Source organism: Paramormyrops kingsleyae, chromosome 17 (assembly GCF_048594095.1).
Source record: "Paramormyrops kingsleyae isolate MSU_618 chromosome 17, PKINGS_0.4, whole genome shotgun sequence".
In the NCBI taxonomy this organism is placed as follows: domain Eukaryota; kingdom Metazoa; phylum Chordata; class Actinopteri; order Osteoglossiformes; family Mormyridae; genus Paramormyrops; species Paramormyrops kingsleyae.
The window spans coordinates 23,129,324-23,201,412 of NC_132813.1; the positions used below are offsets into that span (position 1 = coordinate 23,129,324).

Here is a 72,089-nt window from a genome sequence, read left to right on the forward strand (position 1 = left end):
CCGGCTCGCCTGCGGTTCCCCTGGCTGCGGCTCGGCGGTCGCCTGCAGTCCCCCTGGCTTCGGCTCGGTGGTTGCCTCCGGTCCCGCCTCCGACGCCTCGTCGGCCGGCTGCGGTCCCGCCTCCGACGCCTCGTCGGTCGACTGCGGGTCCCCTGCCTCCGACTCGCCGGTCGCCTACGCCTTGGCCTGCCGCGGCTGCTGCTCCCTCCTTCCCTCCGCCTGTGTCCCCTTCATCTTCCTCCTTGACTCCTCCGTTGCTCCCTTCGCCTTCCTCCTCCTCACCTTCGGCCTTCCCTCCTGCTCCCTCCTTGCGGTCGCCTGTGGCCCCTGCGGCTTCCGCCCCTCGCCTGCTGGGGTTCCCTCCGGCTCCCTGTTTCCCCCCGCCCTTTGCCTTTGTGCCCCCTGTGTCTGCTCCTCGTCTTCCTGTTTCTCCTTCGTTCGCTCCTGGCCCCTTCGTTCCTCCCATTGGTGTTTCCCCTGGGTCTCCGTTGTTGCCCCTGTGTCTGTTTGCTTTTCCCGTGGTTTGTCGGTGGTTGTCTGAGTTGCTGTCCCTGTATCTGTTCTGCGTGTCTGTCCTGTTTCCTGTGCTTCGTTGATGTGTTTTGCTCTTGTTTTTGTCTCTCCAGGTCCCGTGTCCCCCGTCTCGTCGCGTCTGTCGCCTCCCCTGGGGCGCGCCCGATGTGTGCGCCTTTGGGGGGGGGTTCTGTCATGCCCCGATCATCCGCTCCTCTCATGTGCCACGCCCCCTCGTTAACCTCATGTGGAATCCCAGTGTTTTACAGCTGTTTCTGATTGTTGTCATTAGTTCATTGTATTTAGTCCGCGTTTCCGTTTGTTTCCCCAGTCCGGTCATTGATGTTGTAACGTTGCATGCTGCCATTAAACGCCTTGTTCCTGATCCCTGGATTCCTGCCTTGTTTGTCTACGCTCCGGGCGCGTACGTTCCATAACAACACCGGGATTCCACACGAGGTAAAAGAGGGGGCATGGCACACGGGAGGATTGGACGAGCAGGGCATGACAACTGGGAGCTTTCAGCACTCAAGGTGGGAACAATGGAGATACCCAAAGACGATGTCACGAAGAAGAATGGCCTCCCGGAGTGATGAATTGTTATATGGACTTCTCTGCAAGTCACGGACTGTACATAACAAACACCATGTTCGAACACAAGAATGACCGTAGGTGTATATGACACCACAGCCCCTTAGGTCCAAATGCAATGATTGCCTTTGATGCTATGTCGGAGGTCAAAGCTTGTAGATGGATGAAGTTTGGAGAGGCTATGGAGAGATACTGCTGGCTGGCAAACAGTTTGACTCAGGAACAAGGCAGGATCTCGATTAGCCAGGTGAAGAAGTGCCCTCTCACCAGGAGGCATTGTTAGACTTTTGGTGAATCAGAATCTATGCAGATGCTATGGTGATCAGAGGTCTCTTTGGTGGAAAAGTTGAAAGGGTGGATGAAATTCATTCAGAGATACGTTGTTGTTGTTAAAAAAAAAAAGCAGCAGGATGTTGTTGGGGGTGATGCAGCTGATGTGTCTTTCCAATATTACATGAATGGACTTGCAAAGGGGGTAATGGTCCCCATTTTTAAAAATGAGCAACAGAGTTTGTTCCAGCTATAGGGAATCACAATTCTGAGCTTGATGTGGCAAAGCCTATGCTAATAAATTGTAGAGGTGATTTCTGCTGATGGTTGAACCTAGGGGGAAATGCTGATTCCAGCCTCTCCATGGAACAGTGGACCAACTTTTATCTCTCACACAAGATTGGCACAAAGTCATTTAGAGTGGTTGATGGCCTCTGGCGAGGGTGAATCGTGATTTCACTCCTGTTTGTGATTTTGATGGAAGATGATTCCTATATACAGAACAGTTTGCAGATGTTCTGCCTCTGATCTCATGCAACCAGGACCAGCACCCCATTCCATGGCAGTGTGAAGTTGCAGGGATCGCCAAATCAAAGGCTATGAAAAAGGGTTTGCTCCAATCAGGTCAAAGGGGAGAGTCTGCCCTTAGTGGAGGATCATTTTCACAAGTAGCATGGGATTGACCAGTGGATTGTTCAGTGGCTGCATCAAAAGTGTAAAGTTGTTTGTGGACTTCCGGTCAATCTATCTTCACCTATGGTAATGAGCTATGGGTAATTACCTAGACAACAAGGTTGTACCTTCAAGCAGCCAAAATAAGGTTCCTCTGCAGGGTTGCCAGCCTCACTGGGTGAGAACTTTGGAGATCAGCAGGCAGCTGAAGTGGTTCAGGCATTGTATATAGATGCCACTTGGTTGGCTCTTGATGGAGCTGTTCTGAGCCTATCCCACAGGGTGAGCCCACTCAGGATCTGGAGGAATTATATCTCTGGGCTGGCTTATGAATGTGTGGGGTTCCCCAGATCAGGCTGGAGTTTCTGTAAGGGAGGACTGGTACGACAGCATGCTGGCACCACAACCCTCACCAGGCCAAGCTGTGTTAAGGTACCTTCTATTTAGCAAAGTAGCTCCAGTGGGGTACAGTGTTGGGGCCATTGAATTGATCAATTCCAATTCAAATCAGCAAATGAAATTGGATTTGTAATTTGGAAAAAATACCTGCAGGAAGCAGAACTGGAGGTGAACTGGAACTTCAGGAAGTTGAAATGAATTCAATGCAGTTACATTTACTATTCTCACAAGGTGCAGAACCGAGACACCTGTACAAATCTATGCATAATGTAGATTTAACATACTATTATTATCAGTTAAGGATGACTTTAGATATGTGTTGTTCTGTTATTCTCAGTTTCTTGCCATGTGTTCCAAAGTGCACCAATTTATCTAGTATAGATGGAGAAGTTCACGGAGTTTGATACATCCTGGTTGGCAACAAATGTAATACCAATGAAAGCAGTTTATGGCCACTTTTCTCCTTCAGCAGAGGAACAGTGTACAATCGATCATGTGGTTGTGATTTATGGGTGTATTTCCAATCACCTTGTGTGTTGAGGAGCAGTTTTCTATCAGGAAAAAGGAGATTAAGTTGAGCAAGAGGCTGGCCTTGATGAATGATGTGCCCACCTAAGTATTCATTTGACAATTTGTCCCAACGAGTTTTCTTCACTGAATGAAGTGGATCAGAGACTGGAGAGGGATCATGGAAAGTGAGACTGGCTGCATAAACGCATAACTATCCATTCCAATGTCATTTTCTCTATGGCGTTGTAAAGTGCTTTCATTGTCCAGCTGTTAAAAATAAATAGACAGCAACACACAGTGAAATAATGTTTGCTAATGACAGATGTGTGTTTACAGCTAATTGGACATCTTCTCTTGTCTAGCAGACAAAATATGAGCCTGTCTAATATTCCTTTAGAGCAACTCTAGACCTTTAGATGGTTTGTCAACTTCATTCAACCTCATTTCCTACTGCCTTCCTTTTATTTATAAAGATGTTCATAAAAATGCATTCACCATAACCGACAGGGGTCCATGCCTTGAAGACGAGGAACAGGCACCGCCGAGTTACAGTCTAGTACTGAACGATGCCTAGTGGACTGTAATAGGTGGCATTTTGTCACTATATGGTGTCCCAATTACCAGCCTGATTGCATATAATATTAGTCAGGGGTGATTCTAAGATTTGACCCTTAGAGGGGCTCAGCCCCCATGATTAAATTTGCCAGGAGGAGGAAGATCACCACGATAAAGGTTGCCAAGTCGGGGGGTACGAAACATGTACGAAAATCAGGGACAAATAGCTAAATGGTTTTAGAAAAAATAGGGCAAAGACGAAAAATGGGGTCTAGAACTGCTGATGCAAGTAGTTATGACACTCGATTATTTGCATGCAAGGAACTAGTTTTATTCAAGCGTCATTCTGGTTTTAGGTTGGTACTGTAGATCTCACTGTAATGTACAGCCATGGCTTCCTAGCTGTAATGGCCCAGTAGCTGACATTTAGCTATGGAGCAGTAGACCTTGTGATTCTAAGTAATGTAAATAGGCGGCAATAGGGTGATATTCACTACAGCACGAATACTGTGAATCAACTATTTTAACATTGTAAATTATACTGTAAATTATTGCATATCTGTTTAGTTCTTTCAGTCCTTTCAATGAGGATATATTATCAGTTTACGTGACAAAATTACGTAAATTCTCATTATAAATTACTCAGCACATAATGTAATCAGTATGGGAATTGTACGGTGGCCCCTAGAGACAAAACACAAACAAAAGAAAAAGCAGAAACAAAATGAAAATGCGCTGCAAATTAAAAAACACAAAAGAAAAAGCAGAAACAAAATGAAAATGCACTGCAATTCAAAAAAGACAAACAAAAGAAAATGAATGATGAACGAATCAAACTTACGGTTTTCGGACACTTAGTCAGTGAGTCAAAGGAAAGGTTTGCGAATCGATCCCAAAAGCCCTAGCGGCGTTTACTGTGGAAATGCAGTTACGCTGTTGAAAGGAATAAAATAAATGCAGCTGTTCATCATTTATCACAACAGTAAATTATTGCATTTCTGCATAATAAAACTATATGTCTTTCGTCAAAAAACAAAGATATTTATTAACTTTGACGTTTACACAACAACGTATGCAAGTTTACTCATGCTCATTGTATGTTTATGTGTGATTGTATTGGTAATATTGCAGTTCTTGTTACAGTAACTGTGATGTAGTCCTTGATACTCAAGCACATGAATTTGGCTAAAGTAAGGAAAATAAGAACTACATATACACGCGTGTTTATTCAGCATCGACACCCTTTCTGCTTTTTATATATTGTTTTTTTTTTTATTGTGAATAGCCAAGCTGAACATTTTTGTTGAACACCAGCCCCATCTTTCAGTCAAATAACGTAACCTTGAGACACTGTTTGATTTATTATCCGATCCCATGATTCGTTGAGTCATACGGTCAGGCGCAAAAAAAGATGAGAAAAAAAAATTAGTGAATCATAGAATCGATTTTAGAATCAATTCATTACAACGGACAGCTTGAAAGAATCAAATCAGTTAATTCAGTCGAACTTCCCATCACTACTGTGTAGCGACTGGGCCACATGAGCTCACCGCGCCCCCTAGCGTCGTGGAGCACTTCCGGTTTGGGATCGTCTACTTGCTGTGCATTTTCATTTTGTTTCTGCTTTTTCTTTTGTTTGTCTTTTTTGAATTGCAGTACATTTTCATTTTGTTTCTGCTTTTTCTTTTGTTTGTGTTTTGTCTCTAGGGGCCACCGTAGAATTGGCATGACTACCATACACACAGGGATTTCTACTCTTCTGTGTATGAAACTTTTATTGTTGATATCCAGGACAAATCAAGAGAAGATTTACATGTCAACGATTTTCAGACACAGCAAACAGGAACATATTTTAAGGATTTATCTATGACTACTTAGAAGTACTTACACTTGCACATAAGCCACGTGTCATTTTCTGTCCGGTTTCTGACACAGTCACACGTGTCAACTGCAGACGTCAACACAATTGGTATAATGAAAGAATGGGGGAACGCTGTCTTATGTGCCCTCGGAAGTCAACACTTCACTTTGTCCCCCCATTTAACAACATTCCCAGGACAGTAGTCAGATATGGGCTATTTGAGATAATGGAAAACTAGATTAAAGTCTGTAAATACAATGGAAGATGTGTCCCACGACTACTATTACTAATTAACAATCACTAGGAGGACTAGTAGTTAAACCAGGGTATGTTTAGCCATGCTGTTATTTTAAGGAATGAGCTGCCATTAACCCTGTGACTTTGCTGAAAAAATTCAATAACTGCATAGAAAATTTCATAAAAGGAGTCATAAAAGGAATAAATCGATCTGAGCTTCCTACTTTTTTTCTAAAAATTGTCCAGTGACATTATTATTAATAATAATAATAATAATAATAATAAAAATAATTATTATTATTATTTCAGTCACTTAGGATCCTGGGAAAAAAAACCCAATGAGGGGACCTCAGAAATGTACATCTGAATGCATGATGACTGAAAACAGAGGACAGGTGTTATATAAAAAAGATGAAGACACGCGGGGCCACTTTCACACTTTGCACGGCCTTTGGTTGACCGAAGGCATTGCTTAAACATTCCTCAATAATCGTTTGCCTGGCTCTAAGGCAAAAATTGCCATGATTCAAATTTAGCTGGGAAAAGCACCGACAATGATGAAGAGGTAGCAGTCTGATCAAAGAATGTCTTTGCCGGAGTGTAAGACTGCATATAAAGTGATGTTCATAGTCATTTGAAGTGTTGACATTATCCTTCATACTGACGTGTCATTCGTGTTATTGTTGCCAGTACACGGTTCCTGTCATAACAGCTCACCCCAGACTGCGCACACCTGTGTAGCGACGTTTCCGGCCTGTCAGGCTTACTTCTTACCTGGCTCGCGTCCAAGCGCACGGCGCTGGTAGTACTCAGGCTGCGGACTGGGGACAGGTAGTTGAGGTGCCGGGAAGCATTCAAGCGTGCCGCTTCAATTGCTAATCACAGAACTGAGGAACCGATCAAGAAAGGAAGGTTAGCAACCCAGAAGCAAGTAAGAGAACCAAGCTAGAGAAATGACCAAAGTCAGCCCGATAAAGCAGAACAGCAAGACTGAGTAAGGGACAGACAAAGCAATGGGCCGGAAAGCAGAAAGAGCTTAAATACTGTGCATGAGCATGTGGGGCAGTATCCACTGAAATCAGCTGGAGGTGGACATGGTCGAGAGAATCAGCCACACCTGGATTCAGGACCACATGTTTCCTGTCACGGTCAGCGCACATCTGACCCTGCCCCTTTGTGTTCCTTCCCTGTTCCGACTAGCAGGTGGCTGGTCATTCTGTTCTCTCTCACGTCATGTACTGTAGTCCCTTAGCCCTAGTGTGTTCTCCCTGCCCCCTGCGTAGCTCACTGGGTTGATTGTGTGGCTCACTTGACTTGTGAAATCTCACATTGTGGGTGTGAGACGGGCCAGGAGGAGCCTCACCTGTTGTTTATTGGTTCTCAGATTCCCATAGTGTTTGTTATTGGTTCTTTGCTTCCCTGTTTTGCTTGACCCTTCTTGTGTCTGTTTGATTTTGTTTTATTTTTCCCACTTAGTGTTTCCTAGTATAGGCAGCTCTGTTACAGTACATTCCCTAGTCTCTAGTGCTTCCCTGACTTGGTGATTATTAGTTCTTGTGTCCTTGTGCTCATTTAGCGTTTCCACTTCCACAGAATCGTTCCTGTTCCTCTCTTGATCAGTTAATTGATTATTAGTTGCACCTGTTCCTTGTTTGCCCCAGTGTTCCTGTATATTAAAGTGCTTGCCTTTGTTTCACTCCTTAGTGAGTCACTGTGTTACTCTGCCCGGTTACCTTTTAGGTTTATTCAGAGTTCTGTTTGTAGCGTTTTCCCCTCTTTGGTTCTGACCCCTCAAGATCCTTTTATTTTGTAGTTTATCCCAGTGTGTTTCATTTCTTTGATAAACGGAGCCACAAAAGTGTATCATCACTCTCATCCCCGCCCGCACCATAACAGTTTCCCTCAGTCCTCACAAAGAGGGCCATATTCTTTAAGGCCTTCTCTTAAATATTAACCATTGATTTTTATTAAGCAGTCTTTAAATGCATTAAATATTTATACATATATATAGACATCAACAGGAATGAACCTAAATCCAATTACTATTAGTCAATACCCATTTATTATGTAAATTGGTATTCAGTCATTTAATTAGAGCTTATTTATCAAGAGGAGTTCTAATAGTCATTATATTAATCTTCATTTATTTATAACAAACTAGAAAACAAATTATCATTGCAAAACAACAATTGATTAGTGCAGCCACTATCCTATTCTCCTAGGTCTCCAGTTTTTACAAAGTTGAGGATCTGTTTTCTGAGGTCAGGTGACACTAAAATCAGCCAGTCTGAGTGCCAATGTTGTGTGCAGTTATTCTCATTTCTAAGGACTTTCTTTTGAATTGATATTAATGCTTATTCGCTATAAGTTTTCTTGGACACTACATGAACAAACTTAAAAAGGACAAACTGTGAGAAAATTGCAGTGACTTTCATACAATAAGGCCTGAACATTTGTGCCAGTAATAATGAATAGGTGTTCATTTACACATTTAGGGTGGTTGACAGCGTTTGAGTCAGGTGGGGTTTAAGGTTAGTTCACAAATAGGGAAAAACAGGATGTTGACAATGCCTGGATGAATGCCCCAGGCCGCGCAGTCTGAGCTTTGTGGGAAGGTGGCATCCACACTCCCTGTTTGAAACCCACACCTCTCTCCTTTATCTAACAGCATCCTGATCTCCTCTCCTGCTCTGTCCTCCATACTCCCTCCTTGCTTTCCTATCCCACCGAGCTCGCTGATGCGTGTATAAGTGCCGGGCTCTCGCACAGCGTCCCCGCTGAGTTTTACAAAACTTTCCTGACGAGGATATTGATTTTCGGTAATCTATAGTCACGACGGCTGAGGAGTCACAAAGAAATCACTACGGAAATGATTAAAAAAGAAAAACATACGTATTCTTTTTATTCATGGAAAAAATGTGCTGCTTGCACAGAACTACTAACACATGAAAGGCCACAGCTTTGTTTATTGATTCCTGTGGAAAAATAGCCCTTTAGAAACTGTGTAAGCTGAGCATGTATGTTCTCTTTATACAGCTTCTCTGTTCATTTATGCGTTTTTTGTGAGGCCTTTCAACAACACGGCATTCTTTTCAGCATTTCAGGAGTAATACATTACAAGGCATCACTCTGGCCATAAAGACATTATTGTTATCTCTTGGGCATCCACTGGACCTGTGGATCATCAAACTGCATTAGGGATTTCCTCCTGCCACTTCTCCAGGTATAGCGGCAGTGTTTACAACCACTCAAACCACACAATTGTGTGGGGGCCCCCTGTTGGCCATAAACAGTCACTGCATCGTGGGTGGGGAGTGGGACAATATACCCACCCTCAGAGTTTATGTTTGAGACTTGGAGAATCACTGTTACTATGTGCAAAACATAACACAGAGCTATTGAGTGAGATAGTCATAACACATGCTTATATACCCCAGCCTAACAGGCTAACAACCTTAACACACAGAGCTAGTGCCAGCATCAAATTATGCTAATTACAGTATACAGTGAGCGTTACAGGCACAGTAGGTAACTGGAATACAGAACCAGTGATAAAAACAGGGCACCAGCACAAGCTGGACCTTGCTGTGGGAAGCCAATGAACTATTTATGAAATGGGGTATTCAAGCACAAGATATAAAATTTAAAAATAAAATGTGACATTCTTGTTTTGCTGAGTTCTTCATAATGCAGGCATTGTGTGTGATTAGCCTGCTGGATTGAATGCCTTTTGTACAAGACACATATATGTGTGGTGGAGTTGGCAGGTGAGCCTGTCCAGTTTAAGGACCAACTTTTTTTTTAGGATTTGGTGATCAGTGGTCATTGGTGACACACCACAGTACACAACAACAAAATGTGTCCTCTGCATTTAACTCACATGTGACATCTTGACATAGCAGGGGGCAGCTAATTTAGCACCCAGGACGCAGTACCTTGCTTAGGGTACCTCAGTGGTGCCTTGCTGGTCAGGGATTCGAACCAGCAATCTTGAAATTACAAGTGCGCTACCCTTACCATTAAGACACCACTGCCCACAACCAAGGACCTTTCACATGTGAGGCGAATGTGATAACCACTACACTATGGAAACAACCTGACTTCAGAACCTGAGAGCCATCTCTCCGCTCGGATTACAACTGCCTGAGGTCACCTGCTCCACAGCACCTCATAAGAGGATTACACTTCACCCGAGACATAGCAAACGCAAACATTTTTGCAACTATTCTGTTTGTAATTGCAGAACACACTAAAGATGTGCATGTTGGCTGGGAAAGTGGACTGAATAACAGGGCACAGGCAGAGAGATGAGAAGAGATGCACCGTGGTTTGATTTACCCTCACGGTTACGTTTTTCAGTCAAATCGAGCAAGAAGCCACTCTTATAAACGCTTATGAAAGTAATCTCAGCTACAGAGCATTTTCTCAAAGAGTTTATCAAAGAAACAGGGAGTGATCTTGGCCTCAGGGGTAATTATCTTCAGAGAGTTATGTGATGAAAGGTTTGAAAGTCCTCCCTACCTAAGAAGCTGACTTTACTTTTATCTCCTGCTAAGGCATGGGAGGCACAGACCGGGGCCAGACTGCCCCACGAGCATCATCAGAATAGCCGGTGTCAGTCCTCCTCCATTTCACAGCACTGCGCAGCTACACGTGGCTTTATCTGCTGATACCCAGCACTGCCATTGTAGCATCTGAGGATGTGGAGCACAATGAGGTCAATGTTTCCCTTAGCAGACTCTCCCACTGCTCCTCCTAATGCTGTATGAAGGTACTTAACCACAGAGCTCATGCCTTTGTAGTCATCCATGTTCATGACACAGTCCATCTCCACTAAATCATCTCTGCTCATCCATGTTATACCCCATAGTTCCCCAGTTCCGGTCTTGGAGGGCCAGTCTGCACCACAGTGTGCAGATTTCCCTGCTCGAAATTTATTCCGCTCACCAGCTAATTGCCGGGTTTAATAGGTGTGTTTGAGCAGGGAAATATGGTGCAGACTACCACCCAGGACTGGAACTGGGGAATTCTGCTATATTTGTTTTCTCATAGTATTTGTCCATAAATCCAAATGTGCCCTGTGGAGTAATGCTTCTACAGAAAAACATTGATTTGATAGGTTGATGCAACAAGTTGTCATAGGTGCCTCAGTAATTATTACTGGTCACCTCCGTGTCTCAGCCCGCCCTCCTAACTGCGCCAGCAGCAGCTTCAGAGCCAGCTGGCCTGCCTCCGCTGTCATGTAAATGTGCCCTGCAGCAGCGCAGCTGAGCCTGACCAAAGGACAGCGTCATGTGACCACGCTGGCCCTCAGCCTCACGCCCCCAGTCCCTGATTTTGGCTTGCCCCTCTTCTACATCCCACTGCCACCCGTGAGGGCATTGTGCTATCAGTCTCCTTTGTCCGTGCTGGATCCGCTGATGGAAGGTTTTACAAAGAAGACAGACAATAGTCCCTGCTGTTTCCCTTCATGCTTGTAAACACGCTAATGCACTTATGAGATTAATGAGGGTGATGCTTTTGTCATGGCACAACTGCATATCATTCATGACACCTATTGTCTTTTGTAACGGGGACTATGCTAGATCCATATGCCAGCTAAATGAATGGTATAAAAATATAAATATTTTAATACTGGTCTTTAAAGAAAAAAGCCTGACTGACCCACCAGCACTGTAGCAATGTTGGCTGCTTTTAACAATTGGGCAAATCCTTTCCTCAGGAATACCCACAAAACCTTCACAAAGACAAGCTGTAAATCAGCAAATTAAGGTCCATGGAACACGTACACACACCTTTTATAAAGGAAGATAACTACACAGTAACTGACAAATTGAATTTGATGAATGAATAGTATACTTCATTATATCCCTAGTTGAAATGCATGATAATTCTCAGTTGCTGCTGGCAACAAACTTGGGCATCAAACTTTAACAAAGATGTCCTTTTCAATGAGTTCTCCCTTTCCCACAATGCACCATCATTTTTCAGCCCCAGTGCCTCATCACAGAAATTGCCCCCGGAGAAGTTACGCAGAACTTGGACAGCGGCTCAGTTTTGAGAATTTCTTTTTTCGGTAATAAGGTCCTCTAAATAATCACAGCATGGTACCTCCTCTCTGGCGGCACACCTACCTCGGAGATAATATGATGAGCTACTTCTTAGTCAGAGCACAGACGCACTGAAAGAAAATGAAAGTGCCTTTGATTTGCCATATCATTAGCAGCAGCAGACAGTAATATATGCCCATAGGGGTCTGAGAATTCACACTGAATACCTCTCAGGCCACCAGACTACCTTGAAAGAGCAGGTATTTGCCTGAGCTACGTGTGCCGTGATCCAAGGGTCCATCCGTTTTGCATGAGGAGAGCACTGCCAGCGATCTGCCGCCGGCCACCTCCCCAGCTAACAGCGCCTCCTTTTGGAAGTTAAATCAGCGGTGGAATTAAATTATAAACCATGTCCAAACAAATTAACATCAACCTGCAAGCAGGTGCCTGTGTGACAGGCGGCGGACATTGGTAATCTAGAGCCACCCCCGCCCCCCCGCCCATTACTGCTGAGACTTTGTTCTGGGAGGTAATGCACAGTCTCTGGCCCCATGGCCCCCACGCTGCACAGCTCATCGGGGCAGGGAGGGAGAGGGAGGGGCCGGCCTTGGCAGGCTGCATTAACCAGCTGTTTGTACTCAGATATATGTGAACAGAAGGGCCTCTGTTTTGTTCCAGTAGGACGACAATCAGCGTCCCTTCCTGGTTACTGTGTAACCTACTAACCCACCCGGGAGGGGACACCGCTTCCACAGGACCCTCCCCTCTGCTTTCTCACCAATATTGCGCCTCTAAAATGGTTTTCTCTCCCTCTATTGCAAGTTGCCTGGAGGAGTGCGGATGAAGAGCAGATTTGCAGATTCCCTGGTGTGAATTATTTATTTAAACATAAAGATATGTTGAGAGCAACCTCCCCCCCCCTCACCCTGCCCACTCACACACCCATATGTATGTACATGCGTAGTGCTGAGAGATGTGGCCCCACAGAGTCGCTTTGTGAGCAGGCTGCAGTCCGAGGGCACATCCACTGCTCATCCCCTTGAGAGGGATCGCATCTGTCAAAAATTCCCCACAGGGTCATACGCTCAGCCCCCCAGGCTCCCAGGGCTCAGCTATCGATCTACCAGTGTGCCGAATACTACAACCATTTAAATTCAGCTAAATGGGACAACTTAGTGCCCCTGCCATCGGCTCTAGGAAGTGATGTCTTGATCATGAGACCTCAGACAAAGGATTCCAGCCCCCCTGTGTCCGAGCCTTGGCTGGGGCCCTCCATTAGCTGGGGCCCTCCATTGGCTGGGGCCCTCCACAGGCTGGGGTCCTCCATTGGCTGGGGCCCTCCATTAGCTGGGGCCCTCCACTGGCTGGGGCCCTCCACTGGCTGGGGCCCTCCACTGGCTGGGGCCCTCCATTGGCTGGGCTCTACATCTTGTTATTAGCAATTTCTTGTTCATCACTATATGTTGTTAAAGTCTGCAGGGAGGTACACAAACAAGTATTCTAATGTACCTGTGTTAATGACAACATAGCTTTGGAATTCTTTTGAATATTGCATGTCTTTTCAATGATTCTTTGCACTTACCATGCCATGTCTATAAGAAACTATGAATACATTCATAACACAATATAATGCACTCCTAAAGCATTATAAACGTGGCTATCCATATTTATGAAAAGGCATAGCACAATATAGCCACGTTTATTATACAATACGAATGCTTTATGAAGCTCTCATCTATAATGCACTGAAGATACCTTCATAATGCAATACAAAGCATCCTTAATTTTTATTCCGACCATTATAATGCATTATGAAGGTATCTATAATGCATTATAGATAAGAGCTTCATAGGAGCTCATGAATTATTACAATTAACAGTATAATGCCTTCTGACTGTCAATAGAAGATACTGTAATGCTTTATTCATTCTTTTACCGACCATTATAAAGGATTATGAAGGTACCTAGAGATGAAGGCTTCAAATGAAGTGAAGAGTAAAAGACAAAAGACAGCTTGGGGGCAAAATATTTGGTTTAAGTGCAGCTTAATGGGAGAATGCCTGTAAAGCAAGAGGACATGACTGATGATCACATGACAGCCGCCAACAGGTACGTCAGGATGATTCCAGATAAAGTGCGGGTCTGAACACTGTACAGCAACAGTACCCAGGGAGTAGGAGGCCTTAAAAAGCTATTTAATTACTCCCACTGAAAATGTACAGCTTGTTAGGAGAGCTGAGTCTAATGAACATGACTACAGGAGCATTTGACATCCACTTCTGCGACTCAGAGGAACCAGTCTCTGATTCGCTTTCACTCACTCCCTCTCTCTCTCATGCTCTTTCTTTTTAAGTGTTTAAACAGCCTAATGAGCTACTTTTGTCACACTGCATAACTAGAATGCATGAGCAGTTTCAAGACTGGCTGGCTGGAGACTGAAAGCGTTGTCTCTGTTTCCATCTTTCAAAAAGTTTTAACAAAGGAGGGTTTTCATTTTAAGCTGTTTTTCCGTTGTTCGAATTAGAGCTTCATTTTCCACCAGATTCATTTATCCTTTGGGGAAGGACAGAGAGGGTTCTGACAATCAGGGAGGTGTTATGGCAACAGAAGAGGACCTTGGAGCGATATGCCATTTGTTTTTTTAAACTCTCAGTCCCAGAACAACCATGGAGGCAAACAGGAGGACAGAGGAGAGAGAAAAGGTGATGGAAAAGCAGCTTCTGCCCTGCTGATAAAAAGCAGATGACAGGCAAAGATAAGGAATGCTTATTGATTGATGGTCCCTTTATCTGACGACCCTCAGCTACTGTCGAGCCAGAGCGACCTGAGGGGGGCGCTGCCTTCTCACGGTGCCTTTAATACCATTTGTCTTCATCATCATAAAGCTACACACAAACTGGAGTGGGGACTGTCACACTCTTTATGGCCTGTTAACCCAGTTTTTGGTGACACCCAGACAATCCATTTTTGCTTCTTCCTCCCAGACAGTCCAAATTATTGCTTCCTCCCAACTTCCTGCGAGACAGTCCAAATTATTTCTTCCTCCCAACTTCCTGCGAGACAGTCCACATTTTTGCTCCCTTGTAGCTTCCTGCAGGACAGTCCACATTTTTGCTCCCTTGTAGCTCCCTGCACAGTCCACATTTTTGCTCCCTTGTAGCTCCCTGCACAGTCCACATTTTTGCTCCCTTGTAGCTTCCTGCAGGACAGTCCACATTTTTGCTCCCTTGTAGCTCCCTGCAGGACAGTCCACATTTTTGCTCCCTTGTAGCTCCCTGCAGGACAGTCCACATTTTTGTACCCTCCTACAGGGAGCTGGGAGGGAGCAAAAATGTGGACTATCTGGGGGTCCCCAAGGACCAAGTTAGGAAACACTGAGTTAAACCAACAGCCTTTCAGAAATCTGTATGGCTCATCTGCAGTGCAGAGGATCAGGCAGCAGGAACGTGACCTCAGTATAATCACGTGAAAAGGATTTGCTGTTTTGTATGGATTCCCAGCTGAATTTAGTTTTAAATCTCTTGGGTATTTGTCCTGTGTCCTGAGAGAGACAACTGTTCTCTCTTCCTTACCTTTTGCTGGAGACCGCTTGGTTTTATCCTCACTTATGACTTTTCTTTTAAATGAGTGAAACAAAATTAATAGTGATCACATTTCAAGTAAAAGAGAAGTAAATGAAACACAAATATGATGTCAGTAAGCATTCTACATTTTTATGTCGTTGCAGCTTTTATTTAGACTTATATCCCTTTTGTATCCCTCAGGCGAATGCCACCCCCCCAACCCCCCCGAAACACACACTTTTCAATGCCCTCCCCCAGCGGACAATGAGCACATATTTACACATAGTTGCATCATCACTTGTCGATCTGTAGGAACCGCAGCAGCCCCTAATGAGGGCTGGAGCCTCGTGAGAGTCCAGAGGAGACAAACAGAGGGCAATGCAACAGGGGGGCAGGAAGACGAGAACATAGACACACACACACACAGGGCACACAGACACACACACACACACGCGTACAGGACACACAGACTCACACAAATACACAGGGCACACAGACACACACACGCACAGGACACACACACAGTGCACACACACACACAGGCACACACACAAACACACAGGGCACACAGACTCACACACACACAGGGCACAAGACACACACACAGGGCACACAGAGACACACACAGACACACACACAGGGCACACACACACACATACAGACACACACAACTCTAATCTTAACATGATGACCTTAACCCCTACCCAGCCCTAAACTTAACCATATGTAACCAAAATACAAGACACGGAAGACGTAAACCTGAAAAAAATGGTCCCCACAATGTAATAAAAACCTAATCCCCCCCCCCCCCCCCCACACACAAACACACACACATTTTCCCATACTGATAAGGGTAGATTAGAATTACAGTGGGCCAATTTGCTTTTTACTTCAGCACCCTGCCAGCAAACATCACACGGGAATCCTGATGGAACACACTGATCCCAGGTGGCATTGGGAGGATATCAATTTAGGTGATGTATGGGCCCGACACCTTCTAATTGGGACATGGCTGGCTATTTAATAACACACATTAAAGTCCTAATTACAAGTAAATTGAGCTGCGTTCCATTGTCTGCTAATCGACTTGCCTGGACTGTGAGGGTAAAAGCTGTTGCATCAGAAGGGGGGGGGGGCAGAGATATTGACATACTGCATTTGTTATTGTTTTTAGAAAAAACTTACATCATTGTCTGACCCAGGAAACCGGAGAATATTGTGCCAGCAGACCACTCTTAGGATGATGCCGTATGCAAACTCAGATCAAACACGCTTGCACATTGATCAGCCGTTAATTTATTTTAATAATTCATGTCGATGCTTTTTTTTTTTCTAGTCTGTTTTACATGACAACAAGCAATAACTAGATACTGCCATGCACTGGATATGATGAGCAGAGAGGAGGAAATATTCAACACCTGAGCCTGAATACCGAGCAGCATTAAAGAACAAAGGAGGCATATTTGTGCCCAATTTGATTCAATTTAGATTTCACTAAATACATTAATATTCAATGGAAATAAACATTTGTCCTGAGGATTATGTGGCCTCAGTCTCCATGGTCCCAATGAAGGGTGACTTTTTCAATGACATTACGTCACAAACTTCAGAATACTGTCAGAAATGTATTATGCCGCTATTTAATTATCAACTGTTACACCACCAGCTTGGGCAACCTTTTTTTTAAAATCATCTTGTTATTTCACAACAGAAACAGCGAAAGCCATTCCGGGTGACAGAGGATTCTTTCCATCAAGGGTAATTGGAGACATTAGGAGTGGAGAACTGGCAGAGTCACTATTTACCCACTGAGGTGTCAGATACAGAACTTCAACGTCGCTGACAGCAGAGCAGTAACAGAATTAACATGGGAATGAAATGACAAAGAAATGACACAGAAATGACTTTAAGCATTAGAAAAACATCTTAAACTGAGAATGTGTAAAAAATACATCCCCCAATAGTATTTTTCAAAGATATTTTAACCACAAGCTCACACATACAAAATGCATCATATAAATGCAGAATCTAAGCTATATACTTATTGTACATACAAATGCCTACACATCTCTAATTGGCCTGAGGTCCTTAGAATCGGGACAAAAACTGTCAGTCCAAACACAAAGAGAGGAATTATATTTATATTGTATCATTAATTAAAAATGAAGAAACCACTATGGTTTTTGGGTGATTCTCATGAAACCATTATCATAATTTCTGAAACCTCTGTATCATTACTGCAAAGGTGTCCATTTAATGTCAATTTAATAAATCGAAAAATAGTAGTTTGCTTTTAATTGCATGTGTATAATCTATATGTTGTCTTCCTTGTGTTTGGCAAATTGTTTAAAAAATATATCAAGTTTCAGGGAAATACGAAAAATATTAGGTTGTAGATTCTAGAAGACGTTGCGGTAATAGAAATCAGTCAAATCAAATAAAAATGTTAATTTAAAATTATACATTATTTCAGAGTTTCAAGTAAGTGAGCATGACTGTTAATGAGCATGACTGTTAATTAGCAATTTTTTTAAATGTGAAAATGCATTGGCTTTCTTAATGGTCTTCAGATGTTTCCAGACTGTTGCGGTAATGAGATTTTTAAGGACTTGTTTTGGGAAATGTTAAATTTTCTGTAAATGATTTTAAATTTACCCTTATTACCCTTAACACTTCAGACCTGGTTATTAATGGATAAAAAATAAATTTGTTGATCCAAGTCTTTAAATATTTCATGTTTGAAATCTTTGAAACCAAGATTTTGTGAAAATCACACTTTTAAACAAAACTGCATTTTTAAATCCTGGTTTAATTGTGGTTCTGCAGGCAGAAGGCCACAATGAGCAGCAAGATGCTTTCAGGTTCAACATTTCTAAGACAGCAGTACAGAAGAACAAGGTGAAGCAGGAGACACTGGGAATGACCAGAAATGAGCCAGGTAGAGGGTGGAAGACATTCTTATGCAAGAGATGACCGGTAACTTAACTGACAGTTTCTCATGAATCATAGGATGACATCAAGTGACCTTCCAAAGGAATGGGAAACATTAAGTGCTGGTGTGAAGTGTCAGTTCCTATCAGGCTCCTAGATACAGGACTGAAGTCTCATAAAGCAAAAAGAAGCTCTTCATTAATGAGAAACAGAGAAGAACAGGCTGCAGTTTACAAAAAAAATGAAAAAATATTATTGAGAAATTGAGAAATGAGTGAAACAAAAAATTGTGCTGTGGTCACTTCATTTTTTTCCTTGGCTGTACATTACATTTGAATTACTGAGAGATTAAGTGTAATTTCTCCTGGGAAGCTCAAGCTGAATATGTTGTGAGGGCAGAGCGTGGCTCTGTAGGTTATGATGCTGTGTCTGTGATGGGAGAGTTGCTGGTTCAGATTTCACCGTTGGGTCCCTGACCCAAGCATTTAACTCCCAGTTTCTCCAGGGACTGCCTGAACCTGCTTTCCCAAATTGTACATCACTTTGGATAAAGGACTCAGTTAGTAAAAATTAAAATGTTAAGTGGTAAAGTGTTTAATTTTTGTGACATACAGGGATGATTTTTGTGTCTACAGGGAGAGCTGGGTATGGCATTGCTGGGTGGCAACCCCAAGGGCCAATGGCTGGGTGTGGCATTGCTGGGTGGCAACCTCAAGGGCCAATGGCTGGGTGTGGCATTGCTGAGTGGCAACCCCAAGGGCCAATGGCTGGGTGTGGCATTGCTGGGTGGCAACCTCAAGGGCCAATGGCTGGGTGTGGCATTGCTGGGTGGCAACCTCAAGGGCCAATGGCTGGGTGTGGCATTGCTGGGTGGCAACCCCAAGGGCCAATGGCTGGGTGTGGCATTGCTGGGTGGCAACCCCAAGGGCCAATGGCTGGGTGTGGCATTGCTGGGTGGCAACCTCAAGGGCCAATGGCTGGGTGTGGCATTGCTGGGTGGCAACCCCAAGGGCCAATGGCTGGGTGTGGCATTGCTGGGTGGCAACCCCAAGGGCCAATGGCTGGGTGTGGCATTGCTGGGTGGCAACCCCAAGGGCCAATGGCTGGGTGTGGCATTGCTGGGTGGCAACCCCAAGGGCCAATGGCTGGGTGTGGCATTGCTGGGTGGCAACCCCAAGGGTCAATGGCTGGGTGTGGCATTGCTGGGTGGCAACCCCAAGGGCCAATAGCAGGTTGTGGCTTTGTTGGGTGGCAATTCCAAGAGCCAATAGCTGGGTGTGGCTTTACTGTAAAAAATGAGTTTTCTCTGTGAAATAGTTGAGTCTATGCATGTCCAAGTAATCCTTGTCCACTAAGTTCCATATGCAGAAGGATGGGTTTGTCCCAGTGTCACATGAATGTGCCAGATTGTGTCATTTTGTAAGAAAGAACGTGCCTATAGACCATAAGGCTAAGTCCTATTTTTTCTCTACAGATATTTCTTTAAGAGTTGGGTCTTGATCAAAAGCAGATTTTAAAATGGCCAGTTTCTCTAGTAACACCAATAAAAATTGTAAGAAAATAAACAGCATAAATATACAGTTAGGTCCATATATATTTGGTTTTTCTATTTTACCTGTTTACTGAAATATATTCCAATTGAAGTTATACAATGGGCATGGACATAAAGTGCAGACTCAGATTTCATTTTAGGGTATCCACATTCAAATCGGACAAAGCGTTTAGGAGTTTCAGCTGGGCAACATGTGCCACCCTCTTTTTATCAATATTCAAGTCTACCATAAAGAGAAGACAGCATGAAAGCAAATACAGAGGGATCACTGCAAGAAGCAAGCCACTCATAAGCCTTAAGAATAGAAAGGCTAGATTGGACTTTGCAAAAAAGCCAGCACAGTTCTGGAACAGTATTCTTTGGAAGGATAAAACCAAGATTAACCTGTATCAGAATAATGGAAAGAAAAAAGTATGGAGAAGGGCTGGAACAGATTATGATTCAAAGAACACGCATCATGTGTAAAACATGGTGGAAGCAGTGTGATGGCTTGGGCGTGCATGACTGCCAGTGGCGATGATGTGACACAGGATGGAAGCAGCCGAATGAATGCTGAGGTGTTCAGAGACATCATGTCTGCTCAAATCCAACCAAATGCAGCCAAATTGATTGGGCAACTGAAAGCTGCTGCAGTAAAGGCCTGGCAGAGCATTAAAAATGAGGAAACCCAGCGTCTGGTCATGTCCATGAGTTCAAGACTTCAGGCAGTCATTGTCTGCAAAGGGTTTTCGGCTAAGTATTAGAATTTACCATTTTATTTGCAGTTATATTAATTTGTCCAATTACTTATGAGTCCCTGAAAGGAGGGTATTGTGTAGAAAATTTACTTTGGTTCCCCACATTTTTATGCAATGTTTTTGTTCTACCCACTGAATTAAAGCTGAAAGTCTGCACTTCAACTGCATCTGACTTGTTTCTTTAAAAAATTATGGTGGTAATGTACAGAACTTAAAACTGAAAAACTTTGTCTCTGTCCACATACAGTATTTATGGTCCTAACTGTATCTGTGATGTTTGTATTGTTGTGATTCCAAGGAATGCCATGTGACGTTCAACTCTCGTCCTGCCATGGGTCAGCCCCACATCCTGGGCTGGTCCCTGCCTTGCATCTGTAGCATCCTGGATGATAAAGTCAATAGTGGGAAGGTTGTACGTTAATCATGGAAATCTACATTTGAATATTAGATTTATCTGATAAAATGTGAAGACCATTGACTGCTGTCAGTGAAACACGAGAAGTATAATCACTTTACTTATCAGAAATGTAAAGTATTTTAATTTCTGATATACAGCTGTGGAAAAAAAACAAGATACCACTCTATATTTTTAAACAAATCTACATTCAAAATTCCTAAGACAGCAGTACACAAGAAAAAGGTTAAGCAGGAGACACTGGGGATGACCAGAAACGAACCACGTAAAGGGTTGAAGTGGCAGAGATGACCATGAACTTATCCAATAGTTTCTCATGGATCATAGGATGACATCAAGTGACCTTCAAAAGGAACAGGAAACATTAAGTGCAGGTGTGAAGTGCACTGCTAGGACAGTTTATATCAGGCTCCTATAAGCAGGACTGAAGTCCCATAAAGCAAGGAAGAAGCCCTTCATTATATTCAAGATGACTATCTCTTGAGATGGACAAATAGTAAATAAACTCCTCTTTAGGGGTGCTTTGTAAGAGTAACAGGCTTCTACATATGGCAAGTGATACATGCATATGCCAAAATGTAGCCTAATTATAGAGTCACCCCACAGCACTCGGGGCTCTTTATGAACAGTCAGTCCCTGTAACGATGGCTGTCCATGCAGGGATGCCACTGACACTCCCAACTGACCTCACCGAGGTACCGTGGCCTTGGGCCAGCCACACATACAGCTCTCTCTTTTGTTTGGGATTTAATTTTTCTACTTCTCAGTGAAATACCTCCCACCTGAGCCTAATTCCCCCTGTCTATGACCAACCCCCCCCCCCCCCAAACACACACACACACACTGCTGTAATGAAAAGCATAATGCATATTCTTTAAATAAAATGTTTTCAATGTAGACATGGTCACTATGCTGTTAGTTGATTTCTGTCTTACCCTGGGGGCATCCCCACAAGGCCTCCAAAAAGCTGGTGTCTTTTGTTTCTTTTAAAATACGTCTAAAATCTGTAAACTACTGAAGCCGAGAAAGGCAATTGAATATCATCATTCTTTACAATGTTTTCTCATGAAAACTGAAGAATTTTCTTGAAATCTCGGGCCTTCGTGTTTTAAAAGGACTGAAGCTTCTGTACAGTTCAGTTTACATGGAAGACGTAAAGCTAAGCTTTGCTGCATTTCAGATCCAGTGGTGAGTGAATTCCTTATGCTGTGTCTGGTAATTCAGTTACAATGTAACGGTCTGAGGAATGCCATTTTCTACGGTTTTTTCCATCTTAGTCTCTTACTCTTGCACAGAAGCCCACATGATGCCTGCTTTATCAAATTCTGCCTTACAATAAATTTTTGAATTAGAAATTTTTGAACATAGACCTATGCTTAGCAAGTATGTTGTTTTAACTGTCTTGCTAAGATGCAAAAGAAATGAATATGATATGTAGGGCTTTGGGGCTGAGACTTACTGTTTTCATACTTTTTTGTCCAAAATATACATGGGGGCTGCATGATCTAGAAGTTGGAATTGTTTGGTATTTTATTAACCTGCATGGCCTATCATGGCTTGTGTTTCTATTCATGTAGTCAGGCATGTAGCCACATAGTTAAAAACACCTACAAAACTTTGTAAGCACCCCCACCCTCCCCTTCAAGAAGTTTGACAGCGATCAGACACTTGCAGCCAGTTACGAAAAGTCCGTCCGTCCCTCTGCCGCAGACTGGCAAAATGAATCAAGGTGCACCCCCTTTTGCAAAATCTACTAAATGGGATAAGTTAAAGCACTTCTCTCTAAATAATCTACCCCCCCCCCCCCCCCCCCCCATAGTACCTGCAAGTTTAATTCAGTGTCACTGACACTACAGTCATCTTTCCATGATGCGTCTGTGCAGGTGTTTGTGTGCGGTCTGCAGCTGGGTGTATATCCATCCGTAACGGGGAATGTACAAAGCAGCAAAGAGGCACGGAGGCCTGTGAACTGAGATCCATGGGTTCGGCTGTTGTACCCTTGAGAATAAATCTTAACCCAACTAAGTAAAGTCAGCCAGCTGGAGGAATGGGTGAAGTATAAAACTAGATCCGCCAGGCAGCTACAGACCACGAAGCTAAATTTATAAACATGCAGGGAACAAAGGATTTTAGTTCACAGGAAGTAAATACCAGATATTACCAGCACATTGTCTCATTCTTCCAGTCAATCTCCTTTGATAGTCTATAAATCATGGTCAAATATCTCAATGATGCTGTAAGTGGTCAGAGATTATGATGTGAGTGTAATGAAGACGTCAGCCATTCTGTTTATTTACAGAATTCAGCATGAGTTCCTATAGCAGGTATTTCTTACACCTGTTCATTCATCCTTTCTGCATACCCAAATGTTGTCTGCAGTGTGTGTTGTACTGTGAATGTTTTCTTCCCACAACAAACAGGAAAGAGGTTCTGAGGGGACAGAGACTGGGCTGTACGTCCTACCAGCAGTACAGAGTATAGAGAGTACAGAATGAAAACAGGCCAGGACAATCTGTATTTTTTTTTTAGTGTCATAATGACTACTAAATGTACTGTTGCTGTATATATTTATCATATATTGAGAGGGAATTTAAGTGACAATTTTTACAGCAATAAAAGTTTGGAAGCACAGTGAAAAAAAATTAAATAAACCATGCTGAAAAATAAAGAAAGGAGACAGGATTGAGTGTTGACAGTGTCACAGAAGGATGGTCTGTCAGCATGAAGGATGGTTTCATGGCGGTGAGGGGTAGAGCAGGGACCAGACCACAGCACAAGGTAAGGATGGTGTCCCTTATTAACCGCGTTAAAACATTCATCAGCAGAAAGAGATTCCCTGAACAGAGCAGGGCAACATTCGTGTAGATGAGAGGTCAGGAGAAACACTGCCAATTTTCAGGAAACAAATATGTGCGTGCACACACACACACACACACAGACACACACACAGGTTTGTAATTATATCTTTGTGGGGACTCTCCATTCATTTTTATGGGGAAAATTCTAATCCCAATATGAAGGCCTTAACCCCCACCCAGCCCTAACCTTAACCATAAGTAACCAAACTAAATATGATATTTTTGCCATTTTTAATTTTTTTGATTGCATTCACAGATCTTTGTGGGGACCTGAAAATTCGTCGAAATAATGTAAAAATCTTTTTACTACATTGTGGTGAACATTTGGTCCCCTACAATGTAATATATACATAATTCACACACACACACACGCACATACACACACACACACACACACACACGCACACACATATTGATCATTTTCTCCTCTTGTATCTGACGGGTTATTTATATGGTAATGCTTTGTGAGGCCTGCACTCATTTTCCTACTGATCCTCTGCAGTTCCTGCCATTCTGCTGGCGCAGGCTTCTGAGTGTCTACAGGGGAACAGATAAGGCTATTTAAATGGATGGAGCATCATCCAGCGGGGTTATCGGACAGAAAAGCATCGCGCCCAGTCTGCTGCCTGCAATTCCCGCCGCTCTGCCCGCTCTCACAGATTTCATTTTCGCGGCCTGAAGACACAGCTGTGAGGGAAGCAGCATTCAGAGGCACTTTACATAGAAATTGTTCTGTCTGTCTTAAACTATAACACTCTACATACATTAACTCTGCACGGACAGCCTCAGATAACAATGTGAAGTGATGGGATTTTATTATTTTTTTGTGTGCAGCTTATCTCCAAAAACAATGGAAGAAATAAAATGGGAAGAAAGGACAAATAAAAGAAATAAATGAGATGATAGAAGGAGACAACAAAAGTGGCCAGTTATTGCTGCCCGTAATAATGTACAGAGCTACAGTATAGTAAATGCTACACAGCTAGCTGAAGTGAGCGTCTGCAGACATGGTTATCCCTGCTAACTGAACCCCCTGCACACCCACAGAAGAGGTGCCTTATGGGACATTCTGCTGAGGCAGCTATACCCCGGCATGTTTAGGAAATGCACAAAGCACATTCACATTAGAATGCACCAAACTGTGTACGTCTGCAGCACCGTGCAGGGAAATGCACACGCTGCATGCAAAATGCGATGCAGGGAAAGTGTTAACCTAAAATGCACACACTTCTTCCATATCACAACATGCTTTAGCAGGAAATGCATATGATGCATGAAGACCACAGTGACCCACGAGGCTCAGCAGGGTGGTGCACACAAATATTTTGAAACAATGGAACTGTGTGTTTGCATGTGTGGGATTGTGCATGCAACATTAAACACCAAAAGCTGCTGCATCCTACAATCGTGCATGGCAATCACACCTGCACACATGCAGGCCGGTGTGTATATATTGCTTATTTATTCTAAATATTTTTTTTTTTTATGTTTGCCAGTGGTGTGAATGATGAGTAGAAACTTTATCTATTTTATTTTTTTGCAAGTCTTTATTTCATCACAAACTGTGTGGTGGCCCTGGAGAATGGCGGCCACGTGGGACATGGCACACAAATGTTTGTGCTCATGTCTCCTTATTTTATGAGATCACAATAAAGAATCTTGATGTGAATCTCGAATCAGCATGAGCAGAGTCACACCCAGTGCCACAAGAAAGCGTCAATTTTGCAAAAGAGTTACCATGGCATCCAGGCATGTTAGAGAAGAACAGGCCCAGGGTGACGTCCCTGCAGGCCCTTCCCCAGCTCAGGACCCCCAGGGCTGCTGTAAATGCAACATATCCAGCTTGGGCACTGATCCGGCTTGCGACGCTGGCTGGCCCCTGTTCCCTTGTCTATGGCATGGGCGCCTGCAGCTGTACACCTGTACACACTGAGGGTACCCTTGGCATTTAGACTTATTATTATTAGGCTTTGGTTACATGTTTTTGTTTGGCATTGTTTTTGTCTGAAACAGACACATAAATAGAGGAGTAGGGCTGCAGGATTCTGGGTAAAATATCGCATTTTTCCCCCCCATTCAGAATCCAGATTGCAATTTTTTCTCACATTTCTTGAACAATTTATTTCTCTCTTTATTTTTATCTTTTATTTTGCATTACAAATTGTCTTTATGATGATGGAACAAAAAATATGTAGACATGCATGATATATTGGTCAACGCCTATATTTAAATGTTATCGATATTTAAATTTAGCAGCACAGGAGCTAAAGACACAAAACTGAAATAACAAAGATGATGGCATTGGACGATCAGTCGTTTTACATAGTGAGGACAAAGAATTTCATCTGCTCATTCAACACTTATGAGTGGTGTTACAGTACGGCCCCGCAATAAAATCAATCGTTTGTTTTCCACAAAATTAACAACTATGTAACCTCATTCCACTAAACTGCACCCGCAAGCTTCACTGTTGGCAATCCCCCCCCTTTGTGGGAAGTGGTTCAATGGTTAGCTGCATATCAGTGTCTTTGACAAAAAAAATCAGTTGTATATTTATTGGTGGTGCAGTAGTTAGCACCTCTAGGACCAGGGTTCGAGTCTCCGCCCTCGCTCCATGTGTGTGCAGTTTGTCCTCTCAGTGTTGCCGTGGGTAAGGCTGCCACCCCTCCCTTATCATACTGATATCATACATGAACTGGAGTTACCACATTGTCCATAATTGTGAATGATGTGTATGTGGGTTTAATGGTGCTGTGATGGCCTGAGATGGCCACAACAACATGTTGCAGTTACCTGGGGTGAAATGGGAAGTGGTGCATGCATTTTATTGGTCCGACGGACAAACGGCCTGGATGGTCATGGTTCCCTTTTAATCCCCAGTGGCAGTACCAACAGGTGCCCACAGAAGGGGGATGAGGAGCTGGGTTGTGGCATAGTTGTTTGTTATTTTTTTATTTAGGTTTTTCTTTATAAAATTGTTTGTATAATCTTATGGGCTCAATATGTTATGGGGTTTATTTAGTTAGTGGCATGTAGGTATAAATGTTATGGTAGGGTTCCCCCCTTGTGTGTGTTGCTGGATTGATCACCCAGTATATATGTTTCCCCAGTGTGTTATTTAGGAGGTCAGTTGTGTTTAGTGTAGGTTGGGTTATGCTTTGCTTTAATTTTGGTTTCATTCTGTTTGGTTGACCTCATTTTATTGGGCCCTGGATTTTCCTTTGTTGGATATGCTTTTGTATTTTGATGATTTTTCGATTTTCAGTAAAGTTTTTGGTTAGTAACTAATTCTGTGCCCCTGAGTCTGCTTGCTGGTCCCTCACAGGTGCCAATAGAAAGTTCCACATTGATGCACCACTAACGTGATCATTACTGATATGAATGGGACTGTCAAATAGACTTTGCAGTGCAGGAAGAACACAATTGATTTGTTGTATAAAAATTAATTTCTAAATGCAAGAAATGCTAAGCATAAACTCTCGTCTGCTCTTTATTATATTATTATTTCCTACCCCCTCTTCCTGTCACATGGTGTACCACAGTCCTGTAACAATAGTCGGGAATGAGTGTGTGTGTGTGTGTGGGGGGGGGGGGGGGGGGGGATAAAATCCTGCAGGCACCACAGTTACTTGCAGCACCATTTCCTGCTCTAATTGTATGGGACACAGTGTGAATGTGAAAAACTCAATATTTTCATTGGCATGAGAAAGTGTTTATCTGCAGTTTATACCGTAGTGTTTGTCCCAATAGCTGTGCATGTATTATTTATCTGTACAATTTGTATACTTGTACAATGCATTTTGCATTTCACTACCCAATATTTGACTGAAGCGGTTTATATTAAGCACCTTGCTCACCACCGCCAAATCAGGGCCCTCCTAGGATTCAGCCTGTAACTTTCCATCCAGTTCCATAATCATCATGCTTTCTCATTCTAGAGTCATTCTAGAATAAATTAAAAATGTAGCAGAATTCCCCATAATGATTGACATTGTATGCGTGTGCATATTTAATAAACCCACAGAAGCTAATAAGCCCTCTGGCCGGCTGCATGCCCTGCCTAAGCCTGCCCTGTATGCCGGCCTCCACTTTGAGTGAAGAAAGTGTAAATTGTGTGTAATTACAGAGTTGGAATGCAGTATTTACACACCGGAGGCCTTCTGCCACCAGCAATAAATACAGCTAATTACATCCTTTATGCTCCAAAGCCCCCTTATCTCAGCTTAGCAAGTTGCTGCGCACCCAGCACTTAATTACGGAGCAGCCATCCATTGGAGAGTTTATGTTCTAAGTCACCTTTTCAAATTGCTTTTAAACACACGGCTGCTCCCTCCACCAGCACGGCCTGTGCCCACTGCTCTTTATTCATTAAGGACAGAATACAAACAGAGTCCAAAACTGAAATCACAGTCTCACTGGGTTTGGGTACGAATTACTAGATAAAGGAAGAATTTGGTTCCTGCTGGGCAATGGGCCCCAGCTCCTGGGTGGGCCTCCTGGTGCTGATTGTGGAAGTTCAGGCTGCTCTTGCCACTGGGTCTGGGCCAGTGGGCAGATCCACCGAGATCCGCGCGACGGCACCACGTGTCTCGGCTCTGAGGGATTCCCAGGCAGCGGTGGGACTGGCTGGCATTGTCAGGCTAGGCTGAGGGTATACACTGCCGTGTTATGGGTTGTGGAAAAAGAAAAACCATAGCGGAGTTGACATAAAGGAGACAGAGAATGAGCAGAGGGAGGAAGAAATGGAAAGAGAGAGCAGAAAAAGTGGGAGGAGCAACCAAATGGGGTGTCGTAGGGGACGAGGCAGAGGGCGAGGCGGAGGAGAAGTCTTGCTGATGCAAAGCTTTTCTGGAGGCTCCAGCAAGGTCAGTCATTCTTTAGGGCCTTGGGAGGGGGGGGGGGAAGCAAAGAGGTTAAACATAACATTTATGGCAGTAACACAGCACCTGAAAAATACCTCTGAAGAACATGTGAGATTTGGGGCTGGGGAGGCTGAGTGTTACTGTGGGATGTGAGCAGAGTGAAATGCGACCGCAGACGGGCTGAGCCTGGGCCTGCACTGCCGCAGCTCCCGGCCGGCCTCCCCCAGCAGACTCATAGCTGGCCATTTATGTATATCCCACTTCTTCACCCTAGCAACCATTTGCCAGTGAAACTCTGGCCTCTCCCCTAATGCTAATGGCCGCAGGGTTTCTAGTGGCAGCAGAGAGATGTTCTGATAGAGCCTCTTGTCTGTGTTCCCTGAAGACTGCAGCACCACACGGCACTCACACCGCTGCCCTTTGCTCTTCCGAATATGTCAGCATGAATCACTTCCCTCACCAGTCAGCTCCTGGCCACACATGATGGGTAGCTGGACTATGTAGCACGCTGCTTCAGTAATTAATTTGTTGCATAAGCATTCCATTCATATTCATAAGTAATGCAACTCCAGAGGGGTGAAAATATAATCAATGAAAACAACAACATGCAATGGGCAGCAAACACTAATCTGAATGGTTATGGATGACAAAGCCTCAGGTATGTTGCATGCACACACGCATCTGGGCCAGAGGCAGGACTTTCAGAAGCTAAGCTCGGATATGGATATATTCATTCATGTACTGGAGGACATCTACAAGTGAAGCTGAAGGCTGCACTCCAGCACCTTGCTGATGATTGCTGGTTTGGAACCAACACAAAGTGCAGACAGAGTTGGAGGTAGCTGGAGATGTTGGCCATACAACCACACTGTTCCCAGGAGCTACTCTCCAGATTCTGCAGAACCCACTTATAAGACCCCAGATTGTTTTTACTCTCCGGTACATCAAGCGCTTTCCCACCAATGTTCCAGAACCTGGTTCCAGGGCTGTTTCATCTGGGATCTTTTGTAGCTCTTGGCTACATTCATGTGTCACTTTCCCACCACACAACAGTAACTTTTATGCTAAAGAAGCGTGAGAGACACAAAAGGCACAGTAGGTTAAATTTCACACATAACTTCATACAATTCTACACTGCCATCACTGAACAATGGGGGATAAGTAAGTTGTTTTGTTAGTTATTTGTTAGTTATTGGGGGGATTTGATTGTGCAGTCAAGAAACAGGACACAGCATTTTATTTATATTGTACTTATAAGACCCGCAACATGATTATAATTCATTATTAAATCTGCCCAGCAGATTGATGTTTCATTTTCCACAGAAAATACACAGAAATATGTAATTTTATTCTACTATTAAGCACTAGCAAGTTTCATCAACAGCACCGCTGATATTACACAAAAGTATATCAGAAATCTATCAAATTTTCTGATGCAGAAATACGGAGATGCAAGAAAAAAAGGTATTCATTAATGCATTTAGTGTAAATGAGATACACTTCTGCATGATTTCTAAGATAGTGCTGGAGCTTGTGGTCAACCAGCCAGTACCTTGTGGTCAAACGAAAAGTGCCTAGTATGGAGTAGGGACTAAAAAAAGGTTCCGGAAGAGCTTTAGAGGAACTACTATCAGTTCCTGCGTTGGGAAAGCGAATGAAGTTCCTGGTTCCTGAAAAAAGTCCTGGTTTTGGAAAAAATTTAATGCAGAAACTGCCAATTGTAATGCAAAGAAGGTAACTTGGAGATAGACCCCGGGTTGCAGGAGACCAGATGTTTAATGGACAAGCCGGTTGCAGACAAAGCCATGACAGAAAGCAAGAATCGTGGTCGGGACGGTTGCGGGAGGTCGAGAGCCAAAGAAGTCAGTCCTACGATTAAACACAGGACGAGAAAACGACGGGGAAGGAGGATCGATGGAAACGGGTAAGGCAGAGATGTCAGGCGAGGCAGACCAGGAAGACGGGGTGGAACAGGCAGGTCGGGAAGGCAGGGCAGGGCGGGCAGGACGCAGCAGGCAGGGAAAACGGGAGAGACAAAAGACAAAAGAGTTCTTGGTGATGTTCCTGAACATGGCAACAATACTTCGCATTGTCTGTTTAGTTCTTTCCGCTTAAGAAGCGGAGCTAATCATGGGAGATCTCCCGCAGCTGCTACGTCCCGCCCAGGTGCTGCTATTTTTGCACTTTTTGCTTAATTATTGTCTTATTTATACCTCTGTTAAGCCTTTTATGGCTGACATATGTTTGCTGCTGTTACACCTACACTGGCAGCTTCACTCTCCAGATCTCCGCAGAGTGCTTCATTAGGACCCTTTAATGGTGCTTTTACAGTCTTGCAATAAAAGTTTTCCAGTAACAAGCCAAACAATACCTGGAATAGCTAGAGGATCTGCTCGCAGTTCATGTAGATCACGTGACCCCGAAGTCACTAACCTCTGCACCTGCCCATTAGTCAGAAAATATTAGAGAAGTAATCAATCATCCAGGCCACTGCTATATGTGCCTTGCAGCAGCCACACCTGATTGTGGAAAAGCACACACAGAGACACACACACACAGATTATGTATCTATATCTTTATGGGGACTCTCCAGTCATTTCTATGGGCATAACCATAATCCCAACTATGACAATCATAGACCCTATGCTTCCCCAATCTTAACCATATGTAACCTCACGGCTGTATGTCACATAGGAGACCAGACTATGCCACCTAAGGCTCTGCCCCTTAAGATGTATGATGGTTATCCCCAGGATTTCCACGCACAGCTACATTGCATAAACACACAGAGACTCATATACCAGTACTAAAACCATTTATTAACACAATACTTTTAAAAAAACCCAACTTACAGTATAAATTACATCAATTACCAGCAGGTCACAGCATGACTAAAACCAGATCACTGAGCAGGAAGGAGAGGTTCAAGTCAAAACCCAGGTACTGGCAGTCCAATTCTGATTGTTACACCACGACCAATAAACCAGCCAGGGAGAGTGATTACCTGGAGAAGGAGGGGGAAGGAAATACCACAGCAAACACACCAAGAGCTCACATATCCAGGTGCAAGTTACCAACACATAAAAAGCACAGCAAACCACAGCATAGAGTGAGTGCTTCTTAATTCACCCCTCAATCACTCCATGCAGTGCCACACCAAGGCCACACCAACCCCCAAAACCCCAGAACCACGTTCTCCGGCTCTATGGATGGAAAGAAGATCAATGATAACTTCCCTCAGAACTCACACCAATTAAACCAGCCAGTACCCAGTTAGTCTTAGTAGTGACCACTCACTTGTTCACAACCATACCAAAAAAAACACAAACCACATCATCTTCTCGCAATTAAAAAGGAAATCAAAAAACGGAAACAGGCAAAACAGCAATGACAACTCCTGCAGACATATGCACACAATTTATACCATATCCACCAAAATACATGAGTTCAGGAATTATTATATACACCATATATCCACCAGCATCATACCTGGGCTTTGGTATAAACCCAGACACGCCCCCGTCACCCGGTCTAGATCGGTAGTTATTATATACCCAAAAAAAGAAAAAAAGAAAAACATACATTGCCACACCATTCAACCATCATCGCTTAATACCTTGCATTGCAGCCCGACACAGGACAACCAGCAGCTCACAACGATCCCCATCGCTCGCAGAAATGTCACAGGAACACCGTTTTGGAGTGTGTTACCCCACAATAAATCCCGTTTATTCGTATCCACGGCTCCCTTCGCCTGCTTCCCTGTTCCTGACGTGACAATGGTTCAGATTCACAATTATGATTGACATGTATCTAACTGTAATATGAATGCATCTTTATTCCAAAATGGCATGCATGCTCAGGTTGATACATTTTGCCACGGCTGTAGGCCCCCTCCATTGTGGTTCTGCCACGTGGCTGGTGTTGGCCGATGACGACAGTGCTCAGCGCAGGCGTATAGGCAAAACCCCACATGAATTCCCATCTTACTGTTCCCATTCATGTCGTATGGCCATGAATCAGATATGTCATCAGATCACACATGAAAGGGACTCAAACCTGATTTGAAAAGATCAGGGCCGGTATGCATAAAACTTCCTAAAAATGGTCTTAAGAATCGTCGTACACTTGGACTTAAGAGTAAAAAAAAACTTAGCAAAAAGTAGGACCTAAGAGCATTGTATAAAGCTGCTAAAAGTAACTTTCAGCAAAGTCTAAGCCCAATTCCTAAGTGCTGACGGAGCCAGCATTTAAGTGTTGTGAAATGAGGACTACAAATAAAATCCCGCCACCCCAAATACTGAGTTCAACCAATAGAGGAGCTGCACGGTGAATATATTAGTGACATTAAACCGTTAATGTACAGCTTTATGCAACATACCTTTCTGTGATTATACCTTTAATTGGTTGTACGAAAATCTACCTAGCACATCACCGATCAATTTCCACTAATAGATGCACAAGTTGTATAAATTATGGGTCAAACGCAAAACTCATAGCAAGACATTGGATTCTAAAAGAAAACCAAACTGGACGACAAACAAAACGGTTCTTTTGGCACAGTTGGTGCTTAAATGGAAGGAGGTAGTGCGAGGAAAGTTTGGCCCAGCTGTTACAAGCACGGACAAAAAAAGCTTAGGAGGCTATTGCAAGCTCCGTAAATGCTGCGTCACCTCGGACAAGGCGTTCAGCAGAGGAATGTGAAAAAAGGTGGTATAATGTTTTATCGACCTCGCGAAAGGAAATCACAGTTTATAAAGTAAGCATGCAAGCTACGGGTTTGTGTCATTACTTATATTGCTCTTATGACCCTCGCTATAATAGATGATGATGATTATTTATTATTATTATTATATTTTTCCAGTTGCCAAAAACGTAGCATCATTATCACCTTCAGTTCAACTATAAGTGCATTTTTAGGTGACGTAGGAGATTGTATCCGGTTCCTAATTAGGTTGGTAACAAAATGAATGCCCTCATGACCTCAATTCATTATTGTCGTACGTCTGCAGGACGTCCTTTCTTTGACGGAAAGTGCACGGTCTGGGTGCGCGTAGTGCAGCTGCCATCATTCAACTCCTAACTGGCTTAGCAGTCCTCTCCAGCTCTCTTAAATAATTTAGGAGCTGAGACCAAGTCTTAACACTTAAGAAAGTTTATGCATGCCACTTATTCTTAAGTCTGGGAGTAGGAGCAAAATCACGTCAATCTTAGAATTGTGAGGCATTTAAGAGTGAAATTATACTCTGAGAAGTTTTATGCATACCGGCCCAGAATTTCCAAGTTCCTAGTCAGAAACTTAAACTTGAATGCCCTTGACCTAAGCTCTGCATAGAATCATTCTCTCCCTCCTTTCAGATACTGGTATTACCGCTGCTGCTCTTACCAGGTTTACATCATACTTCAGTGACCGACAGTATTTTGTTTCTATCGTCACACAGATCTGTTACTGCTCCTCTCACACAGGGTGTCCCCCAGGTATCAGTTCTAGGTCCAATACGCTTCACCATCTATATGCTCCCATTAGGTCAAATCATGCATCACTATGGCCTCAGCTTCCATTGCTACAGTATGCTGATGACACTCAATTATATGTAAGTGCTGATACAAGTATATCCATGCCACCATCTTCACAGAATGGCTGCCTCTGCAAAATCAAGCACAGGATGACTTACAGCTTTTTATAGCTTAACTCTGATAAAACTGAAATTCTTCTGGTTGGTACTAAATCACTCCTGTCTACTTTGCCTGAGATACAAATCAATGTCATGGGAGTCCTAGGTGAACTATCAAGCACAGTCTGTAACTTGGCCATAATTTTCAATGAGTTCCTTACCTCACTCATATGTTAGTTCTCTAGTACAGACTGCATTTTTTCAGCTCCGCAACATCTTCATCCATTCCTCAGTGCTACCGACACTGAAACACTAATCCATGCCTTCACAACTACCTGCCTTGACTACTGTAATGTATTTTTCTCCAGCCTCCCGTCCGGATTTCTCAGACCTCTACCACCCATTTACTTACACAAGAAAATCCACCCACATTGCTCCTTTTCTTCATGATTGGTTACCTGTCACTTATAGAATCAAAACTAAAATTTACTAATCAGTTACAAATCTTTCCATGGACTTGCCCCTCAATATCTGTCTGACCTTACTGTACACAAATTCAGATTATGCTCTGTGGCTGGAAGGCCGTTCTGAATGACAGCACCTGCAATGCTTCCTCACAGTCTGCGAAAGGTGAAGTCTGTTAATATCTTCAAGCTCCAGTTGAAAACTCATTTATTTCAGGAATGCTATAATGTGTTTACCAGTATGTAACATTCTCGTTGTTGTTGCCGTGAGCACTGCTCTATTATGTTGTATTTGTCTGTATTGTAAAGCATCCTTGAGTGTGAGAAAGGTGCTATATAAATAAAACGTATTATTATTCAATCGGTCATACGTACAATACTGTCCAACTGCTCTCTGTGGACACGTTGCTATGATGTTGGTACGTGCAAAATACCAAATAATGTTTTCTTATCAACTGACATTGCAAACAATAGCTGACAATGAACCTGGCTAGAAGTGGGGCCTGTTTCATAAAGCAGGATTTATTTCTTAACTGAATAGCCTGTCAGGATTTATGGTAGTCTGGGCTTAATGTGAGCAAACAAAGAAAGACCATTTTAACTTGGGTATCTTAAATCCAACAGGTTATCCAGCTAAGCAAGAAATCCTGGTCCCTGGAATTGTTAAATGTGTCATGACTCACGGGGCATGGACCAGAAAAGCAGGAGCAAGACTAAAGGAATTGGATGAACTTCAGGATTTAATTGGGAAAAGACAAGCAGGAACATATCACCACTGCACAACGTTAATGACCGGACTCCCACAAAGCACACAGACTTAAATACCCCAGACTAATTAACACAACTCAAAACAGCTGACACACGAGGTAGTGAGGGGGGCGTGGCACACAGGAGGATTGGCACGAGCAGGGCATGACAAAATGGCTTTCCGACTGGTACTGGAATGGGTTTAACTCGAATGTGACATCATGTGAAGTGAACCACAAGCCCCTCCCTTGTTACCCAGGGACACATAAAACTCGGCAAAATCAGGTTGTCCAAATGTGTTCACGTTTGTACAACAGTGTGGAGTCAGCTTAACAGATCATCAACAGACTTTGTGAGGAAGTGTTTATGCTCAGGATAATTTTCCACATGTGCCTCCATGTTCATGCTCATCCAGCAGCCACTACTACGTCTAGGAGCTTATTGCAGACAGCGAGAGGCAGGGGACACACTGGTCAGGATGTGTTCCAGGTGTATAAGAAACGATATGAATATGCATGAGGATTGGACCCTTATTCTGGGAGTGATACCGGCTTGCTTTTGTAGAAAAGCTGTAGATTTATGGCAATTTGGAGATTTAAGATGGAACCCAGAGGCGGAGACTTTGAAGCTTTAAACATCAGAAACAGGCCCATGCAGTCCTGTGCGACTCATCTCAGCCTTAAACATAAAAAGCAAAATGCTGCAAATTGGAAGTAAAAAGTATAAGAAACTTTGAGGCTTTTTATTCCTGGGAGAGCAAAGGCACAGCTATCAAACAGCCCGAATAAATATTAAACCTGACTAGAGGTACCTCTAGAGCACTCACACCTGATTCAGGCTTTCCCTCTAATCCACGGCTTTCATATTTATCAAAATATAGCAGTTATATACTTTTCAGCAGCATGAACCAATACAAAATTCCTTTCATTCATCCATCCATCCAACCATTTTCTGTACCTGCTTGTTTTATTCAGGGTCACTGGGGGTCCAGAGCCTGTCATAGAAGCTGCAGGTGCAAGATGCAAGGCAGACACCAGTCCATCGCAGGACACTATCTGAAATTTTTGCAATAACTTTAATAACTTTAAGTTCAGTTCTGCTTGATGCATGGGTGCACATACAGTACACAGCTGGCTTGATTATTAACAACATCTGCCTGTTAACATGAACCGGCTGTTGCTTCATACAGCAAATCATGTGGCTACAATTCAATACATGCAGCCTGCAGATAGAGCCAAGAGTTACAGTTATTGTTAGACTAAGCATCAGAATGGCTGAGATCTAATGATTCAGGTATGAATGTGGTGTGATTGGTGATGCCAGACAAGGCGTCTCCAGCCTCTCGGAAACAGCCACCATCGTGACTCTTTTCTTCTCAATAACCAGTGTCTAGTGATAAAAAGAATGGTATGATGAATGAACAACATTCAGTGAATAGCATTTGACACCAAAATAACCCTTTTAATGAGAGAAGTCATAGGACAATGGCCAGAGTCATTAAAGCTAACAGGACAGCCACAAGTGCAACAATAACAGCTCAGTACAACAGGGGTGCAGAATGGTTTGTACTGACCCACTCATCTACCCTTGGATCATATCCTACATTATCTAGATGTACCTAATAAAGTGGCCACTTAATTGAATATACATACCTTCTGCAAAATCTGTCCGTCTCAAATTCTCAGAAGCACTCACAATATCTCTGTACATCTTGACTGTTTTTCTCATTTTCTGCTCGGTTCCAAGCCAGATCCCCCAGGAAAGCACAGGTCAGGCTAGCTGGGCTGTGTCAGCTGAACGTTTCCCTGCCTGCAGAATGAGAGGAGAGATGCGGGTTCTGACCCTCAGGGATCTAATCTCGCTCCTCATTCCCATCCCTTGCTCATCCTCCCCCCCTCCCCACCCACCCAGGAGACGAGCCTCCTCTCTCCTCTTTCTCATTCCAGCACTCTCTTTCAATTCAGCCCAACTCAAAACAGACTCATTGCCATCCCAGAGGCACTTTTGCGTTCCTGAAGAGCAAACCCAAACTTAAAAAGTGAGGCAATGTAAAATATCAGGTAATTCTGAAGAATAAAACAGTGAAGAAGTGGACAGGTAAAGTTTGAACTACATATGCTTCTGAAATCTGTGAGATTCCTGTTCCTCTTATGGTTCTATCTTCTGAAATCATGCTGTTCCAGGGAGGTTAATCTGTCCTTGTTCTAAAATATGAGCACAAAATGCAATTTGTCTCTTGTAGTTATGTAGCCAGTCATTTCTTCATAATCAGGGCTTTTCCCTTTGTGTTCAGCCTTTCATGGAAGATTATCACAATGTTTATGACAGACTGCCAGGAGGGGTGGATTTCTCTATATACCAATGAGGTTTAGGGCTTTGGGCAGTACCAGTAACACTGATTACCAACTGAGGCAGGCACTGGGAACAGCCCTGTCATTCTACTGTAAGATTATACTTTTGCACAGCACTTAATACATGTACAGCCCTTTAAATTAAACCACTTTCACATGAAATCCGGCGGTGTGCTGATTTCAGGAAGCCGATGCCTCTGATGTCACACAATCATGAAAATGTTGCTTAAATGAAACTAAGCTGTACAGCATTTGTCTTTTGGACAGCTGGTGATGACAGATACCTGAATCAGTTACTCACTTGAAAAAAAGTTTTATTTGCCAGCCTATATAAAACTGATAATAATGACACTTTATTGATCCCGTAGTTAAATTCTTTTTGCTCATCCCATCTTGCTCTCCATGACATATGTAGGGGAAAACAAGCTTGGCAGTGAAGGGCAGCCACCTGCAGCGGCATCCATGAAGCTGGGGGTTAAGGGCCTAGCTCAAGGTCCCACAGACATGTAGCACAGCTCTACAATTAATAATTGGGATATAGAGGTATTACTCCGTCTCCCCTTCTCTTAAATATAGAAAAAAGCAGCAAAATCACATTCCCACATCCCGGTGCTGTAGACCAGTCTTTCCCAGCCTGGTTCTTTGGGGACCCCCATAGGGTCCACAGTCTTGCTCCCGCCCAGCTTCCTGCCAGACAGTCTGCACCGGAGAAAACATGGACCGTCTGGGGGTCGCTAAGGACCGGGTCGGGAAACACTGCTGTAGACAAGAAGAGAACCCAGCTCACTTGGGGTGTTTCTCAATATGCGTACTTGACCATTCCCTGTGTTCTTGTGTTCCCAATCTTCCATTGCCGAAGACCAGTTCCAATTCTAAGAATAGAAGTACTGAGGATGCATTTGTTTTTGGGATACAAGTTAGCAAGAAAACTCCTTCCAAGATCACAAGGACAGTCTTTGCTTTCTTGGTATTGAGAAACACCCTCAGTCTGGCACATAACCTGCATGAATGTGTGTCCCCCTCCGACCACCATACCATAGAAACATTACAGAAATCATTTCACTGGCTCAGACAGCCAGTCATCTAATTAAGGTATTCAGACAGTGGGACCTCAGTGTGGCTTATGACACCTCCTTCATTAAGACCAGAGATATATATTAAACTAGTTCAGTACTTCATTTTTAGGGACAATAATTAAAACAAAAATAAACCGTAGTATAAACCCTAATAATGACTGCCATATGGCAAACAAGCGAGAAACACAAAATAAACAAAAACAAAACAGAACAATGGAGACATGGGTTTGTAACTTGATAACAGCACTGGAGACAAGGTAAAATGGGCAGAAATGCTCACACACTGAAAGCATGAATCAAATTAAAATAATTTTTTCTAGGTAAAAATCCAAGCATATGGCTTCAAAATGTTTAAAAGTTTTGCACAGTTTGTTGAGTTTTATAAACAGAATGAAGTTAATTCTTCGCAAGGACAATATGGAGAAAGTTCCCTGATTCAGAAGCATCCTGAGAGGCTGTTGTAGAGCCTACCCAGCATGGGAACGGAGTGGGCGGAGCCTACCCAGCATGGGAACGGAGTGGGCGGAGCCTACCCAGCATGGGAACGGAGTGGGCGGAGCCTACCCAGCATGGGAACGGAGTGGGCGGAGCCTACCCAGCATGGGAACGGAGTGGGCGGAGCCTACCCAGCATGGGAACGGAGTGGGCGGAGCACAAGTTAACAACTATGTATAGGATTTTGATCTTAAGACATTTAGGTTTAAATGCCTCTACTTTACTTTCAACGTACGCATTATTAAAAGAACAGGTACTGAAGGTTACGGAAGAGGATTAGAGCCACCATGAAAATATTTGAATTCTGAATTTAGAAAAAAAAAGAATTCAAATAATATTTTCATGGTGGCCCTAATCCTCTTCCATAGTACGTCAAGGGTGGTTCGAGTATGCTGGAGATCATTAACCATTAAGAAAAAGTCTATCTTCACTGCCTCTTCCCCCAATAACAGGCTTGTCTAGAGATACATCAGAATGCAGGTAACCCTCAGTTAAGTACTGCGATATCCCTCAAGCCGTCATACTCTAATGGGCCACATTCATTTTCTGCCTATTTTTCCATCAGCCTGGTAGAATCCTTTGCCTAGAGTTCACCCTTTCAAAAGATTTGTAATGTGTATTCGTATCATACTTAGCGAGGGTCTCTCCTGCTCAGCTTCTTAAGCACCCATATTGCCTGATACTGGAAGCTTACAGAACCCCAAGTCCCCACTGCTGCAGGTGCTCAGCTCTCACACATGCCCCACCCAGTGCTAATTAAGACACTGTCTAGGTTACCATGGCCACCACCTGTTAATCAATGTTTCATGCCCCCCTATTAATGTATATCTAACCTTTTCTTCAACACTGCTGTTTAGAATCAATCCCTGAAAACATTTTGCCTCACTACTAAATAAATTGAATGCTTGGGATGCAGAAAATAATTGTTCCTAATAACAACACCTCCTAATTGTGGTGTGGCAGCTGAGCTGAAGAACACGGCTTGTTAATGAGATCAGCATTAAGCTGGGCTCATTTTAATCTGAGTGACTTAATTACACAAATTTCATTACAAAAACCCATGAAACCAAAATGGAAAGAAAGTAGAGCTGATTAGACATGTTTATGCATTGTGATGCTATACAACAGAAGGCATGACATCACAAAAGGCACTGTACACAATCCGAGCTTTTTACGACCTGTGCTTCAAGGATGTGACTCACCTGACCTGGCAGCATTCTGGTTTTCCTTCAAGCTGAACATAATGCAGTTTTACTATTCTGTCCATCCCTCCACTTTCTGTAAGCGCTTCTCCTATTCAGGGTTGCAGGGGGTCCAGAACCTATGGGTACAAGGCAGGGATGAGGTGCCAACCAATCACCAAAACACAGTTCACACTTACAGGGGCACCCAGAGGAAACCCCTCAACACCACAAGGAGAACAGACAAACTCCACATACATGCGCCACAGCAGAGAACCTGTACTTGTCGAAGTCTAGTTCCAGAGGTGTGAGGCCCCAGTGCTAAATACTGTGCCAACATGCTGCCCCAATTCTATTGTTAAGAAATATTAATGCTAAATCTTACAACTACAGTTTTTCAGTGAAGTATTGTGAGTTCTGGAGCAGGTTGCAGATAAAGATCTGACACATTTACAAAAATCACAGAAGACAAAAAGCCTTAATTAGAACATAAAGCATGCAGGTGGAAGCACTCAGGAGCAGCTCTCCAAAGCTCCACGCCCTCATTTCTCCAGACCAGATGCTTGTTACACTTATCTCAGCCTTTTTACTTTTGATTGCAAGCAGCTGGTCATCACTAATTATAAACAAACTAGCAAGGTGGTATCATCCACTAGAGCATTTATCTTCTGCCAGTTGCAAATGAAAATAAAATCTAATAACTTAATCAAACTTATTTGTCCAACTCAGACAATAGCACTTATTTGTACAAGATTGACTCAAAATTTTAAATTGGACTTCAGATTAATATTTTTCTAACTTAATTGAATGCAAGTGCAGTTCTATTTCATAGACCAAAACAGCATAAATTAACTGCACCCACATTAAGGGGTTGAGGGGTTTCATAATGCATTCATTATGCATTCATAGAACATTCAGTGCACCTTCATAATGGTTAACAAATTAAGTTTGTTATCATATAATGTTCATTATTAATGTACAGTATATTAAAACTGGTAAGATGTGTTAGGATGTCGGTATATTTACATGCTGCTTATGAGTGTTCTATGAATGCATTATGAAGGTGCAATGAATGTTCTACAAATGCATTATAAAAGCATTATGAAGGTGCAGTTAATGTAAAGCCTTACCATTTATTTAATGTCTATTAAAGCTGTTAAGGTATGTTACCATGTTAAGATATACTTACATGTTGCTTATGAATGTTCTACGAATGTAGGGTGACCAGATAATCCATGTCAGGGAGGACACTTTGAGCTATTTCGGGTTTTACAAACTACTTTCAAATTAAAAGGCTCTTGTGCTCGCCCAAATACTTCAGCTCTTCTTGTGCTTTGACTAGTTTGTTTCCTTGACTGAAAGACTCATCCAGCTGTTTCACATTAGCATTAGTGACACATGCATGATTATAGGAGATATCAGCACACAGCAAGAACTCGGTGCCCAAGTGAAATCCAGGTCCGTTTAATTGAAATGGTTATTTACAATTCCTGTCCTAGCTCAGTGTCCTCCCTGACATAGATTATCTGGTCACCCTATACAAATGCATTATGAATGTACACTGAATGTTCTATGATTGCATCATAAAGGCATTATGAGGGTGCAGTTAATGTAAAGTGTTACCAAATAATGTTTAGTTTTGTGAAACCAATAAGAAACAAGTTTGAGAACCACCACTGCAGAAAAATGGCATCTATATCAAAAGTGGTCTTTATCCTGTAAAGGGTCACAGGCGGCATTTGAGACAAAGCAGAGGACAGCTTTGACCGAACACTGCAGTATGCACGCGTACGTACACACACACACACACACACGCACGCACACACACACGCACATGTAGGGTAAACATATCCTTATGGGGACCGCTCATTCTTTTCAATGGGAAAAATTCTAACGCTAACTATGACAACCTTAACCCCTACCCTGCCCTAACCATAACCATAAGTAACCTAACAAAATACAAGAGTTTTTGCATTTTTAGTTTTTTCATGGCAGTCACCGATTTTTATAAAATAGTTTTCCCTTATGGGGACCAGGAAACCGGTCCCCATAAGGGAAAAAAAATGGATATTCATCACGTTATGGGGACATTATGTCCACATAAGGATAAGTAAACCCGCTCGCGCACACACACCCACACACACACATGCACACACGCACGCAAGCACATATTTCTATTTAAATCTTTGTGGGGACAGTCCATTCATCTGTATTGGCAAATCTCTAATCCTAACAATGACAACCTTAAGTTCCAGCCCTAACCTTAACCATAAGTAAGACTTCTGGCATTTTTGATTGCAGTAACAGATTTATAAAATTGCTAAAAGTTTTCCCAAGCTAAAATGAAACATGTTTTCCCATTGTGGGGACAAACCCACACACACAGTGATGAAAGATACTGTAGCACCGGCAAGGCGTATGTCCCAGCATGCCCCATGTGCAGTTGTAAATAGCCCTTGTTGTGTTGTTGTTAATGTTAATGGTTACATTTCCCTATTGTCGCATGTGTGTTTACCCGTGTCTTGTATGTACCCTGTCCGATCCTCGCATGTATTTAGCTTGTGTAAATCTTCCACCGTGTGTGGATCTTACAGTTCGGCATCTGACAACCTTGGCTTTCCTGTGTTTAATTGGTTTGGTGCTGTTGGGTGCCTGATGTAGTCCTTTTAAGGACTGTGAATAAAGAGCATGTTCTCCCCGGCAAGCACGTCTCTGTGTCTTTCTTTGCTCCCGCGATGCCTTGGTCCACCCGACGCCACAATACCAATTCACCTGCCTGTGTGTTTTTAGGCTACAGGAAGAATGCAGAGCACTCAGCTTGTACAGTCCATGCAACACTGAGCAAACTGGAACACTCTATGCAGAGTGGGATTTCAATGCCCAACCCTGGAGCAGCGAGACAAGAAGTCTGTCCATTGACTCATTCAGAATTACCATCTTTCATACGCTAGCGTTTTACCACTGCTCTAGGCCAGGTAAACTTGGGTCTTTCCCAGCAATAGCAAACTACCGGCTCTTTCTGTACGAGCCCCAGGAGTGAGGAGCAAAAAAGTGTACAGAGCAGGGCTCAGAGCTGCTAAGACTTGCTCTGTTTAGCTACTGGGAAATGCCCTTTTAACAGGCCCACATCTGCCACTCTCCACTCATGTTAGATGTAATTATCTCGTGTGGTTTTCCTGCACTGAATCAAAAGCAATTGACGCCAATTACCATGGAAAGTACGAAATACATATTGATTGACACATTGAGGAGGTCTAGTTCACTCCTAAACTCCTCCTTCCTTGGAATCAATAAAGATTTCATGTTGGAAAATCTATTTTATCAGGAACCCCAGAAATTCTGTGACAGACCTGTTACGTCCCCTGAGTATTCTGCTTTATAAGTGTTGCCGGGCAGACACTGTTCCTGGAGCACAAAATCCTATTAGAGTCAGGAGTCTCTAAGGAAACACAATCCACTAGTGAGTATGGGCTCTATCTCCAATTATCATGTGTCCCTGTACCTAAGATGATACACCCTGCACAGAAAGACAGGAGCCATGTGACCTGTTTGCAGCTGACAGTCAACTATGTACCATGAGCTGATCGCAACTGACAGTAACGTCCACAAGTGAGGCACTTGTCATTCACAGAGTTCATATACTGTATCACACACATTTCACAGGCTTTGGATGGATGACTATCTGTGCTGTGTTGTGCCACAATGATTATTTTCAAGAAAAACAGTGCAATTGAGTGATATTGATGATGTTACTACCATCCGTCATCCATAACTGCTCATCCAGTGCAGAATACAATCAGCTTATTGTTTATTCTATGAAGCAGAGTGCAAGACAGCAGCCAATGCACTGGTCAGGATGAACCCTGACGTTGCTTCCAGCATTTAAAATCCATATTTGCCTGAGAAGATCATTTCACCCCCCCCCCCCCCATGCAAATCTCACACTCACATATGGTTATATAATTCTTTAACCTCGTCTAGCACATAAAGCTGCCTACTACTGTTCCTAGTGAAGAATAAATGAATACACTCTAAAGGAAATTATATAAATGAGTCACTATAAGCATGTTGATAATTAATAGTGATCTAATTAAAAAACATATGTCAGTGGGTTTTACACAAGACCCCATTGTAGAGAAGATACCTGGCTTTAATTAAAAAGACATTTAAACGTACTTCCAGTTTATCTCCTGTCATTCCATAAGAATGTTTTTCCTCCAGTTTCATTCAAAAACAAACAGGATGTCTGCGGATTGTTTATCCGAGCGGCCTTCACCTGAACATGGAGTCATGTGTCTAAATTAAGTCTCGAATGGCTTCCTTCATGCAACACCAGTCCGCCAGAGAAGAGCCGGATGAACGACCCGGCCAGCTCAGCTGACATCTCACAGCTTGACATCTACAACTAGCTAATTGCATCCCCAGATAATATAGAAACCATAGCGATTCACAGTATAGGCCTGTTAGGAATCTTTAAAAGTTTAATATGTTAGCCAGCTATACAGTACATTTTTCATGGCGGCCTTAATAGTAGTTTAACATTGATTTCCAGGCAAGTTGCAATGCTCAGACAGGGAGACAATCCAGTTATAGGTACCACAGGTTTACCTCCAGACTTCCATAGATCCAAGGACAAGTGTGGGGTCAAAAACCAGGTAGAGCTGGGCAAAGGAAACCAAAAAGCAAGCAGGAGACAGAAACACAAAGTCATCATGCTTGGTATGATGTAACACTTCAGAAAGGACTGATTTAGACCCTGTGCTGAGGCATTACAGGTGTGTTTGTTTAGTGCAGGCTTGGTGTGGCTGGATGGATGCTTGCTTTAATGCAGGCTTGGTGTGGCTGGATGGATGCTTGCCTTAGTGCAGGCTTGGTGTGGCTGGATGGATGCTTGCTTTAATGCAGGCTTGGTGTGGCTGGATGGATGCTTGCCTTAGTGCAGGCTTGGTGTGGCTGGATGGATGCTTGCCTTAGTGCAGGCTTGACACTAGTCAGCTGCAGAGGGATGGAGATTTATCTGACAAACCATGTTGTCACTTGATATGTAGCTACTTTGAGATGACAATTAAAGTTTATAATGTGTCTCTAAAAATTAACTGTGTTAACACAGTATTATAACTGACACAATGTAATCTAGTGTTTGTGTCTTGTACCTAAAGTCTCACCACGAGTGTATGGGATGGTTATGGAAGATGGATGGATAACATAAAGCCATAGAGATCCTAAACATTTTATATGCCTAAAATGCTGTCACTGTACTTCAGTGCCTTGTTATGACTCATATATATACTCAGCTATACTGATCTCAACAGAAATCGACTTGGAATATAAAATGAAGACAAGCCGTTCCCTGTAGGTATCCTGCTCTTTTTCAAGAACTAGGAGAGCAGTGGAGCAAAGATGGAGATTTTTTAACTGATTAACAGGCGTGATATGCCACACGGATTTTCTTGAATTGCAATTAATCCTCAAAATGAAAAGTATTGTGGTTGGTTTGCAATGCAGTTGAAGCTGATTTCCTCAAGTCAGGAACCGTGACATTTCACAGACTTAAGACGTAATATTGAAAATGTAATTATCACTACTGCTGTTCTTGAACATGTTATGAAACATCAAATTATATGCTAGAGCCAATCTGGCAGCTGCTATTCATATTTTTGAAATCTTTGTTATTCAGGATGTATTTTGACACTTGTAAGACCAACATCCCTCTAAACCTACTTTTCTACTACAAACCTACAAGTTGTGCAGCTTCAGTTAGCTATAGTCGTCTAGAACAAGATGATTGCCCCTCTTATGGGGGTGCCCACCCTGCTAATCTGATTCACAGGGCAGAGAAGGCCGAAGGTCAGCCACTATGAGGTGACATTGGCGCTGTCCCTGCATGGCCCTTGTGGGTGGGGTGTCCCCACTCCTATTCATCATGTTTTCACCCCCCTGATTTCCTGTGATCATGACCATGCTCTGCAGAGCCTGCAGATCCAGAGGCAGATGTTACACACAGTATCATATATTGTCTTTAAGCACTGTGCATTGTCTGAAACATCAGAAATGGCACCATACATATCTGCAATAGTTTCATTATGTGAGTACTTGCTCCAAGGTAGTTATTGGAGCCAAATGTCCATTTAACACTTCCAGAATGCTGATCAGGGTATGGATGAGGTAGTGTTTATATAGTAAGGCTGTCGCCAAGATTAATCATGTGTTCTATACAGTAAATCTGCCCCTATTGTAAGGGAAAGGGTTGAGTATATTAGTGCCCTATTCAATGAGTCTCTTTCTCTCCTGCACAGGAGCAAAGTATATATATATTCCATCTTTTACAACATATTCCATTTGACAATAACCATGGAGGAACAGAATGAGAAGTGAAGAGCACTGTGGTGTTGCTGATTCTCAAAAGCTGAGTTTTAAATTACTCCATCAAATCCTTTCTTTATTGTCCTTGCTTTGAGACAGGCTGAGGCAATCACGGCTAGATTTTCAACAGTAACGAGAGGGTTGCGTGGGGGAACACGGTGTTGGTCCGGAGTTTTAATGAGATCCTGGTGATGCTGTTTAGCCCATTTATTCCGCCGGCATGCTCTGTCTACTTTCTCTAGCGGAAAGCAGGAGGCAATTTTAGTAAAGAGTTTTTATACTGCAGTGAAAACACAATTTATAGTTCCTAAGTGATAAGATGTGTTTCCTTGGCAAGAATGCACTCCAAAGTCAGACAGCAAGAGAATGGGAGATGTGACAGGACTGATTCTCGGGGTCACAGACAGACACGGCAGCCCCGTGAAGCCCTAATGAGGCCTGACGCACGCTGCAACACCCACACACATGCGCACACATGGAGCTGGACAGCTACGTCAGAAACATCCAACAGCTATTTTCATTAGTCCTCATTGATCACGCAGAATATGCTCAGTTTTTACAATGGTATAATTTTTGCATAAAACCGTTCATAATATGAGATTTTCAGTTTACATCTTTCCCCGTGGTAGAGCTTCCTGAAAGGGTTATCACCATTACACAATTATCACCATTACACAATTATCACCATTACAAACATCTCCACTAACCTGCTGCAGAAGCAGTTTTTTCATCCATCTCTTATTTTTCATTGCAGAAAAGTCATTTATAATACAAAGGTAGGAAACCAAATTACATTTCACATTAAATAACTGCTCATTCAACACCAATTTAGCTGCTTGTGCTTCAAGGATAATTCTCAGTGGGCCTGACAGCGATCTCTGCTTCTTTGGGATACATGAGTGTAATTAAAGTTTGGCGATGAGGGAAACCATAGAAGATGATTGGCATGTTATGATATATCATACACCTGCAAAGTGGAATCGTTTATTAAAGGTATAGTGCATTGCTGTAAGTGTTCATATACCTCAGCTAACACATGGACCTCTGGATGAGGAACAAAGGCTGGCAGTTTTACCTTTAAAGGCCCCAGAGGTTAAACCCTGAAGCTTGTAGATCATTAAAGTCGGTAACAAAAATGCTACAAGTCTCTGTGTTTGTGCTGCTCTCCTGAGCGCTGCAAAGCCCAGCCTCAGGCTAGATTCTTAATGAGATTTTCCCCATGGAGGGCATGGGATGTGTGCATGCCCATCGTGGAACCGGGCATGGCTGCCGGGCACCTTTCTTGGCGGCACCATGGGTAGATGGGGGAGGGGGAGGAGGCCATGACTGTATTGGCAGAAGCCGAGCTTGCCAGATGGGGCCTTCCCACCCGCTCTCTTCAAAAAGCACTTTCACCACCCCCTCTGGGGAAGTGGGGCTGGGGGGGGGGGCGCATGCAGGACCCCATCAAACCGCACAGATAATAATTACAGAAAACGAAGGCGCGCGCATGCCAGACCACAGCCGCCTCATTTCCAGACGGCTCTGGGTTTAAACCTGACCAAAAGCTGGAGGTGGGGGGAGAGAGGCACATATTATCGTCTCCCAAAGGGAAAAGTGGGGAAAGGAATTTTTGAAAGGAAAAAGGTTTATTTTGTGTGATGGAATGGAAGTGTGTATTGTGCAATGAGAGATTTTATCCAGAGTGGTAACTCCACCCTCCTCCGCATTGAACCTGTCTGGCATCCTTATCAATATCCCTGGTGGCCCAGCGAAAGAAAAATAAGCTTCTTCCATAATTTAATGGACGTCTGACCAAGAGTCATTCCCAGAAAGAGCAGCAAATTAGAAACATCTTTCTGCTTTCTCTCTTTCTTCTTCCCTGCTCTCACTCTCTCTTCCTCTCTCTCTCTCTCGCTCTCTCTCTCATTCAATTCCAATTCATTTCACTTTCGTTCGATCGCCGCTTTGTTGACATGACAATCACATGCAGCAAGAGAATGAGTGGCAGAAAACAATAAATTCTAATCGAGTCAAAGACTGACCAGTTTAAAACAGAGTGGCAAAGCCAGCAATATTTTGTTATTAGTATTACATTATTTATTTATATCCTTAAATTTAACGACACGGCCAATAATTCTTGATATTTACTGAAGCCGCTGCTTTCAAGGACACAAGATCTTTCTTTCCCTGGGATTTAAAGATTTCTATTCAGTAATTTTCTTAACCAGAGTCTCAAGGCAAATTTCAGATTTCAAGTTTTGCAAGTTCTGCAGGTAATGTGTGCCCGTCACAGATCTACTATTGAATGCAAAGGTTGATGTTTCTTATTGTTCTTAATTGATAGGTAACTTATGGAACAATGTAACCAAACATAAAACGGACAAAGAAATTAATTGTTCACAGGAATATACCTTTGCCTTGGGAAGTGAAATCTCCCATTTTTTTTCAGACAGCTACACCAGCTGGTAGAATAATCTTTGCTTATGTTTTAGATAAACATGCTGCCTTCACACAGGTGACCACTCACTGGGCATAGCACAGTGCTGCATGGCATTGAGCTGCTGTTATCATGTTATCAGGGGTCATATTTTTCACCTGAGTGCTTCATAATTGAACATTGTCCAGATTAAAGTGGTTTTCACTGTTTCATGTTGAGAATGGTGTAATTCACATACTGGACTATTGCAATTTTCCCTGTGACTGTTGATACAATGATATGGAGAGACGGTAATGGGAACCAACACAGACAACCACCTCTATTATCAATATCAGTGGCAGTGGGAGGGAATGGTGTTTTGGTCTCTTGGACTTGCCGTAGTCTACTACTGAAACAGCCAACCTGGCCATTCTAGTGTACATGCAAAGCAGCCTAGCTCTGGAACTGAAGAGCAGACTGGGTCGTTTCACTTTGGCCTAGAACAATAATGCCTGCACTCTGTTTTTTTTATACAGTTATGTTCCAATAAAATCAAACATGCCAGGACAGCATAATTCAAAGCGATTAAACACTCAGACCTGAAAAAGTTGCCGGTTCAAGCACTCACATTATATGCCTTTAAGCATATGACATGAAGTGTGCTTCTGCAATGATTCTGCTTTATGTGCGGTTAAAATGTAAATATGTACATAAACACACAGTAAAAAGACATTTAAGTTGCTTTGGTTGAAACATTTGCTAGGCAACCGAATGTAAATAATGTATGAAGATCATCATAGCATCACACTCTGAACTGAAGGTATTTTGATGATGCATGGAAGAGAGATTCACACGTGCAGGATAAACATCCCTGTCAGCCGTTATTTACTGTAATCTTCCTTCTCCCCAGAGTCTGCAGCGGTCCCTGGGGCTCGGACCCCCCCGGATGCATCATGGGGGCGACTGCACGCTTGTCGGCCGCCTGGCTTTTTGGAGAACAGCCGCGCTGAGTCTGCTGCCCCGACTTTGCTTACCCTTGATCACCTGACATGAACTTTCCAGTTTCGGCCCAATTGTATCAGACTCAGCTTCATCATTCGAAGCGTAAACTATCAAGCTTCTCTGTTTTTATTTATTTTGTTAAATATATAAAAGAAATATCCCTGATGTAATGTTAAACCAAATTAGAGTAAATAGCAAGTAAATCCCAATGAGAGATGAATATCTTTTCAATCGCATTATACATGCCCACAGGGGAATGGAGCCGTAATGCCGTCAGAGCTTATACAATTAACCTCTCATCAGAGAGTACGCAAATATTACAGTTTAGCATCACACAAGTATCCTGCTGCAGGACGCTATTTTTTGAAAGCAGAATTAATTATACAGAATGGAATATAAATTGTCACAAATATGGCATTATTTCCTAAATGTAAGGATGGGGGGGGGGTTCTGTGTGTGTGTGTGTGTGGGGGGGGGGGGGGGGGGCGGGTTGCATAAATCACATTTGGGGACCAAGATATCCACAACGTGTGGTAAAACCTGAAACTTCCTTACTTTTGGGAACATTATTTCAGGTCCCCATTTGGATAACTTCAATTTTATAAAAATCTGTGAATGCAATTACAGTAATAAAGAACAAATCCCAAAAGTCTTTCATTTTGGTTGCTTACATATGGTTAAGCCTAGGGCTGGGTAGGGGTTAAGGTCATCATGTTGGGATTAGGGTTTTTCGCATAGAAATGAATGGACGGTCCCCATTTAGGTAGGTGCAGATAGATATATTTACAAACCTGTGTGTGTGTGTGTGTGTGATCATGTATATTACAGTACATTGTGGTGACCAAATGTCCCCACAATGTGACAAAAACCTGTTATTTTGATTTTGTGGGGACCGGGGAAACTCGATTTTACAAAAATCTCTGACTACACTCAAGAAACTAAAAATGCCCCAAGTCTTGTATTTTGTTTGGCTACTTATGGTTAAGGTTAGGGCTGGTTAAGGTTAGGGTTGGTTAAAGTTATGGCTGGTTAAGGTTGTGTTTCTGCGTAACTGAGAAGATATTCAATGACCATTCAAGACCTTTGTTGATCCAGATGCACAGCTGGGGTTAGAACTCTGAAATAATTCAACGCTCATCACACATATTGATATTTGCCTTTTTTCGTTTTCATGCATATGCAAGGCAGCTGTGTTTACAATTTTCCTTACATTCCGCAGTAAATATAACAAGCATGGAGAAATTAAGATAAATTCCTGCTGAAAGGATTGCAGATGAGCAGGCGATGATGATGAAGGAGGTCTTGACCTCATGCTCTCTCTCCTCCACCCCTCATGACCCTGCCACATTCCCCCCATCTTTCCCCAGCTCTCTCCACATGCTAATGAACCTGTACCAGGTTCCTAATGCGTATGGAGCTGCCTTTGTGCCGACTGCAATGTACTGACATGCAGCCCCTTCTCCCATTGGTGGGGTGGAGCACGTGCTGTGTGGTGCCTTCTGAGTGGGAGGGGCCAAGCCCAGACTCGCTGCAGACCTACATCTTAATGAGGAATGATGACCTTGTGCTGTCTCAAGGTCATGTGATCCTGGAGGCATATTCACTGGACCCAGCCTGTCTGCATAGGACTGTGATTTGTGGCACGCAAAAGAAAGTATCTCATTGCCTTTATCTTTCATCTGTTCATCTCTGCCGACTGAAATAATCACAACTGAATATGAGGACATTTTCAGCATCCAGTAGCTTTCTCAACTAACAAAACCTGACCGAGACACTGGAGAAGGGGCTTCTGTTGACATCGAATCAGAAGGAGTCTTTATCTCCTCCAGATATCAGTGGACAATTCCAACAGGCCTGAAATCCTACTACATAAAATTTCCTGGTATAGCCAGAGTGACCAGGAAGGCTCTGAGAGCAGAAGCATCAGCTCAGTGTTTCAGAATCACACGATGAAGTAATGCAAGCAATAATGTTTCTATTGGACGGAGACCTCTGGGAGCATCTCGGCAGGCCGGATTAAAGCAATATCATGGTGCACGGGCTCATTGTCAGGCAGCGGAGCAGAGCGTGTAGCAGCTTGGCCTACACGCTTCCGGAAGGCCAGGGGGCTGGGCGGCCAGCGCACTGCTGCCAGCTGCTGCCAACTGAGCTGTTCTGTTTGCTTCGCCTAGTCAGATCTCCTCATATGCAGCCATAATGAACTACACTGCCTATGAAACAGTAACATCATAATCTGACGCCACAGTCACAAAAATCTATAGACCATTTCCACTGATATTCCATAGAAACCACTGTCCCCAGAGGCACCAGTCTCTATTTACTTTCTTTTTGCTAAGCAAAGCGGTGGAAGGTCTTACATATTACAGAAAAAATATCATTATATGAAAATAGGTGATTTCTCAGATCTTTGCGATGATCTGTTTATCGAGCAGTGTATCATAGTCACCTTTCTGAATAAGCATGTTTCCCTGAGATAAGAGGTTTGGTAAAGGTGGCTCTCATTCTACTGTGTATGGGGAAGAAGCAGGACGCCTGCGGATATTGTCAAACTTCAGATGGAAAGAGCGTCTCGGTGACATTTGACAGGGAGAATAAAGGATTCTGATTTCCTCAGACGATACTGTGGAGGTGAGGGGAGAAGATTCATAAATGTAACATTTCAGAACCAAAACCTCAGAAATGTCCTCTGCTGAGGTTCTGCAGGCCATAAGAAGGGAATTACACTAATCCCACTCCACATGCCATGATAAATATTAGCTTGCCTATACATATAAAAATATCAATTTATCAATGATTTTATTGTTCAGTGTTTTAGGTGTGTTCCAAAATATCATCATGACAGGTCAGTGTGCACATCTACACAGTGGTCAGTAATTAATTAAGGTGGTAATCGCTGGCACTATCTCACTCTGACTCTGGATGTGCAGATATGTTCTGAGTGTAAGTAACATTCTGTAGGACATCCTCATTCTCAGCAGCTGTGGTGTGAGAGGGCGGGCAAACGGGGACCCATCTGCAGCCAGAGAGTCCACACGATGGGGGGAAACGCGGTGCAAGAGGACACCCCCATATACAATGATCTTTAATTAAAAGGCAGACAGGCTATGTCCCTGGGGGCCTTTCCCACGTCAATCACAATCCCTCCCAAATCCAGGAACCCCTGGAGAGCTACTGATCTCTTCCGAGGAGACGCAGGGAAAAAAATGAACGCATAAATAAATAAATAAATCCTTTTTTAGGCAGAGGTGGAAATTCAGTGGGAGGATAATAGTGAAGGGGGAGGGGACACACAATCACACACACACAATCACACACCCGCACACACAATGATTCATAATTTCACTGACAGCAAACTGAAGCACAGCGCAGTCCCACAATGGCAGACTTTTACCAGCCTTCTCAGGAACATGAAAGGCTGACTGTGTAATTGACTTTTTATACATGCACATTGTATTTGATAAATTATCCAGTGATTAAATGCTAAACTGACATTAATTAAAAATATCACTCTGACCTACATGCCATATGAAAAAAAGCTAATTTCTTCTGGCCCTGACATCTCAACATAATATCCTTCATGGACCTTTGTTTGGATTTATTTATTACTTACTGCCATTTAAGCTGTTGTCCTTCAAGGGAGATCATTTCTGGCTCATCCAAAGTTCCGTTGGACGGCACAATTTTCCCCGTTAACATTACATGGAAAGCCAGGAATCTCATACTGACTCCCTGTTAACCCCCATATCCGAGCCACAGATAATCCAACTCCCTCAAACACGCTAATTAATGCTGAACTCAGTGCTGTGTACTGCCATTTCCCACAATTCCTTTGTTTGGTTTTGTCAGTACTTGCACCGCGTTTGTTATTTACATGGTATTTCTGTACTTCTATCTCTTAAATCTATACAATGCCAGTAAAAATGTAGTGACTAGTAGCTCCCTTAAGCAAGGAAAGGGCAAATATTTGCCTGTTTCCTTTTGAGCTGACATTGTTGCAGTTAAGCCAGACAGACAGTGAGAGAGGCTTAGATAAACATTGTCCATTTGTGTGTGATATTTGTGGGTTTGATAATATTCCAGTTCCAAAAATGACAGTCCCAGTGTTTATTTGTGTGTAAATGCATTTGCGTGTGTGTATCGCATTTCCATTGTTTTTGAGAGATTTCCCATACAAGCTTGAAGAAGGATGAAGAGATAGTGGAAAATATTTGCTTTATTTGAGTACTAAATAGTGCAAGTCTGAGCCCTGTCAGGTCCTCACAGAGAAACACTGATGTGGTCAAAAATTAAAGTCTGTAATCAGTTACTCATGGAATAAGACACCATTGTTCTCTTTCACTTGTGCCCTAGACTGCTTTTTCTGCTCACAGGTCATAACAACTCAGACTTTATGATATTTCCCGAGCCCTCAATCTTTCCCCAAATCTCAGTGGATTTGTAGGCTTGCCATATCAATTGAAGAAAGTCTTAGACATTCCTAAACATGCATCTGGTTGATCATGAAGAATCTCACTCATTCTGAAAGATTCTTATTACAGTTAAACTATAAACTGTGCTGATCATTTATGAGCAATTTATTAATTTGTGAGTATGTGTCGCCTAAGAGTTCATAAAGAAGCTGAGTCTACTGTTGTACAAAATGGGAAATATATTATCAAATAACTAGTCATGCTCTGCATAACAATGTTTTGGTGAACTATGGAAGGCATGTACAACAGTAGGTGAAATATTATGGCCTTGTGACGTTATAAAGATGAAGTGCGTCACATTACTCACGTTTGTGGTGATTCTGATGAAAACTAACATACTGTGCTGCCAGTTGTATAAAAGTATAGCACATATAATAATGAACAGTACATGATACTTAATGATAAAGAACTATGTTAGTGATTTATGTATTTACTACACTATACTTGTATTATTTTAGTGTACTCTATTGTACTTACAAATAAAAAGTTTACTGTAACCATGTTATGTAGTAGGTTATGCCATGTAGTAATACTCTATGATGTTCACACAACAATGTATTTCTCAGAATGTATCCCCATTGTTAAGCACAGCATGACTGTATGTATCAGTCCACTTACTGTACATGAGCAAGTTATCAATTCATGTGTGAATAGCAAGACACTCTCCTACCCAAAAGCCCTGCCAAGCCTCGAGGTCACTAGCCTTACCTCATCTACAGCTTGCCAGTCTGTCCAAACTCAGCTACAGCAGTTTTTCAGTCATTTGCAATCACTGATCTCACTAATGTTCTATCCCTTCCGCCATTTTTACATTCTCATAGACTCGGAGCAGCTTCTTGTTAAAATTCCCAGCTCTGGAACTTCAGCTTTGTCCCTCAATTCCAGCCTTCAGTTCGTTGCTCGATGGAACACACAGAGATGCAATCCATTAGCTTTCTCTCATTTCCCATCCATCTATTACCTATTCATCTGCCCCTCCACCCTTAACCCTAAAGACACCCTTCCAATGCCTAGACAAACATCTAAGGAAGTAAACGACAGCATTGTCCCACAGTAACGCTGTGAGGCAGATCAATACCAGGTAATTTTACAATATGCATGACTTATTTTCCATTGAATAAAACATAACTGTTGCATGGTAAAAATGGAAGAACATTAATTTTAGCTTTGCATCTTTCTGAACTGAAACAAGCTCTGCTCCTATGCACAAAATAAAGCATTTTAAGAAAAATATTAAGGAGGTGAGGCTGCTGGGTATTGATCACCGGTGGCCAGAGAGACCCAGCCAGGCGGAGAGGCAGCAGAAGAGAAGGGGATTGAGCTGCTAGAAAACAGCAAGGACACGATGAACGAATGAGGGAAGGACACTAGTCAGCCGGCTCCCACTACACCACTCACACTCAGCACTAGTAAAAGTCCCAGACATCAGGGTCGACCTGGGATTCTTTGTATCTAGTCAAGCCAGGAACGGACCTGACTTGACTCACCGAGGATGAAGTCAAGGGATCGACACCTACATTAGGCTCAGCAGTTTACACACTATGCAGTTCCAGTCACTACCAAACATCAGCCTATCATCACGATATGCTTATGGTAGTGCTGCCTTTAACAAGTGCATTTTACAGTGTATGAGAGAAGATTACTATGACCATTTGGCACATCTGGTGGAGCCGCAATCTTTGGACTGTTATGAAGATCTCCTGTGTTTCTCCTGCCACTAATAACCAGTGCAGTGACCTTTTTATAAGCTGTTCTCTTTGCTACAGTGGAAAAGCAATTGGTCAACAATGCAAAGGAGAAACGAACAGTGCTGTAAAACGCATGGGGAAAATGGGATTCTCCAAAGGAATTATGCCAGAATGATTGTCATGTAGGTGTTCCATGTAGGTACAGATTTATTTACAATTTGCAGTCATTTGGCAGCTCAGAGCGGTCAAGGACACTGTTAAAATGTCATGAATTTTATTTCACATAGAAATACACTGCGATATGTTAGAGAAGATATCTGCAAGACCAATTTTCTCCTTTTATTGGGCACCTTCAGAGTAATTCTTGCAGTGAGCTTTCATTTCAAACAATATGTCACATTCTATCAATGAAATAATGTATAATGTTTTTGTTATTATTCTCCAAACAATAAAAAGTATTACACACAGGAGATGTATTTATGCAGGGATGGGAGGGTATCACCGAGTTTTATTATTTCTGCACATTAAAACTAAAATAGCTATTGATTTTTTTCCCAAACTGTGGTAGGAATCTCTTCGTATGGTGTTCTAATAAAACAACTATTATTTGGCCAACTTTACATTTTCCCGTCCCCTTTAATCATTTGATATTGTTCTTTTATAATGATTTAATTTAAAGCATACACATACAGTATGGCTTGAAATATGTTATCACTGGTCTATCATGCAAATTATGTTGCTTTTCAAGTACTATTTAATATTGATATCGTTTCAATCTTCTTTTCAAGTCCTTTAACTCAATCGATTACAGACAGAAATATAAAAAAAGAAATTGGTGATGAGGTCTGACTAGCAGAGAAATTTCACAGTGCCAGACCAAAGGAGAGTCCATAAAACAGCAAGGAACTGAATGCACACATTTAAGGTTCCAGGCTGCATTTGGAGGACGACGGGGCTGGGATCTGGTGCCGGATACATTGGTGCTCAGCACATGATGGCGATTTCTTAACATTGCAGCTCACCTGAAATCCAGGGCTCCTCTGGCAGAATCTCTGCCCTGCACAGGAACTTCCAATTTCATTCATCTCCACTTCTGGCCAGAAATGTTATCCCCACAAACCTGACCAGGATAAGAGCTTAGAATAGGGGTTCCTAACTTCCTGATTTTTGCGGGCTAGGGGGTGCCAGCGCATCAACTGGTGAGTGGGAAATGAATGTAACCATTTCCATTTTTTTAGATGTGAAGAGAATGTGTAAACGCAAAGGATCATAAAAATATTAAATATATTGTTTATTTTTGGAAATTAACCAACCCCTCCCCACAAGGAGGGTTGTGGCAGGGTGGAATCCTGACCACGGACCTCAGGGTTGGGTAAAAGGATGAAAGGATGGATAAATGTTATGCCCATACTTAAGTTAATTAGACATAGCGCCAAAACAAGAGCAAATTGAAAGAAGCATAAAATGTGGATTAGGCCATGTCAAGAAGACCTTTTACGGTTAATGAAAGTGGGGTTTGTCTGACCCCTCCCATCACCATCGCCGGACCTGCTACCCACAGACCCGACCGTCAGTGTGAGACCTACGTGAGCCTCACCCCAGACAGCTCACTCCATTGACTTTAATGGCCAGTGATATTATTTTATGCATGTCGTTGACTCTCTCTCGCTCCTTCCTTTTCACATGCATCCCCAATATCGTCCCAGTCACTCCACTTCCCAGTCGCTGCAGAATGGTCATTCATGCTCTTCCGCTCTCCCTTCTCTTATCCAGAATCGCTGTACTGGTGATTTAAGCCGATTGCTCATGCAGCGAGTTAACCTTCTCATGCCATGAGGAGCGTAATTGGTTTACTATGGTAAGGCAGGGCTCCCCATGTGCGGCCTATCCCCCCCCCTCGCGCTTGATTAATGCCTCTCTAATCAATGAGTGCGGGTCACAGACACCTCCTCAGTCACATCCGCTTAAAGGGGAAGCGCTGGCATTTTTAAAGGTCACAGATGGGGGGTGGGGGCACGGGGGTCATGTGGGGTGATAGATCAAGTGGGGATGGGGGGGTGGAGCTCCGCATATTTGCATGATTCAAAAAAATACTGCATAAAGACCAAGAAGCGGGTGGTGTCCCCTCTCACCGACACGGCACACTTAAGCTACCCCTGTCAGTGTCTTTCTGCTTTTAGAAAATAAGGATGCATCAAACTATTTTGAATTATAGCATTTCTATTTTACATGTTAAAGATGTGCAGAGCAACCATTCTGAATATATTACTCTAAATAATTCAAATGTTTATGCATCACTTCAAAACATAAAAAAACACATTTTTAAATTTTTACGTACAAAATTTTGTTAGAAGCGTCATGACAAACATTATTTCATCTTCATGTGCATTTGATGTTCGAGTGTGTGGTTGCAGTGTGCGCTGCAAGGATAAGCAGTGAATAGTATACTGTATGTTGTGCGGTACATATGCATGTAATTACTTTTGCATTGAGATAACAGGAGAGAGTAGGTTACACAGGTACTTGTGTAGGGATTTCAAGGTTTGAGAAGATATTTGAGGAACTGGCAGTAAAATATATATTATACTGCCAAAATAACAGCTAATGTGGTAACTTTAATAGCTCTAGTGAATCAAAATGAAAACCCAAATAATGGATTTATCAGTTTTCACATGATCCCAATTTTTTTACATGAGTATTTTTGTAAGTTTAATTTGAATTGAATTTAATTTAGGAGAGTGGAAGAAGACATTCATCACAAAGCAGAGAATAAGAAAGAGAAGCAGGCTAAGCCGGTCTTCTGCCGTTAAACAGTCCCTTCATTCACATCAGAGGGGTTCAAAATGCTGAGACATGAAAGGAGTTGGTTCTGCATTAGAGTTCCAGGCCTTGGAAGCAGGCCTCAGCCCCCTGAGCTGTTTGAACACTAGTATATTCACTAGCCCTGTTTGAGGCCTGAGATGGACCAAGGGCCAACCGGCCCAGGAGACCACTGGTCTCTGCCTGCCACCTGAGCACTTTGTGTAATCTGGGTGCCCCCCTCCTGCGTGAATCCTAATGGCACCTCTCTCCTCCAGTGGCCCCTCCTCTCATACAAGTGTAGCAGCCCATACATATAAAAGAGGGACCCCTCTGACTTGTTTAAGCTCAGGGTCAGTGAGCAAGGCAGCAGCCATCAAGCTTTGCGCGGGAAGCAAGCTGGGCTCCTGAGCAGGATGGGGTCTCAGTCTGTTAAAATAGGGACCATCCTGCTGCTCAGAAAGGGAACATAATCTCTGCTGTGGTGCCCGCCTGACTGGATTCATTAGCACTGAAAGTAGATTGCTAAATTAAGACGAAATCCATAGGTGTCCCCAGTTATTGATAGAGTGACAGTGAGTCGATAATTATTTAGCGTTACAGTGAGCATGTCCTTTCAGTTAAGTGCTCTCAGCACAATGAGAACCAGTAGTCCCTTTCAGCACAGGTGCTGAGAATGTTGCCATATTTTGGTGGATCAGCCCCAGCAGATTAATTCATGAGAGAATGAACAGATTACATGTAGGTTCTGACCTAGTCACTAATGATGTCCAACTATTCAGATTTAGATGTTCAGTTATATGAATGGAAGGGAGAACACTGGAGGAGTCTGCGTCAGCACTGGCGTGGGTCGGCCTATTATTGAGGTCAACTTCATTAACAAAAAGCTCTCTGTTCTTATTCCCTTCCTGCTGATGTAAGAGCACCGGACCGGTTCCTGTCAGCTGCTCTCAGAATCATCTATATCATACATACAGTATATACAAGCAGAGGTGGTAAGGTTCAGAAAGTACAAATCCAGACCAAGATTTTGTTTCAACCAACCAGTTGAGTATAAAGAGTCACATTCACAGAGTGCTCAACTGCTTGGCTGAAACATAATTTTGTTCTGGATTTATACTTTCTGGACCTGAAATTTCCACCTCTGCATACAGGAACCTGAAACTACATCGGTCCACATACATGTGGGTGGGGTGGAAAGGCTGGTGACACCTACAGTGAGTAAAAGCTACTCCTCTGTCTAATGTATTGATTATCCACTCAGCATCAAGCAAAGCTGGAAAGCACATGCCGAGTGTTTTGCACAAATGCAGGTTTATTGATTCATTGTAGATCTGCTGGGAACCAGGATATAGTCAAATGTTGCTGTATAGTGTAGGTCCACCATAGATGCTCTTGGGCCAGGGAAGTGTGGAACGTGCACTGACTGACTTGCCCACCCCCCACTGTTTATGCTAATAGACGCTGACATTTCCCAGTGCAGCACGGACAGCAGGATTGTTAGACGTTTCCATGCAGCCCAGCGTGTCTGCATGCAGCTCAGCGCATCTGCATGCGCGCCGTGGAATCCCTCCACAACTAGACACCAGCTTCCCGAAGGCAGATGCTCAGTCTGCGACGCCGGGAATCAGCCGGAGCCATCCGTCATACTTACCCCACCAGCCTACCCCCCCCCCGACCCGGCGCGCACATCTATCACCCCCCTGGTCTCTGTCCGTCCATCCACTCCGCTGTTCATCTCTCCAGCCATCGCTCATGATTTCTCTCCATCCATCGACCAATCCATGTAGCCATTCCACGCCACCGTCTATCCTGACCACGCTGCAAGGCAAAACACACTGAGATGCCCCCATTTGTGATTTCAGCTGCGTTGAGCAAAAGTTTGTTCTCTTGTGTTTGGGTAGAAACTAGAATATGATGAAAATTTTATCTTTAGAACCAGAAGGGGGGGAAAACATTCTTGCAGAATTTATAGTTTGTTGATTTTAAGTTTTGCCTTTATGTTCTAAAATCACAGTATGTCAGCTATTAGAAAATCTTTAAAATAAAATTTCAAGGGTTTTAAAAATGTTTTTTTTTTGTATGATTGGTTTAACCGCTGTTAATAGACAGTTCCTTAGTAACTCAGTTACTATTCAAGTACAAATCATGAACATAGTAGCTACTTGAGATAAAGGTTCATGCTAATGGAGACAATGTAATATTGTGAAAATGAGCTATATAAATAAATTTGAATTGAACTTAAGAAAAATGGTTATGCTATGATTCATTAATGATGAACAAACATGAGACCAGTATTTCGCTTTTTGTGTGATTCATTATTTCTTCTTTCAGTTCACAAAGTAACAAATATAGTAAGTGCTTGAAATAAATGACATCCTGGGATTCATTAATGATGAAAACGAGATTAATAAATAAGTACATTAATTAATAGAACTGATAGATAACTAGTGGTAAGTTCCTATATCTCTTTTTACAAATATCTAGTAGGTAAATAATGATTATATAAACCAGCGATTCTCAACCCATGGATTGCAACCGAAATTTGGGAACCAGGAAGTTCTGCAAGTGTCATGAGGCAGAGATGGAAATGTAAGCATTTTAAAACCAGCAAGCTCCTATGCTGATCCACAATCAGATTTACCAGCCGCAATCCTCAAAATAACCTATATAATGTATGCTTAGAACAAAACTAGTGAACACTCAACCAATCCAAGAAGTCAAACCATAGATGCATAATTTAAAATTCATTGGCACATCCAATCAGATTCATGTTATAGACATTGATTGGTGCAAATTGCAGAGTGCACTACGTGCTTGATCATAGTGTTAATTTAAACCTATACTTGATACAGGGTCGCGACTGAGCCGGCATGGTAAATATTGGGTCGCGGTGCTAAAAGGGTTAAGAACCACGAATATACACTATAATGTGATGGCTAACTAGAATTTAAGTTAACACTAAACTCAACTGTCACGCTCGCGGGTAGGGCGAGTAGGAAGCAGGCGAGCGTAGCCAGGTAGTCAGGGTAACGGGGTTTAATAGCAGGCAGACGTACAGGCACGAACATCAACGGACACTACACAATGACTGATCTGGGGATAACTGACTCTGACAAGGACTAAATACACTAGACAAGCCACGGACAACAAGCCACAGGTTAGAACAATCAGGGCAAAACAGGAGGTAATGAGGTGGGCGTGGCACACATCGGGAGCGGACGGAGCGGGGCGTGACATAACCCCCCCCCAAAGGCGCGCCCACCGGGCGCGCCCGAGAGGAGGCGACGGACGGGACGAGGGAACAAGACCAGAAAAACAAGAACAAAACCATCAACGAGACCAGGGAAACAGGACCGAAACACAAAACAGAAACAAGGACGAGAAGAAGGACAGGACGCGACAGAGGACGGGGAACGCAGACAGGCAGAGAGAAAAAGGAGACACAAAGGGGACACCCACAGGCGACACGAAGGGGCCAGGAGTGCACAGAGGAGGAACAGAGGGACCAGGAACAAAGACAGGCGGAACGAAAGGGCCAGGAGGGAACGGAGGAGGAACAAAGGGCGCCCGAAGGAACCCAGGCGGGCGACGGGCAGCGGCCGGAGGGGCCGCAGGGGAGAGGGAGAAGGGAGCAGGAGGGGACCACCCAGGGGCCAAGGGAACGGGACGAGGGAGTGACGGAGGGGACACGGAGGGAGCAGGAGGGAACACCAGGGAAGGCAGGCAGGAGGGGGAAGCCGCGGCAGGCGGAGGCGCAGCCGGAGCCGGCGAAGGCGCCGTCCGACGCCAAGCCGGAGCAGGGGGGCCCGGAGGCGGCCGACAAGGAGCCGGAGGCGGGACCGAGGACCGGCACCGAGGATCCAGGGGGGGACCCGGCGGCGACCGCCGACCCCGAGGCGCAGGACCCGCAGGCAGCCACCGAGCCACAGCCAGGGGCCGAACGGGCGAGCCAGGGGGCAGGGCGGGCGGGACCCGGGCCCGACGCCTGTGTCCCCGTCCCTTACGGGACACTGACAGGCGGGGTCCTGGGGGACGTCGGCCTTGCTGGGGTAAGGGCGAGGGAGTCAAGACCTCTAATGAGGCAACAGGCGTGGCAGTCAGAGCCGCGGGTGTGGCCGCAGGCGGGGCAGCCAGAGCCGCGGGCGTGGCCGCAGGCGGGGCAGCCAGAGCCGCGGGCGTGGCCGCAGGCGGGGCAGCCAGAGCCGCGGGCGTGGCCGCAGGCGGGGCAGCCAGAGCCGCGGGCAGGACCGGAACGGCGGCCTCAGGCGGGGCCGCGGGTGGGACCGGAACGGCGGCCTCAGGCGGGGCCGCAGGCGGGACCGGAACGGCGGCCTCAGGCAGGGCCGCGGGCATGAGTCCAGCAGGGGGCGCCTCGGTGGGCTTGGGTGCAGGCGGAGGCGGCATCGGGACCTTAGATGCAGCTGCAGGCACCACCAGCACGTGGCCAACAGGGGGCGCCGCAGCAGGCACCACCAGCACGTGGCCATCAGGGGGCGCAACCGCGGCGTGCACCTCAGGCAGAGCGGAGGCAGCTGCGGGCGTGCGACCAGCAGGGGCCGCTTGGGCAGGCGCCTCGGGTGTCCGGTCAGCAGGGGGCGCCTTGGCGGGCGCCGCCAGCACGCGACCAGGAGGGGGCGCCACGGCAGGCGCCGCCATCACCCGGCCAGCAGGGGGCGTAACCGTGGCCACCTCAGGCCGTTCAGGCGCCGGCAGGACGGGCGAGACAGGCAAAACAGGCAGTTCAAGCGCCGGCAGGACAGGCAAAACAGGTAGTTCAGGTGCCGGCAGGACAGGCAAAACGGGCGGTTCAGGTGCCGGCAGGACGGGCGAGACAGGTAGTTCAGGTGCCGGCAGAACGGGCAAGACGAGCGCCGCCGTCTCGTGGTCAGCAGGGGGCGCCTTGGCAGGCACTGCCACCACGCGGCCAGCGGGGAGCGCCTCGGCGGGCGCAGCCTCCACGCGGCCAGCAGGGGGCGCCTCGGCGGGCGCAGCCTCCACGCGGCCAGCAGGGGGCGCCTCGGCGGGCGCAGCCTCCACGCGGCCAGCAGGGGCCGCCTCGGCGGGCGCTGCCACCCCGCGGCCAGCCACCGGGACTGCAGGCAAGCCAGGCGGGTCAGATGGGACAGACGGGTCAGGCAGGACAGGCGGTGCCGCTGACAAAGCGGCGGAAGCTACCGCAGGCGGTGCCGTAGGCAGCTGCAGCAGGGAAGACAGGCAGGACGGGCAGGTCGAGCGGTGCTGCTGGCATCGCGGCGGCTGCAGCAGGCGGTGCTGCAGGCAGATCGGCGGCGGCAGCAGGCAGCGCAGCCGCGGGCAGATCGGCGACAGCAACCGCAGCAGCAGGCGGTGCCGCGGGCAGAGCGGCGGCATCAGCAGCAAGCGGTACCGCGGGCAGAGCGGCGGAAGCTACAGCAGGCGGTGCCGCAGGCATCGCGGCGGCTGCAGCAGGATCCGGAACATGCAGGTCCGGAGGCGGCAGGAGGGGTGCCGAGCGCGTAGGCGCCTTCCCTTTAAGGGCTCTCGGGACCCGGGGAATAGCGTCTCTTACGGCGCGGATACCTCCGACGCCCAGACGCTCCAGCCGGTAGTAATAAGCCTCCAAGGGTGGTGGCTTTTCCGGGTGGAGGCTGGTCAGGCGGATAGCGGCGGTGTCTTCCCAGACGGGGAGGAGAGAGCAGGCTCCCAGGTAGAGCGAGGGAGTCGCCTCCTGCTTGTCCTCTCCCGGCTCGGTGAGCCGGCGCTGTAGCCGACGGAGGCATTTCCGGGCTTTCGTCAGCGGGTAATGCTGTCCGGGCGGGCGCTCCTCTTGGAGCAGGTCCCGGCCCCGGCTAGCCAGCTCCAAGGCTACCGGGTCCTCCAGGACCTCTGGCTGGGATTGCCAATACACGAAGGTTTGCAGCAGTCCGAGCCGGTGGTGCTCGGACTGCTGCTTCGTGCTTTCGCGGAGATCAGTCATTCTGTCACGCTCGCGGGTAGGGCGAGTAGGAAGCAGGCGAGCGTAGCCAGGTAGTCAGGGTAACGGGGTTTAATAGCAGGCAGACGTACAGGCACGAACATCAACGGACACTACACAATGACTGATCTGGGGATAACTGACTCTGACAAGGACTAAATACACTAGACAAGCCACGGACAACAAGCCACAGGTTAGAACAATCAGGGCAAAACAGGAGGTAATGAGGTGGGCGTGGCACACATCGGGAGCGGACGGAGCGGGGCGTGACATCAACGACTTGCTGCTAAGTACATAATCAGTAATGTTGTAACTAAGACTTAGCTTGTGGTTAATTAATACATTAAGTAACTGTTGGGTTATGATTATGGCCATAATGGCATATTATTTGTACCACCTCAAAGTATTACCTTTCACATGTTCCAAATTATATATAAAGTACAATTTTATAGCTTCATGAGCAAAACAGTAGAACAGTACAGATGAATAAGCAAGTTGTTCAGGAAAAAAGTCATTTCTAATCATTGTTTAGACTGATAAGGGTGTCTTGGTGGTTAACACTACTGCCTCACCCCTCAGGGACTGGGCTTCAAGTCTCTGCCATGGCGGAGGTGGAGTTTGTACAGGTATGTTCTCTCTGGAGGGTTTCCTCCAATTCTTCCCCCCAAAAACATGCTGAAGCTAATTGAAGTTGCCAAATTGTGAGTCAGCCCTGTGATGGGTTGTTTCTTGCATTTGTGCTCTTCTGCATCAGACCCCCCCATGACCCTGAATAGGACAAGCAGCTTCAGATAATGGATGGATGTTTATACCTGCAGAATCAAAATATATTTTTAAATATTCAAAACAAAAATGAATAGGAAATAAATCCTGCTTCAGTTTTGAAGAGTTCTCTGAGATGAAGCCCACAGAGGGCAGCACAGTTATCCAGGCACACCCAGGCAAGCTGACAGATATAAGCTCTCGATGGCCCAAACCCAATGCCCCCCAAGGCCAAACCCTGAACCCTCACAGACTTAACTGACATCACCTAGTAAGTGATTGAGTGCAAGAGGTTGCAAAGGCACAAAATGGAATAAATAGGAATGGGACGGATTTGGGTTAGCCATGCACACCAAATTCAGTTTACCATCAAAGGGTGTTCAGCAGACAGATATTTCACCCTCTCTCATCCTAGTGTCCAGAGGATACACTCAGACCACAATACACAGCTATGGAATTTATCATAGAGCTCTGTTTCCAGGTAAGTCTGTTCAACATGTTCAAACATCATGCTAATTATGCATCCATTAAAAGTATTTAGTTATTTGTTTGTTATGGGATGGGAGTTAACTACTTTTGTTACGCCAAGAGACCATATCACTCTAGGACCCAGTACAAGTGATAATGCAAAATAGGAACAAGACTCCGGAAGTTATAACACATAAGAGGGAGCTGTTTTTGCATGACAGACAGGCTGCTGAGCTGTGCTGACTGCGGGTGTGAGGAGTCGTTCTAATCAGCTCTGTATTCCTCCAAACCTTCTGGTCTTATGTTTCATGGATCATTCTCTGAAAATTGAAACACAAGTCTTTACTAGGACAAATATCTTTTCAGGGAGGGTGTGATCTGTGCATGTATAGTGTAGCGCCTTGCATTTCCCAGCGTCTGAACTGTGCAGCTGCCTCGTAAATGTTTTGTTTATGTTCAGAGTGACAGGGACCAAGCCTGCATCTCCCAGCCTATGTGAACCAGCGTAATTGCATTTCCCCGTTTGTGCCACTCCGCAGTCGATTAGTGATTATTATTAGTTTCGCTTTTTGTACTTAATGAAGATTGCATTGCATTTCCCTGTCTGCGTATTTCTGCACGTTTGCTGTCTTTCGTGTGTCTCCCTGTGCCCCGGCATTCTACCGTGTGTACAGGTGCCAGTAAAATGTGTGACCTTGTGTTTCTCCTGAATAGCATCTGCATAGCAAGATTCAGTTTTGTGTTTTGGGTGTGCGGCATGGTTTTCAAGAAAGCTGATAGAGGTGAAGTTTTGTTGCTTGCCTTAGAAAGTCTTCGCTACTCGAATGCCACAAATAATTTGTAACTGGGATTAAGCAGTGCTTTATTTAATGCACTGCTTTATTTAACACAGAGTAGAAGTTTAAGAAATATCACCACAGAGCATGAGAAATAAAAACTGCCATAAAAAGACCGACCTGGGTTGTTGCTGGTCCCCTTCATTTTATCAGCTAACATACCCTGAAAGAAAATCCATGAGCAGGCCGCTGGAGTTTAAAGATCAGCTGTGATGCCTGAGTCTGACGTCTTTTCCGGTCAGTTCTACCTACAATGAGCAAGCGGGAGCCAAGGCCAGGGCAGGGTCTGTTACAAGCCCGTCGGCAGCCGCTGGGAGCGGCAGCAACCCAAAAACAGCAGACGACAAACTGAGCTACGCTACCTCTTCTACTCGTTAGGGTGATTCACTACAGTTCTTGTTAGCTTGTCTTCAGCATCTTTAAAGAACTGTTGCTGGTATTTGAATTATTTGCTCAGCTTTATAACGTAACAGGGCAAGCATTAAAGAGTATGTGAAGGTTTCCATGCTTTTCTGTCATCACAAAACAGAAATATCTTCTATTGCTGGGACTAGGAATAAGTACAGTAATTACATTAAATGTGAAAAGCTCCATATACATATACCAATGTGTGTGAGAGAGCGAGCAAGAGAGAGAAAGAGAGAGAGAGAGAGAGAGAGAGAGAGAGACTCAACATGCATTCACATAAAGAAGAACCAAAGTTCCCGAAAAACTAATGCAAATTGCAACTCAGGGTTTAGGATCTCGTCATTCCTTCTAGGTCTGAGCTCGACTCCATTTTCTTTGGAAACCGTGTTCTATTCCGTTATCTGTCATGGCAAACAGACCGCATAAAAACCCATGGACATTAAGCTCTTCATCAAAACACGTTCCTGGATGGGCCTAATCCTCGTCACCAACAGCCAGAGCCGGTGAGTGTTTGCTGGGATTTCCCATGAGGTTCTGCTCATAACACCCCCACATAACCACTGCTGTGGCTTCAGCCTAGCCCCCCCCCCCTTCCCAGGCTGCCATTAAGCAGATGGTCCAAATCTGAGGAAGTAAAAAGCATCACGAAACAAGATTCCCATTACAGATTGAGAAGAAGGTAGTGGAATAAATCTGACAAAACTGAATAGGTGTAGATGGTCTCTCCAGTGCAGAGACAGCCCCCCATGTACCAAGCGGGGGGTGAGACGTGCTCAGGCAGCCGCTGGCCACAATCCTCATTTCTGTTTTTGAGGTAATTATTCTAACAGTAAGCTTCAACCCCTCTGGTGTTTCAGATGTAAATCAGACTTTAATTAAAATGCAGTCCAGAATTCCTGTCAGTGTTAGTCTGCAGTGAAACAAAGTAGCTTTTGTAGTTCCGTAAAAAAAATAAGAGCCCACTCTATATTTTTTATTCTACATTTTTATATCCTGGTTTAATCCTGGTTCTGCTAACAGAAGGCTACAGTGTGCAGCTTCCAGGTAAAAAATTCTAAAACACTGGAAACGACCAGAAACCAGCCAGGTAAAGGGTGGAAGCGACTTTCTAATGACAGAAATGACCAATAAGTTATCTGACAGTTTCTTATGATAATGGATGACATCAAATGACCTTCAAAAGGAACAGGAAACATTAAGTGCAGGTGTGAAGTGCACTGCTAGGACAGTTTATATCAGGATCCTATTGAAGGCTCATAAAGCAAGGAAGAATGAGAGAACCAGGATGCAATTTGTAAAAAAAAATATATATATATATATATATATGTATATATATATATATATTTATATATATTTATATTTATATATATTATTCACAGATACACACCCATCAATTGAGAAAAGAGTGAAAGAAAAAAATTGTGCTCGAGTCAAGGCTGTATGTACTTGTGAAATTGGCAGGAAAATCTAGATTTTGAATGCCTCTATACTCAGGTATACTTTTCTAATCTACACAGATATCTGTACAAAAGAACACACGTTAATTTCTTGAACATTATTTTACTGGTTGCAATTCAAACCTAAAACACCGTAGGATAGCTTGATGACCAGCGTTACTCCTTTTAGCTGAGGAGATCTGCTGTATCTCCCTTTTGTTTGCCTGCACACCTAGTGCTCCTGCTATCCGTAATCCCACGTGACGCACTGCTGGCTCCCAAAGGGAGACGCTCTCGTTTCTGTTGGGGCTGAAGTTAAACTTGTTGGCTGTTAGCCTGGCAGAACTTATATTTTTGCTTGATTGCACTCGGCTGGTTTTGTGCTTCAGACTCTGCACTTCACACCTCGAGCAATCAAACCCACGGCCTGGAATCGATGACAGACTGTGACTGAACAGTAGCTCAGTCAATGTGATGCCCCAGTACTAATACAAACTAATTAACCTTCTGATTAGACAGTAGAAAGTGGAACGGCTCGGTTTTAGGACAGAAAAGTTGAGGAACTTTCATAATGGAAACTGGCTCACTGCAGACATAGCAATGGCATAGAGTAATTTGTTTAATTACCAGGTGAGTTAAAAATAAACTTAGTGAATGATTAATTGCAACCTCTCGGTTCCTCTACCCTTGTGATAAAGTACAGGACACCATAGATGTGCGTGATAATGATGACTCTCCCACCAAGCGAGGCTGAGAGATCAGCGCGTCCCATCGCAGCAGAGCACTCGCATGTTTTTAAACACAGCCCCCGGGACACCACCCCCCCCATGTTCAGCGCGATAACTACATGATTAGGAAGACAAATGATGTTAACAGAGATAATTTTACGCCCAATGTGATCATTAAAAGAGCACACAGCAGCTATACATCAGCACTAATTGGGACTGGAAGATGACCATATAAGCACATTACAGCTATCCATCACCATTGCTGTTCAGAGGGAGGCTTGTCCTGAGCATTACTGCACGCCTGCCTCACAGATAGACCATTGCTCGACAGCAGCAGACAACAAAAAAACAGCACAACCACCCCCCACCCACTCACTAACCAATCACTGGCCTAACTGCCCCAACAGCTATAAATAATCGTATAACTAACAGAATCAGCACCCAAGCACAGTTGAGGTCATCAAGGTTAAGCATGTGACTGTCTCCTCTAGCACAAAGTTAAGTGTGCAATTCTAAAAAAACATGTGAGTTGGGTTATTCATGTACGATGCTCAAGAGATTAAGGGGCAGTGTGTGGCTCAGTAGGCTGAGCCTGTAATCAGAAGGTTGCTGGTTCAAACCCAGCCTCAGCATGTTGGCGGGTCCTTGAGCAAGGCCCTTAACCCCCAGCTCCCAGGGTACCCCAACAGGTGGCTGCCTTTTGCTCTGCAAAGAACAAGTTGAGGGAGGTGTAAAAACAATTTCCCCACAGGGATCAATAAAGTATCTATTATTATTATAAGAGAAAAACAATAAAAAAGCACCAAACTTCCACACATCTCTTGCAATCAGCCTCTGTCATCTCAGCTCGAAATCCAAGCTTAGTTAACATTTATAGAAATATTAGCTGCAGTGTTTGTAAACTGCTCTGAATACCTTTTTAAAATGCTGGCAGTATCTATTCATGAAAATGAATCAATCATGTGCCTTAAAGAGCACAACGTGAGAATACCAAGCAGCCGTCTCTCCCTCACCATGCCTGTGGGGCTGGCAGGCGCCTGAATGAGCTCCGTTCTCTCTCGCTGCCTTCAGATTTGAGAGTGTTGGGCTCCTCTAACCCTGACAGCTCAATGGGCCTTGAAAATGAGGTAGTTTAAATATGGCTGACTATACTGTATCAGAATTAAGGCCTGTACCTCATTATACCATGTGCCAATGCCATAAGAACAGTGGTGAAATAAAACCGTATAATACATGGTTATATGAAAGACAAAGACCACAAGAATTAAAGGTCAAAGAGAAATTCAACAATGCACGACTGGGGATGATATATGGATGACATGTGACCCCCTCCACCTTTAAAAAAGTACCTTTTCTGGCATTCGTCATTATAAGGCATTATGAGACAACCTCTTTGTTGGTTAACTGACAAGAAAATAAATTTTGAACAATGCAGACATCATGACGTTTTAGAGAAACAACTTATTCTACTGGATTTCACAGCTGAAGAGTCTCCGAGGTGCAGTGACCATACCTTCAGCTGCATCCTCACTCACTGGGTTACGGATGGTATGGATTATTAACTTTTACTTTTGACTAAAGTCACTTGTAATCTAGTCAGAGTACAGATGCATTTCTAATAGTGTTTTTATTAGCTGGAAATTCTTTCCATAATTCTGTGACAGAGTATAACGAGACTTATTGAAAACGATTTATTGGGTCTACATGTCTGGCACTGTCTAAGGATAAAATGATAAATGCACTGTGACCCCCCCAAGCTTATTCTCACCTGTATGGAGAACAGGCTGGCACAAAGAGAAAAGAGAAATTCCCCACGGGTATTAATAAAGTATCACTATTCTCTATTCAGTTCTAAACAGGAATAGTACCTGCAGATGACATACTGGCTGAAGCACAGCAGCACTGATCCCTCACAGTACTGAAGCACAGTGACACTGATCTCTTGCGGTACTAAATCACGATGGTACTGATCCCTCACAGTACTGAAGCAAAGTGGCATTGATCCCTTCAGTTTCAGTGCTGAGGTTACTGAGCTTCTTTAGTTTCTCTCAGGCACAAACAGAAACCTTGTAACACCTAGGGTTTGAGGAGTGGAGTAGCAGTCCCACTGAAACAGGCCTCCCTTTCAAAAACTTTTTTTTCCAAACTTTTCTTTGTTGAAGCTTCCAGGCCGCCTCGGAGCTGCTAATTGTCAGTTCCAACAGCACCTTGAAGTGAGGATGGGGATGCAGAGAACAAGACATCAAGAGCTGCTCTGAAGTCCTTGGATGA

At 43.9% G+C, this 72,089-nt stretch overlaps 1 long non-coding RNA gene across 3 annotated transcripts; it reads right to left on the reverse strand.

Moving 5' to 3' along the window:
* Positions 1–28,481: 28,481 nt before the first annotated feature.
* Positions 28,482–41,067, reverse strand: LOC111856807 (uncharacterized). Of its 3 annotated transcripts, XR_002841234.2 has the most exons (5): positions 40,764–41,067; positions 40,527–40,645; positions 37,055–37,211; positions 36,360–36,791; positions 28,482–28,598 (listed from the first exon to the last, which is right to left on the reverse strand). It is a non-coding gene; the product is annotated as an uncharacterized lncRNA (long non-coding RNA). The 3 variants fall into 3 exon arrangements; XR_002841236.2 differs by lacking the exons at positions 28,482–28,598; positions 36,360–36,791; positions 37,055–37,211 and adding an exon at positions 38,051–38,270 and having other exon boundaries at positions 40,764–41,066; XR_002841237.2 differs by lacking the exons at positions 28,482–28,598; positions 36,360–36,791; positions 37,055–37,211 and adding an exon at positions 38,051–38,512 and having other exon boundaries at positions 40,764–41,066.
* Between the last annotated feature and the right edge of the window lie 31,022 nt (positions 41,068–72,089).